This window comes from Pollicipes pollicipes, unplaced genomic scaffold (assembly GCF_011947565.3).
Source record: "Pollicipes pollicipes isolate AB1234 unplaced genomic scaffold, Ppol_2.1 Scaffold_3087;HRSCAF=3621_pilon_pilon_pilon, whole genome shotgun sequence".
Lineage (NCBI taxonomy): Eukaryota > Metazoa > Arthropoda > Thecostraca > Pollicipedomorpha > Pollicipedidae > Pollicipes > Pollicipes pollicipes.
In genome coordinates this window covers 13,925,006-13,996,746 of record NW_023596225.1, presented here as the reverse complement: position 1 = coordinate 13,996,746, position 71,741 = coordinate 13,925,006, and the positions used below count along the sequence as shown (strand labels likewise).

At 51.3% G+C, this 71,741-nt stretch overlaps 2 protein-coding genes across 3 annotated transcripts; both read left to right on the top strand.

The window, feature by feature from the left end:
* Positions 1-22,029: 22,029 nt before the first annotated feature.
* LOC119114727 (RNA-binding protein 5-B) lies at positions 22,030-41,531 on the top strand. 2 transcript variants are annotated; one of them, XM_037238742.1, is made up of 15 exons: positions 22,030-22,305; positions 31,359-31,431; positions 32,041-32,162; positions 33,476-33,589; positions 33,907-34,155; positions 34,773-34,974; positions 35,229-35,298; positions 36,108-36,181; positions 36,993-37,100; positions 37,406-37,912; positions 38,604-38,826; positions 39,077-39,321; positions 39,711-39,911; positions 40,428-40,919; positions 41,131-41,531. In XM_037238742.1, exons 1-15 carry the CDS (start codon positions 22,286-22,288, stop codon positions 41,266-41,268), a joined length of 2,838 nt encoding a protein of 945 aa, XP_037094637.1. In that variant the 5' UTR covers positions 22,030-22,285; the 3' UTR covers positions 41,269-41,531. The 2 variants fall into 2 exon arrangements, with proteins under 2 accessions (XP_037094637.1, XP_037094638.1); XM_037238743.1 differs by lacking the exon at positions 31,359-31,431.
* A 308-nt stretch (positions 41,532-41,839) lies between these two features.
* On the top strand, positions 41,840-44,064 carry snky (ubiquitin protein ligase sneaky). Its single transcript, XM_037212069.1, has one exon. The coding sequence runs from the start codon at positions 41,926-41,928 to the stop codon at positions 44,062-44,064; it is 2,139 nt and encodes a 712-aa protein (XP_037067964.1). The 5' UTR covers positions 41,840-41,925.
* Positions 44,065-71,741: the final 27,677 nt, after the last annotated feature.

The following is a 71,741-nucleotide window of genomic DNA, read 5'->3' as shown; positions in this document are numbered from 1 at the left end:
GTTATGGCCAGCAGTAAGAAAATGCGGTGGTCCAGCTCAGTCAAGAGGCCCCGACAGGGGAAACAATTACGTTGCTAACTGAACATCCGGCCTTGTGTCGCTATGGGACACTGCGTCTTTCTTCGTTTAACCAGATATCCTTACTGCACATGTATTGACGTTTTGACCCTGCACGTAGATACGACACAATTGGATGAAGGTGGATACCCACACAGCGCGTGCGTGGATCGACGCTATGCCCTTTCCGGCCACCGATCCACGACTGCCTTCACATAGGCGCGACGAGAATGCAGAAAGCGCGGGCCGGCACGCCGCAGGCCTCCCCACATAATGGCAGTGACGCAGAGTCGAAAAGGAAGTGAACGGTATCTGTTACCCTGGGAATGAACAGCCGGACAGCATGCCGGGCTTTCTGTGCACTTGCAGTTCCATGCCCTTCGGTAGATGGCGCTGATCATAACCAGGCAGCAAAAGCCGAGCAGTTGTTGCGTAGGGAGGGGCGGAGGAGAACACGATGCACCATGGACGGCGATGGATACGACGGGCTTGGGCACCACCCAGGCGCTCACTAAGGGCGGTTCTGCTCTTGACGCCAGGGCTGCGGCGTTGTGTCGATCAGCGGTCCTGCAGGCGTCGGTAGCGATACGGCGCCGCCCGCTTGCAGCAGCTCACGGTGTGCCACCCGTCATGAGCCAACCCCTCATTGGATAAATACCTTTCTACGTCATCTTGCCTACCGCGCACGTCACCGGCCGGCGGCAGACGGCCGATTACACGCAGAGTGGCGGTAATGGCGTTGACTTTATATGCGCAACCGACGTAGCCTAGGATGCTCTTGCCTGTCAATAAGGGCGAGGGCTCGCATCCTGACGGTCTTCCTGGAAACTAAATTGGGTATTCCGTACCTTGGACATTGTGTACCTTGGACATTGTGTACCTTGGACATTACGTACTTTGGATGTTTTATATTTTGGACATTGTGTACGTTGGACATTGCGTACCTTGGACGTTGTGTGCTTTGGACGTTTCGTACCTTGGACAATGCGTACTTTGGACATTGTGTTCTTTGGACGTTATGAACTTTGGACATTCCGTACATTGGACATTGTGTACTTTGGACATTGTGTACCTTGGACAATCTGCACCTTGGACAACATAGCACCTCCACACCAAGTTATTTTGGAAGTTATTTCTCATTTTGGACATCCTGTACTTTGGACATTATGAACTCTGGACATTCTGTATCTTGGACAATCTGTACTTTGGACTTTCTGTACCTTTGGACATTCTGTACCTTGGACAATATGATACGGACCCTTTTCTTCGCTTTGCTGCTATCTTTACATCGTAACCAGAACAGAAACCAGGAGCTACTGTGAGCTCAATTCTGTTTGTATTTTGAGGTAAAAAAGCTGCATAAATCAGGCGTTGAACGACTGCATGCAGTAGATCACCGGCGCTCTTAATTTACAACGGTTAGTTGGCTCTAAACCGTAGAATTCAGAAGCTTTGCAAAAACTTTGATCTGGGTTCTTAGGACATTGAGGACATCGCGAAGGGAGATTATAGATCAATTTGTTGATCCAAATTTGAAGATGGAAAGTTGATTGCAGATCGAGTGGTCAACAATGTGCATTAACATGACCCAGCCTGTAACGCTCCGTTCTTGTGAGTAGCGTTCTTCTTCTCACCAACGTCCATCAGAGAACGGGCGTGAAAAGGAAACTATATTCCGTCGAGGTCCCCTTTCAAAGTGCAGCGTCGCGACACTGGTCGTCGGATGGCGTCCGCCTCCCCACATCTTATTTCGATGTCAAAATTAATGCTGTGCTGCATAAGCTATAACTCGTTTGCAGCATCAGCACAGAATTATTATCACAATTCCTAAACAGAAAAGCCCATGTTGTTCATCCTGAAGTTTGCCAAATCGCAGCCAGAAACCAGGGGGTAGATATATATATATATATATATATATATATATATATATATATATATATATATATATATATATGCAACACATACATGTGCATATAAATGAGCCAGAACTTGATATTTGATTTTGCAATCTGCATGAGTTATGCGTCAAATGCTCCAATGTAAATATGGTCTGAAATTAGTCAAATGAAAAATGGAACAGCTGAGTCACGAGCTGAGTCAGATTCCACAATCCGTGAGCCAGTCCGGAGCTGGTTCAAGACATTCGAGTCAAACCCAAGTCTGTTGCTAACCACATCTCGAGACTAGTATCCCATTCCTTGCACTACCCGGATGGCAATATCTTTTCCAATGCCCTGTAGTCCAGGATATAACATTATCATATTCAGCTGGTAGATAACGCTATTCTGTAGATTACGCGCGAGAGTTTCTCCAGGCACGCTTCTCAATCACTTCCACCATCCCCCCACAGACCACCAACCGACCGACCTCGCCGCGCACTAGGAGCAACTCGCATTCAAATTGGAAATGAGATCCCAAAATGGTGAAGGTTTTCTTCTCCCATCGAAAGCAAAGAAATTCACGACGTCCGCCTCCACACAGACTCATTTTCTCTGGCCAGTTTGGGTTACCGGGCTGCTCCGTTTAGTATCTATACGCATTAAACTCCGCCACTTTTAGCACTCATCGGTACTAAACACCGTTTACGCTCTTAGCAAGGATACGTACTAGATATTCTCGAGGATGTGTTGGCGGGGCAGGTACGAAAGTAGCATTTTACCAATCTCCACCCACGCTCATTAGAACACTTTCAGTGCTTTGCTGAACCCCAACAGATATGAACAAAGCATGAATGCTCAGCGAATGAAATGGAGCAGGCATTCGAATTGCTGGTTCACTAGACACCTAGGCACGCCAATAATGATATCATCAAATAGAGGCCCAATTCCATCATTGCTCGAGTCTCAGTCTCGTCACGAACTACCCGTCTCACACTCGTCAACGGCTAGAAGAAGACTGTATTTCCCAGGGCAATAGAACACTAGGTACTCCAAAATTTTGACTAGCAGGCATGGACACATGCTATAAGTATACAGAATCGGGATTAACATAAGATTTGGCGTGCTATACCAAAAGTTGGCAGTGCTCTGCCAGCGGCATGTTTTGTTTGTAGCGATTAAGGGCGCGTTTGGCCAAGGGAAATTTATTCACCGAATAATTATCTATCCGATAATCATCAGCGGAGATTCTCCAATTTTACTGGGCTGGTCCGGACGTTAGATAGCCTTGGGTCCGGAAATTACCCCCCAGATTAGTCACCCATGCGCCATCCACAGCCAACGGTCATAGCTATGCATAGCGAAAACAGATTCTCCGTCTTGACTATAGCGATACGGCGAATGGACCGTGTAGTCTGCACGGTGTGTGGGGGAGGGGGAGGTGAATACCGGCGGACTCGCAAGCTGGAGAGGGGACAGTGTGGTGTATTGCGTTACGAGTGCGCGCGGCTGGGCGCGCACTCGACTCTCGGCCGACCGCCGAAGGCGGCGACTGACCGGTCAGCGGTCACCGGGACGCCTGTCGACTGATACCGGTGAGAGCGCCCGTATATCACAATGATGTTTACTATCTTGCTTTTAAGCACAGCTGCTTCCCAATCAGAGGTGCTTGCAATGTTGCTGTGCCATCGTTGCGGCACTGGTTCTGAGACAGCATTGCCGGCTCTGCACAGCAGTGGCCGTCAGCATCACAACTTAAGCACCTAACACAGTGCCTGGTTCTGCCTCTGGCCGGGTTGGGGACGGCCAGCTTCGGACCGCTACCGTCTCGATAGGTTCCATGCGTCAGGCACAGCAATGGTATGCACCCTAGCCATAGGCTGTTGCGTGTAGCCCGACAGCTGCATAACACCTGCCAAGTATGTTTTATAGATATAGGATGATCTCATGTGTATTTCTCGTAATAACTTGCAGCACGTTTCACAGCACAGCAGCTGAATGGTAAGGTTATACAGTATATATATATATATATATATATATATATATATATATATATATATATATATATATATATACACACATATATATATATATATACATATATATATATATATATATATATATATATATATATATATATATATATAGCATTACAAGATTGTTGCACTCATTAGTTTTATCGCCAGTCAGTGAACGTATTCACTCCATCTTCCATCCCAACTCTGCTGAGAAGAGTTGGTGGCAGCGGAATTCGATCCCTCGCCTGGACATCGCGGGGCGTGCATGGGTCTACGCTTTGCCTGTTCGCTCGAAAATGAGTGCTACGGCGCACACTGTTGATCCCGGAAATCGAAAGGGAACTGTTCAAGCTTTCTTTTAATGCACTTTTTTGCATATACAAGTCCAAGAATAAGAAAGCCGTGGGCCTGAAGAAGAGCATTTTAACAAGGGAATCCTGTGGCCAGTCGTGAAATGTGAGCAGTCGCTGCCATATTTTATACTAGACTTTGGACCCCCCCCCCCCCCCCCGTGTAGTTCCACAGCAGTAAAGCTGCCACCTAGCGGTAAACGTGGTAAACGGTACGAACTCACACACACCCCACGGGCCATTCGACACATGAAGTGCGCGGATGACGTATCGACGCAAGGGGAATGCGACGGAGCGAAGACACTAGTCGCGGCCACAGGGCGAAACACTACACGGAGCACTGACAGTGCGGGAACGGGAAGAACGCGCGTCTAGGCAGGGACACAGAGCATAATCCCGCTGTGAGGGGATGGACGAGCCGCACAGAGCGAGGGAGACATTTAAATGGACTCGATGACTCGTTCGGGCTGGTGCTGGGTGCGCCCGGAACGCCGGGAAGGCCCGAGTGGTCCGGCGGCGGTGACGGCGGCGGCGGCGGCAATGACTTGGGCGACGGCGGCAGTGGGGCGGCGGGCTCGGCCGCCGTGGCGTCGGGGGACGGCTCGGTCGTCGGCGCGGCGCCTGCAGGGTCCGGCTGGGTGTTAGCGTGACGTTGACGGAAGTGGCGCCTGTTGCGGGTGAAGACGCGGCCACATGGCCGGAAGATAAAGTACCTGTATGGACCGACATCGGTAATTACACCACACCGGTCCCAGGTGCTAGTGGCCGGGTTTTGCATGACGACTTGTGACCCGACCTGGAGGGGAGGCAGGTCGTGAGCGTGGCAATTGTAGGTCGACTCGGCACGGTCCCGGCGCGCGGCTTGAGCGCGCTCGACGTCCTCTGCAGCCCGCTGCCAGCAGGGGGCGAGCGAGCGCCGGTGAGCTGGTAGCATGTCCCGCACCGGTGCATTGAAGAGTATTTGGGCGGGTGACCGGCCGCCAGGGCCAGCGGTGCTGCGGTGCTGCAGTACGCCCCGCGCCCAGGCGGCGTTCGTGTGGCCGTCGCGTCAGCAGCGGCGGTGGAGTCTGGCGGCGTATTTGACGACAGCCTCAGCCCGGTCGTTGGACTGAGCGTAGTGCGGAGACGACGTGCGGTGGAGCACAGCCCCTCGCGCCAGGAATGCCTGACATGCTGCCGGGGTGAACTGGAGGCCATTATCAGACCAGAGCGCCTGCAGGGCTCCGGTTACACAGAAAAAGCTGCGGAGTTCCCTGGTGAGAACGGCGGCAGAGGCATGTTGGCCGACCGGTCTAACGATGAGCCAGCCGGAGAGAGGGTCGACCACCACCAGAAAATAGCGACCAGCGTGTTGACAGAAGTCGGCGCAGAGGTGCTGGAGGGGACGGCTCGCCACCTGGTGAGTACGCAGCGTTTCCTTTCCAGCGGCCGGGCGCGGAGGTGGCGGAGTGCGTTAAGGCGCCGGCGGCGGCGGTGCGTGCCGATTCGCTGCGTATCGAATTATCCGCCCGGAGATCGAGCGTCGGCCGACCACGGAGACCTCACGGTGGCGGCTGGTGCGGCGGAGGGGCGTCTAGGGTTGGTCTCTGGGATGCTGCGTTGATCTGCTGGGGGTAGTCGGCCGGGACCAAGCGGAGGGCCCGAGTCGACTTCCATGACAGCAGGAGACTGGACACCCCTGGAATAATGTGCACCGTGTCGGAGATCGTGATGGCGCCTAAATGCAGGCGAACTGACAGTCCACCACGAGAACGGGTCAGGTGGCCATCAACAGCGCAAGGATGGGTCGGCGGCGGCTGGAGGTTGTCGTTTAGTTCTCCGATGCTGTGAGCAAAGTCCGGGCCAGCGACGGACACGTCGGCTCCTGCGTCAGACAGCGCTACCATCTCCGCTGTCTTGAGACCGGCCACGAGTACTCGAACGGTCGGTGCCAACCCACGAGAGGCCGTTGCCAGGGGACAATGGAGGTCGACGACCCATAGGGACGGCGCGGGCTGCGACATATCCTGGGCCGGTGACCAAGCCGGCTGCAGTTATAGCAGGCGTGGCCGGCGGCAGCACACCGGACCGAACGGCCATGGCGGTCACCGCAGTGCCGGCAGACAGGCTGCTCCGGCTCATTGGCACCGGCGCCAAACAGGCGACGGGGTGGCGTAGGGCTGCGTGGCTGAAGCCTGACTCCGCGGTTTCTCGGGGCCTGGCGGCGGGCGCCGCCGCGATCGGGTGGCGCGGTGCAGGCGGACACGGCGTCCGCGCCGCCGCCGACTACGGTCGTGACGTGACGAGCGGCGGCTTCCCCCGACCGGCAGATCTGGGTGGCCTGCTGCAGCGACAGACTGAGGATGGCGAACAGTCACAGCGAGTCGCGGCGCGACGCACAAGATCGACACTCACGGCTGAGGTTTGTCAACCGGGCGGCAAAGTCGTCACGCGACTCGCTCTCCAGCTGCTCACACATGTTAAAGGCCCGGCGTGGAAGCACGTCGTTCGCCTGGCCCCGGGAATAGGTCTCCAGGAAGTGGAGTGCGGCCGCGAGGTCAAGTCGTCGGTCCTCTGGGATTGTCGGTCCTCTGGGATGTCGGAGTTATTCATAACAGCCATCGCCTCGTCCGAGGGGCACGTACGCAGACTTGTCACCTCCAGGGACAGGGGCTTACTTGTCAGTCCTGGCAGCATGGCATAATCGTCCCAGCGCTGTCGCCACAAACGGTACGAGGAGCCGCGGTCGTTGGCCAGCTCCAGCCGCTGGGGCTTGGCATCACGCATCATCGCGGCGGACACTGCGCTGTCGGTTTGGCCCGCATCGAGGCGCACTATCACCTCAGTGTCACTCGGCAGTCGCACTGAGGCCGGATCACCGGATGACCCTGCCGGCTGCGCTATGCTCGAGTCCCAGCCTCGTCATGAACTACCCCCTCCCCTCCGCGCTCATCGACGGCTTGGAGAGCACTGTATTTCCACTGTGGTGAAGCTGCCACCTAGCGGTAAACGTGGTAAACGGTACGAACTCACAAAATCACATCAGTATTAAACGACAAATTATTCCACATCAGATAAAAACAGTAGCATAATCATTATTCCTCGGCGAAAAACCAGGAGAAAGGAAATATAGCTGGATTGATATTTCGGCAACATGCCTTTATCGAAACAATAGCAGAAGTGAAATCAAAATTGCCTGGCGATGATCCTACTCAATTTTTCAGTTTTTGTTTTTTGCAAAGCAAGCTACCGTTGATACAGAACGCAAACATTCAGGGGATTAAACAAAGAGCGATTGCCAGCCATTACCACGATACAGTGCTTACCTAAGAATTAGAATGCGCAAACATACGCGTACATGCCAACGAATTGAAGCAAATAATCATCATGCATCACGCTTCATTCAAGCATGCAAGCGAGTTGAAGTAAGCAGACATCACACACATAGCGCCTCAATCATACATGCAAATGATTTCAGTTGAAAAGGCATCGCACATCACGCGTCACGTATCATTTACACATGTAAACAATTTTAAGCTAGCACACCTTACACATAAAGGCACATATCACGTTCGCATAATCAGCCATGATGAACCCTGTATGTGAAGATTTGGTTGCCGACTTTTTGTAAGAATAGATTCACTTATTTTCCTGTATGGGTGGTTCTGTGCTCTGTAGATGACTTTAAACTCTAAAAGGGGCATAGGGTCCGTACTTTCCTCGTTTTCAGCCTGAGCGTACTTCGTTAAAAAAAAATGGTCACCGAAAGAAGTATTCCGTGTTTTATTTTTTTGCGCCTCGCAAGTGTTCATTATACCTCAAACGCACGGAGCGCATGGGGTCCCCGTCATAAACTATGTCCCTCCGATGTTTTTCACGCAGTTTATACTTGATTTCGTAAGCAACGTTTTTGCGTGCAAACCCCTTGAAACCCAGGACTGCATAAATGACATCTGTTGCCATCCGGGCACTTAGGCTTCGAGATGGAAGATTTCACCAGAGACTTTTTAGGCCCATTGTCGTTTTTTCAAGCCATGCGTACGCGCAGTTTTGATTTCTTAACACTGTGTTTGATTTTCCAAAACAAAATTTCATCTACGTAAGGTACCGTTAAGAATCCGTCTTCCGATAGGACGTGTTCCCGCCTCCTACCATCCATCCCCACGCGTTCTAAAAGTTTTCACTTCTTCCAACATTCTACCTAAGAGTTGCGGAGAATATCTGTTACCCAACAGCAAAGCCCATATTTTGTGTGTGCTCTTTCTTTCCTTTTCACGACTTGGTGAGTTGTTTGGAGCCCTATGGAGCATGTCACGGATTATGTTGTGGTTAGTAGATGTTGGGTGCGCAGATTCACAGTGCGGAATGATACCAGAGCATGTCCAGAGGGAGTCCATGCGCCCTATTCGTTTGAGATATAATGAACACCTGTGAGACGCAAAAAAATGGAATACCCCTTCGTTGACTATTTTTTTGTCAAAACACGCTCAGGCTGAAATCGAGGGAGGTATAGACCCTATGCCTCTTTTAGAGCTTAAAGTCATCTACAGAGCACAGGACCACTCAGACAGGAAAATAAGTGAATCTATTCTGATTAAAGGTTGGTGACCGAATCGTAACATACAGAGCTCATCATGACCCAACACGGCGGCATGCGAACGTGACGTGCAGGGGCGGATTCAAAGGGGGGGGGGGGGCACGGGGCCATGACCCCCCTCCTTGGGCCCCAAAGTGGCAATTGGCTTCGAAGGGGCCATAGCCGACCAAACAGGTGTAGTTTTTTTAACACAAAATGCAACAAAGCTGGACATCTCTGGACTTCCAGGCGACCAAAAACAGTTGTAAGCGAAAGTGGAGGGCCTATGAGAAGTCAAAAAATATTCAATTATTGGAAAGTTGTTAACTAGAAATTGTAGGCCTCGTCGCACTATCTGGTGGCCCCATGTTGTTCCTGAGTGTTCGAGTCTGTCACCGCGAACGTGCACACGAATCGGCGGTCGAAATTAGACCGCATTTCTGTACTCCGCGAGACGCCCTGCCATCTATCGTTCGGTCTAGATACTACTACTACTCGCGCGCTGTACTCGGTACTCGCCCCCCCCCCCCCTCCCCCCCCCCACCAGTCATTCAGCCCGGGGGACGCGATCGAATGACGAACACAATTTTTTTATACGCGATGGATGAGAGTGTACACTAGATAGTTGAACACGACAAGTATGGCGGGAGACGCGATTGCGGGCCGGTAGAAAGACGGCGGCGGAGCGCGCAGGCTTCAGTGCGAAAATACGGGGTCGAATATTAAATGCGTAGAAAATACTAAATCTACCGCACACGGTGTGCCTGGCCACTCACTCGCATGGTCTCAATTAGACGTTCGCGACGTCGGATAACCCGTGCAGACTGTCGGGGCGGCGCCGGGAAGACGTCGGGCGTCGCCTCTCCAGCCGGGGTTGGACCTGGGGTCGGCTCACTCAGACGTCCCAAATCCTCCGCGGAGACCGGCACCGGGGGCGCAGCCACTGTTGGCTGCGAGAGCTCGGCCACGTCTGGCCGGCTGGGGGCGTACCGCTGGCGGATGAGACGCGGGTTCCGTGTCAACACCCGGCCGCTGGGCAGGCGAATGAAGTAACGGCGGTGAGGGGCCGATCTCTGCGATGATCCCGTACTGGTCCCAGCGGCCAGTGGCTGGATTTTGGAGGGCGACTGGAGTCTCCGTCCGGAAGATTGGCAGATCCCGCGCGTGGAAGTGGTATCGCGCGCCGATGTCTTTTTGTCGCGCGGTCGCGGCCGCGGCGCGCTCGGCGTCATCAGCTTCGTGCTGCCAGCGCGGCGCGAACGCCCGCCGGTGAGCCGGCACCATGTCCCGCCCGGGGGCGTGGAAGAGGATCTCAGCCGGTGATTGGCCGTCCGGGCCGGGTGTGTTGCGGTGTTGCAACATGCCTCGCACCCAGGCGTCGTCGTCCACATGATTGTGTCGCCAGCACCAGAGGATGAGTTTGGCAGCGTATTTTACGGCTGCTTTGGTGCGGCCATTTGACCGTGGGTAGTGTGGCGAAGACATCTTATGGGTCACTGCCCATTTGGAGAGAAATGCTTTGAACGCCTTTGATGTGAATTGAGGGCCGCCGTCCGACCACAGGAGCCCCGGCACCCCAGCCGTGCAAAAGATGGCACGGAACTCTCTGATGAGGTCGGCGGCGGTGGCGTGGCGGCCGAGCGGGCTAACAATCAGCCAGCCAGAGAATGGGTCGACCGCGACCAGGAAGTGGCGTCCGGCATATTCGCAGAAGTCTGTGCAGAGGTGCTGGAACGGCCAGCTGGCTGGTTAGTGATGCCGTATCTTTTCTCTTTGTTGGACCGGCAGCTCTCGTTGGCGTAGCTGACATGCCTTGGTTATGTTGTTGATATCGTTGGACATCCCAGGCCAAAACAACAGCTGGCGGGCCCGACTTTTTGTCTTTTCTTTGCCCATGTGTCCGGCGTGGAGCTCCCGGAGCACGGCGGGTCGCATTGGCCGAGGGATCACGAGGCGGCACCCGTGAAGCACCAGATCGTCTTCAACTGTCAGTTTGTCGTGCGCTGACCAGTAGGGGCGAATTTGGTACGGGAGGTCGGCTTTTGATGAGGGAAGCCGTTCGTGACTGCCTCGAGTAGGAGCTGGGCTTCCTCGTCGCCATCTGCCGCCTCCAGCACGTCCCGTAGTCGGAGGTCGAGGTGCGACGCGTCGATCGTCCGCGTAGCGACGGTGGCGACGGTAGGAGCGGTGTCGTCTTCGGCCAGCTCGTCGTCATCGGTGGGCGGGTCGACTGGTGACCTGCTGAGCGCGTCGGCCGCCAGGGGGCTCTTGCCTCGACACCACGACGCAGCCATACTGACGTCGGATATTTTTTCGCGCAGTCTTTGCAGTCGCGGGTGCTCGATTTCGTCGAGGTTTTTGTTGTTGATGATGGGCACGAGAGGGCGGTGATCAACGACGAGGTCCAGGTGTGGAAGGCCAGAGACGAAAAGTCGGCACCTTTTCACCGCCCAGACGACTGCCAGCAGTTCTAGTTCCATTGTAGCGTACCGAGATTCGGTGTCGGTGAGGAAGCGCGACCCGGCCCGCACTACTTTTCAGGTACCGTCCGGCTGTTTTGGTTGCAGCAGAAACCCGAGTCCCTGGAGACGGCTGGCGTCTGTAGACAGCCTCGTCGGCCTTATCGGGTCGAAGTACGCTACAGTGCAGACTAACGACAGCGCCTCTCTCGCCGCCTGGAACGTCACCTCGTGACGGGCGTCCCGGATGAAGGTTCTCTTCGCGCTCAGTAGGTAGCGCAGCGGTTCCAGCAGCTTAGTTGTCTCTTCGTTGAATGGCGCCACTTGGTTGACGAGGCCGAAAAAGCTCCTGGAGGTCAGCAAGCGATTTCGGTGCCAGGAACGCCGCTATGGCGTTCGTCAGGGACGTGTCGGGCACGTAGCCGTCTCGGGACACGATGAAGCCGGCGAATTTGACGCTGGTCTTCATGTGCTGCGTCTTGGGGGGGGGGGGGTTCAGGGAGACCGCGCGGGCACGGCACCTCGTCAAAAACTTCCGGACTCTGGCGACGTGTTCTTCTTGCGTCGTGCCGAAGATGATGACGTCGTCCACGACACGTTGGACGCCGTCCACGTCCCCGAAGCACTCGTCCATGCGCAGATTGTAATGCTCGCTAATTGATGAGACGCCATAGGGGCGCGCAGATAGCGGTATCGCCCGAATGGTGTAATGAACGTCGCCAGGTTTCGGCCGTCTTCGTCTACAGGGCACTGGTGGTGTCCTTTGGTGGCGTCGAACACGCTGAACCATTTAGCGTACAACGCTGTGATGGATGTGACATACTCAGCGGGCGTGTTAGATTGGTACAGCTCCCTCCTCACTCCCCCTATTCAGCTTTGAAAGGTCTACATACAGTCGAATGCCCATGCCGTCCTTCTTAGGGGCCACTACGATGGGCGTGCACCACCCAGTTGGCTCCGTGACGGGCTCGATGATGCCGTCACGCTCGAGTTTTTCGAGCTCGTGGCGCAGGGGCTCTCTCAGAGCTATCGGCACCCTGCGTGGCGAGCGCACGGCGAAAGGGGTGGCGTCTTGTCGCGGATGGATTTGGTATTCTTCTCCTGGCATGGTTCGTACTTTGCCGTCCAACACGTCGGAAAACTCGTGAAGTGGCGCTGCATTCTCGGTCACGTCGGAAGACATGTGATCGTGAGTCAGCTCTGAGGCGCTTGGGGGCGCTGCGTGCTGCACGGGGACTGTAGAGGGCAGCACCGATCGGGCGGTGTGGTCCGCTGAGGACGGGCGGGCCGGCCCGTCTCCGCCGTCTCCGTCGTCGAAGGTCGGCCGTCCGACGGTCACTCCCGCGGTCGGGCGCTCGCGGTGTCCCGTCTTGTCTCCGGTTTCGGTAGGGGAGGGCTGGCTGCGGCGCGGCGCGCGCGTCTCAGCCGCGGCTGGGTTGGGCGGCGGCAGCTGACTAGCGGCTGCGTCGGGAGGTCCCCGGCACCCCGACTGACTGCATTTATCTGGCGTGGGAAATTTTCCGGTACAATACGAAGACGGACGGCAGTGCACCACGAGAGGAGGAGTTGTGGCACTCCTGAGATGGTATGCACCGTGTCAGACACCGTTACGTCACCCAGGATGATTCGGACGGGCAGACTCCCGCGCGAGCGCGCCACGTATCCGTCCACAGCGCGGGGATGGGTCGACGGCGGCTGAAGGTTGTCGTTCATCTCGTCAAAGAGTTCGGCAAAGTCTAACCCAGCGACTGACACGTCGGCTCCGGTATCCGGAAGCGCCGTCGTCTTGGCCGTCTTACGACCTGACACAGACACCCTGACAGTTGGTGCGGATCCCGTTGATGCGGCCGCGAGCGTAACCGCAGAGGCAGATGTCTCATGCGACTGGCGCGCGCTGCGGCACATCCTGGAGATGTGACCCGTTTTGCCGCAGTTGTAGGACGCCCGATCCGCAGCCATGCAGCGGTCAGATCGTGCATGACGGGTGCCGTAGTTTCTGCAGACCGGGCGCGCGGAGTCCATTTCTCGTTCGGAGGCGCCCCCACCTGACGCTTGGCAGGGAGGGGTGAGGCTCCGCGACTAGAATCTGACGCCGCGCAGAGTCCTGGGGTCCGAAGGGCAGCCGGCGCGCCGGCCGACCGGGGCGCGGCACGCTGAGACGGCGTCGGTGTCGCCGCCGACGATCTCCGTGACGGTCACGTCTGACGGACGCGTCGCGGCCTCCTCGGAGCGGCAGATCTGGACCGCCTGCTGCAATGACAGGAGTGGGACGGCGCACAATCATTTGATTGTCGCCGGGTCGCGCAGGCCCACGACTATACGGTCCCTGATCAGGCTGTCACGGCAGGCGTCGCAAAATCCGCGCTCACGGGTGGGGTCACGGAGGCGGGTGGAGAAGTCATTGAATGACTCGCCCTCCTGCTGAGTGCACATATTAAATGTGCGTCTCTGAATGACCTCGTTGACCTGGCCGCGGGCGTAGCCGTCCAGGTGCGAGAGGACGACGGAGAGGTCCGATCGCTGGGAAGCAGGGATGTCGAAGTTGGCCACGACTGTCAGGACCTCGTCCGAGAGGCACGACCGGGGAATATCTTAATCTGCCGAGGTATTCTCGGTTGCTCATGGTTCCCTTAACGTGCGTCCTGGTCAACCTACCGAAACACTTGCGGTATGCTTATGGGCCCTCTTCATTGGTCTAGGGCGCTTCCAATTCTCTGTCACTTGCTTAGGGCCCTACACTCTTGTCGCGGACCCTTCACACTGGGTCTTGGGAACTACTTTTCTGAGTGGGGACCGACGCCTTGGGAGGAGCTATCTTATAACCTGCTCGGGCACATTTAGTCGTTCGGGGGCCCTCGACATTGGACCTTGGGCACGTCCTATTTGAAAAAGGCCCTACACACTTGTCGGGGCCCCCTTTGTTCACCTCCTCGGCCACACTGGATCGTTCGGGGGGCTCTGTACCTTGGTTCTTGGTGTTTGAATTTAGGGCCCTCCGCTCCTATCGGGTCATCTGATAACCAGTTCGGGTGCACTCCATCTTTCGGGGACACTGCGCATCGGGTCTTGGGTACTTTTTATTTGAATGGAGGGCCTTACGCTCATTCGGGGCCCCTTCTGATAAGATGCTCGATCCCATTCGATCGTGGGGACCTCTACATCTGGTTTTGGGTACCTCCTTTTTGAATGGAAGACTCAACGCCCTTTTCGGGGCCCTGTCTGTTCACCTACACTGGCGCACTCGATTATTCGGGCCATCTACATCTGTCATGGGTATTTCTCATTTGAACGGAAGGACCTACGCTCTTGCCGGGGCCGCATGCGTTAACTCGCCCGGGCACACCCGAATATCCGGGGGTCCTCCACATTGTCTTGGGTACTTCCTATCTGAATGGAGGGGCCCTACGCACTTGTCGGGCACCGCATCTATTCGCCTCTTCGACCACAGGGGATTGTTCGGGGGTCCTATATATTGGGTCTTGATGCGTGAATTTAGGGGCCTACACTCCCATTGCTGTCTGGGCCATCTGATAATATGCTCGGGTATGTTCCGTCTTTCGGGGGCCTTCCGCACTGCGTTTTGGGTACTTCCTATTTGAATGGAGGGCCTTACGCTCTTGTCGGGCCCCTTCTGATAAGCTGCTCGGGCACATTCCGTCTTTCTGTAGCCATTTACATAACGTATTCGGTGCTTCCCATTCGAACGAGGAATCTACGCTTTTGTTGGGAGCCATATTTGTTAGCCTGCTCGGGCACACTCGATCATTCAAGGGGCCCTCTTCATTGGGTCTTAGGTACTTCCTATTTGAATGAAGGGCCCTACGCCGTTGATAAGGCGCAAAATGTTAACCCGCTCCGGCGCACTCGATCGTTCAGAACTCCACACCTTGCGTCGTGAGTATTTCATATGTGAATGGACAGCCCTATGTTCTTGGCGGGCCGCATCTTTTAAGCTGTGTAAGCTGCTCGGGCCGGTGGCGGATGCACAGGGCGGGGGGAGGGGAGGCACGGGACCATGTCCCCATGGACCATGCCGAGGGGACCAAAAGGCTCCGAAGGGGCCCATAACCGGTCGGACGGACGTAGTTTTCTTACAACAAAAACGCAACAAAATTGGAAGCCTTCGTGCATAAAAACGACCGAAAACAATTGTTAGCAAAAGTGAAGAGTCCGTAAGCAGACGAAGTTCATTCTTTGCTGATTGAGAAGGTGTTGCCTGGGGAAAATTTGGGGCTCATTATGCTGTCTAGAGGCATTGCGCTGTTGGCTGTCTGGCCCTATATGTCCACTTGCCGGGTCAATCAGATCGCTAAGGATCTTGCCACGTTGCTCTTGATCTTTTTGCATTTTCTCGTAGAGGAATTATCCAAGACCATGGCTTAATACTCCTGTGCGATCAAGAGTGCGCGGGCAGGTTAACAGCACGAAGCTCGATAGTAGTGAGGAGTCCTCCGCAAATGAGACCAAAGGCAGAAAACCATCGATCAAAGTAGAGGGCCCCTGAGCATCGAGCGACTACGTGTCTTGCCTTACAAAAGTCCTGGCAACAGCACAAGGCCCCACAAGCAAGTGGAAAGAACCCGAGACTAAGACGAACGACCCCTGAGCACCTGATTATACCCCGGCATATGGGCTCCGGAAAAAGCGTACGGAGCCTTTCGGGCGGATGGGAAGAATCCGCAGAGGAAAACCTGATCGAACAACAGTGCTCAGGCATGGAAGCAAAGAGCGTTCGAACAGCACATTTGGCTCTACGAGAGAATGCAAAAAGATCAAGAGCAACGTGGCAAGATCCTTAGCGATCTGATTGACCCGGCAAGTGGACATATAGGGCCAGACAACCAACAGCGCAATGCCTCTAGACAGCATAATGAGCCCCAAATTTTCCCCAGGCAACACCTTCTCAATCAGCAAAGAATGAACTTCGTCTGCTTACGGACTCTTCACTTTTGCTAACAATTGTTTTCGGTCGTTTTTATGCACGAAGGCTTCCAATTTTGTTGCGTTTTTGTTGTAAGAAAACTACGTCCGTCCGACCGGTTATGGGCCCCTTCGGAGCCTTTTGGTCCCCTCGGCATGGTCCATGGGGACATGGTCCCGTGCCTCCCCTCCCCCCGCCCTGTGCATCCGCCACCGGCCCGAGCAGCTTACACAGCTTAAAAGATGCGGCCCGCCAAGAACATAGGGCTGTCCATTCACATATGAAATACTCACGACGCAAGGTGTGGAGTTCTGAACGATCGAGTGCGCCGGAGCGGGTTAACATTTTGCGCCTTATCAACGGCGTAGGGCCCTTCATTCAAATAGGAAGTACCTAAGACCCAATGAAGAGGGCCCCTTGAATGATCGAGTGTGCCCGAGCAGGCTAACAAATATGGCTCCCAACAAAAGCGTAGATTCCTCGTTCGAATGGGAAGCACCGAATACGTTATGTAAATGGCTACAGAAAGACGGAATGTGCCCGAGCAGCTTATCAGAAGGGGCCCGACAAGAGCGTAAGGCCCTCCATTCAAATAGGAAGTACCCAAAACGCAGTGCGGAAGGCCCCCGAAAGACGGAACATACCCGAGCATATTATCAGATGGCCCAGACAGCAATGGGAGTGTAGGCCCCTAAATTCACGCATCAAGACCCAATATATAGGACCCCCGAACAATCCCCTGTGGTCGAAGAGGCGAATAGATGCGGTGCCCGACAAGTGCGTAGGGCCCCTCCATTCAGATAGGAAGTACCCAAGACAATGTGGAGGACCCCCGGATATTCGGGTGTGCCCGGGCGAGTTAACGCATGCGGCCCCGGCAAGAGCGTAGGTCCTTCCGTTCAAATGAGAAATACCCATGACAGATGTAGACGTGCGTCTCAGAGGGCTGCTTGCGTCGCTGACTGAGCCGGTCCTGATGCCAGCCCTGGGACGGACCGAACTCCCGACGCATCGCCGACTTCAGGCTCCGAACATCCCTTGTGTCCTCTTCTGACAGTGCATCCATCACCGCAATCCGCGAACCGAGGCCAAGAAGCGCCTTCCCAGCGCTTTCTTCTCGTCGCCCCACCGCCAGCCTACAGGCATCCAACCGTCGCAAGAAGTCTTCCAGTTCTTCCCCATCACCCCACGCCAATTTCTCCCTGGACTTGGCATTTGTCACGCTCCCACTCGCTGCCACCCGCGTGACACACGCGCGCTCTCACCGGCGCCAGTCGACAGGCGTCCCGGTGACCGGTGACCGCGGCGGCCGGTCGGCCGCAGAGGCGCGCCCAGGCGCGCGCACTTGTAACGCAATACACCACGGTATTAAAGTATTGAGGTTAATGACCTCTGGAGTAATCACAGCCTTAAAAGGTACACGACATGCAGTTTTGGGCAGGCAGCCGTACGAGCTTATCCCAGATCCATGTCATGAGAGGTGGCAAACATGTCACAATTGTGCAGATCTCCTACAGTATTGGAGCCCTCCAATTGGCCAGACGTGCCTCGGTTTGTCAGGAAGACTTTCCCACATGCCAACAAATCCCGCACACTAACAAAGGCACACCCTGAGTGCTGAGATGCCTCGAAATCTACCAACCATCGACAATTTTCTTGACTAGAATCAAAGTTTGCAAGCACAACCAGTGTCAAAAGACAAACATGACCAATGGCTGAAAAGGATGCTTACCGCACTGAGCAGCTATATAACAGCGGCACACCATGTTGAATAAGTAGCCGAAGCAATGCTCTTAAGTTGGTATTTCTGAAACCACATTCGCCTCAGGGGTCACTGGTTAAACTAGCAACGAACATGATTGTACATACATTTGTCTGCGTCTTCTTCGCATGGGGCAAATAAAAAAACTACCCAGTCAGTTCTCACATATGTAGAAGTGTCGACGAAGAACGCACAAAAGGCATTTGACGAGGCTTCTTAGTTCAGTTCAGGTACTTAGTTGAGGCACACGATAGATGTAAGATCGCTAAACGTTTTCTGGACTAGTGAGGAGATAGTGCAAGTACATCTAGGGATGTAACAAGTTGGACGTAAGCAACGATTGCTTGGTGAGCGGTGATATTTTACAACGCTTATTCAGTTTGGAACCAATCAACGCAAACACTTTCAGTCTTTTCGAGTATCCGGATGGGCTTGCAATAATCATATATGTACATGAAGGTGTGTCTCGGCAAACCAGTTGTTCACGCCATGACATGCAAAGAGATATAGATATCGAGCATGTTCTCTACAATAGCACAAGTTTAAGAGCTCCATAGGTGTCCGGGAAAAGCCAAGGCATCTCCGGTGCGTGAAGTTATGTCCAATTGATGGAATGCCGTGATCACGCAGTGCATGATGATGACGGGTTTAAAGCCGAGTACGGGGATGGTGTGACCCAGCGCTTACACCATCCACCACTGCTGTTCAGTTCTCTGAAGAAAAAACACGAGTGAATAAAAAAATACAGCGAGGCGTTGTGCGGACTAGGCAGAAACGTTATGAACCAGTTTTACGCCGTCCCATGTGCTATTGATAGGTCAGCGTTGATCCTGACTGGAAACGTACCGCATATGAGCCTGTCACATTTGGCAACCCCCAATGCTCTAGATCTGGTTGCACTAACAATTGTCACTGACAAGGTTGCAATTATTCTCAATAAGTAAACTCACCTTATTTATTTGTTCATTATATGACTGTGGCGACGCTGCCTTTAGGGCGACCGCGGTTTTTTGTTATTCGTGAAGGCATCACAAGGTGGTGAAGAGGAGCCCCTACACCTAGCCGAGCCGAGTCAGCTGAGTCAGCTACACCTAGCCGAGTCAGCTGACGAGCGCCACTGGTAAATGGACCTGCAAAAGGAACACGCCCGACGGTAGCTGTCCTCGCCCGGGAGAAGTGTCCTCCAATCACGGGAGATGGTCCTGCAATCACAGGAGATCAGGGAGCTAGAATCGCTTTTGAACTTGGGTGGGAGTGAAAAATTCCGTAGGAAAAATACCGTGCTGGAGTGAAAAAATCAATTCACAAAAGATGGATTTATGACCCCGTGACCGATGCTTCAGCGAACAAAGACATCTATATCAGGTTGGCACGGACGTAATATCAGAACCCTGGCAAAACTGTTCTGTTTTTTAACATCTTAGACCATTACAGTGAAAAAGAATGCATTAAGGCATCGTAATTTCATGACAGTGTAATGAGCATAAAAAATAATTAACATCAACAATTTGATGCTGCACTTTGCACTTCCCTTCTACAGCACCTTTAACACAAAACAAAGCAATGGTTTTAAGTTAGCCCCAAGTTGAGCGACTTCAAATTTACAGACGAAAGACTGGTCTGGGTGTCAGACACACCCACATTGGCACCGCGTGTGAATCAGTCGGGTAGCTTCAGTTGGGTTGCTTCACAGTACTAGGTTCAGTTAAGGTACCGAATTGTATTCAGGATGTAGGTTGCATAGACATGAACGTAGGTACAACCCAAGTTTGGGTTTGCCAGTTTCGGTTCCATTTTTGTGTGTTTTGCGTGAGAACTTAACAAAGTCTTTCATGCGTTTCTTTATTTTACCTACCGCGTTACTCAACGCTCAATCATTGCGATTTTCCAGCTCAGGGGAACGCTACCTAAATTAAGTCTGTTTTTTCCAAAGATGACTTCAAATAGCCTCATTCGAACATATAAGGGATAGGTTCGGGCATTTCTTACCATCGCGTTTTGAATGTTCGGTACTATTACAGATGCTAATTACAAGACCCTAGGTTCACCGGAAGTGACCTGCCTTGGCCTCTGAAATCGAGGATACACTTGCCACATAGAAACTTTGGGTGAGGATGCATTACTGCATGAGGAGATGTAGTCACAGCATTGGATTAGGCTTCTAAGACTTGAAGTGCGTATCCTGAACACTGTTACATAAGTTGCATCACTAATAAATTCTGACAGAACGTTCAACATCCCCAGAGGAACATGGATTAGCCAAGGTGAAAAAAAATTGATGACCCCATTTCCATCCACACTCAACACGCACGGGGTCATGAGCACTTTTGCAGAGCTCAGAACAAAAACTTGGGAAAGCTCTGAGGTCTATCCCTTTGGATAGAACCAGTTCAACACTTTAAAAGGAATCTCACCGGTGTGTTATTTTGTATGCCATCTAACATCACCTCCCTTCTTTCAATTATTGCCTGCAATAAAATACAGACAGCAAATTGCTTTCCAGTACCTTTTATGGCCTCTTGCCCCAGTGAAGAAAGTTAGAAATACGTAAAACACGCACAAAATCATGCCGGCGGAAATCCATCGGCCAAAGCTGACGAATTTGTGTGTATGAGAGGGGGGTGGGGGCGTTTCACCATCAAGGAGCCTCTTTGGGAGCCCTCCGCACCCCTCACCCGTTACCAAGACTGGATAAAAGCCGCACACCGCAAACCACCGTGTGACAAGCATGCGATGCTGCATGGCGTGCCTTGTAAGCAATATGACAAGCTCGGCGTCTGCCTTTCCTGGTACATACACACGCACATGCACAAACGCACGCATACTATATATATATATATATATATATATATATATATATATATATATATATATAAATGTATGCATGCATGTATTCGTATCTCTGGACAGCATGTTCTGAATAAGTACACAGATGTGTGGCTTCAGTGATGCAAAAATGAGCTATGCATGGGCAAATGCATATTTTCAGCTTTTGTACGCGTGTTTGATTGCTGAAATCACACCTTTTCCTTATTCGGCAAGTCATAGATCAGTTCGCCAGTTTGCTGCGTTGAATACACCCTGTTTCCTGTGCAGATCACATCACGATGTAATTCACAGGTGTGTGTATCCATCATGAGTGCATCTACACAGAACACCTTCTCTGCTTAAATCCACTCGCGAGTGGAATTACACAGAATGGCCCTTCTGTGTATATCACGTCATGGGTGGATCTACACAGAACACCTTCACTGCTTAAATCCACTCCGGAGTGTATATACACAGAATGACGCTCCTGTGTAAATCCACTCAGATCTGAGTCGATTTACTCGTGAAGCCACACTTGTGTAGATCTACTCGCAAGTGGATTTACACAACAGTGCGTTTATGTGTAGATCAACTCAGATCTGAGTCGACTTACACAGGAGTGGCATTCTGTGTAAATCAACATCGTAGTGGATTTAAGCAGAGGAACTGTTCTGTGTAGATGCACTGCTGAGTCGATTTACACGCGTCCTTCTATTTTGGTTGGAATGCGACGTAAGCTAGATGAGGAGGGAATTGAAATGCCAAGAGGAGCCATAAAAAGGTGAGTGACAGTGATGCGTTTGGTGTGTGGCTGCGTTCCCAGTAAATTAATAGCGTTGCAATAAACACTGAGAGAAGAAATTGAAAAGAATTGGAACTGGGAAGAAGCACTCAACGTACGGATAAGACTGATGATAACAGTACCAGAACAGAAGCCACAGTTCCAAACTCCGCTTTATAGGCAGTGTGCCATGGCTAGCGGTAAGCCAGAAGTGTGTGTAGCCTGAAGTAAAAGGTAAAGGACTCGAAGAAAGTAAAGTTAAAAACTTTCTCGTCAGCCCACATATTGGACACTCCGTCAGTACGCGGATGTCACGCATTCCAGCTGACAAGTGTGCCGACTACAGATCGAACGCGGCTGTGAAGCCAAGACTTTAGCCAAAGGATCTGGCATCTCGCATCTGGTAATGTTACCCCGATTTTCGTCCGCCATGTTGTTTCCTGTAGAACTAGCCGCGTTGGTCTGCCGGTGGACGATACTGCGCTGGTGTATTTGCTGAATGTGCCGATCGTTTGACTCTGCTTGCGTCAGATGAGGCGGTAGTAATGCTAAACATCTTTGGCGTCCAGCATAGTGGTATGAATGCTATATGCTTTCCACTTAAGATTTGAGTTTCGATTTTTTGTTAGCGTTGTGGGAGGACTTGGCATCTAACGTCTGGGATAACGGTTTGTCGGTCGGCAGCGACTGGCTTTGAATGTCATATCCAATCGCCAGGTGAGATATCATTGTTTCATATATGATTTTAATGAATGATTGCACCCCAAGTGGGTCGAAGCTACTCCAGATGTCCATCTTCCTGCACCAGGCTGTGTGCTATGTAGAGTTAAGGATACCTGCTATAATTTAATGAGCCTTGCAATTATGTTACTTGTTGTGGTTATGTACCGGCATGCTCACTATATTGCAGTTTGGGTGCAAGCCTTGTGTAAAAGCCTCATAGCTAGCAACATGCCCAATATTATTTTGCACCTCTAACTTAATAATGGGCCATATGTTAGATGATCAGATTTCAGTCCCTGACAAGATAGCAGTCTACTAGGTTTCAGTTGATTGTGAATCAGTGTCTGAAATAAAATATAAAATATAAGGTGTGAGTCACAGAAAAGGCTGATAGAAAGCAATGCTTAAAATGTCCTGCACCTGTAGAACAATTCCCCAGAGCACATCATGACAAATTTATTATTGAAATGTCATGCAAGCCATAATAATGTAAATAAGAGCATTTGGGGCATAGAAGTTAGTGCAGCTATGTTATATCCAGTTTACAACCTTTCTCACATAAAGGAAAGATTATGGGGTAATGTCATGCCTGCTTTTGGCTTTTACTGATCTAATCTAGATGTGCTTGATTTTGGACAAGGGGTGTAGTTTTCTTTTCAGTTGGATGGGATGCTACTGCTAGCCCCTCCCCCAACTTTGAGAAGAAACATGGTCAAAATATGGGAGAACATGGTTTGCACCTTCTATTTGAGATGAAAGATTTCTCTGTGCATCTGCTGACCAAGTTATGTACAAAACCTGCACCATCTGGGACATCAGGCTCTTGTGGGGTCTGGGCTTGGAGGTCAATACAGCAGGGGTGAAGAAATTGTTTCCTCCACATAAGGCAAGCCATCCATACAAAGTTAACACCACCATGTCTGCTCACTGGCATTGAGTCTGGTACAATGATTTTCTCAGTGTTTGGCACTGAGCTGAATTTGTATATTGCTTTTGTCTATACTTTCAACCAGTTGTGCTCTCACTGCCCACCACGACTGCACATGGGTCTCCTCCAAAAAACCTTCGGAAGGCTACCTAACTGGCACACAGGGAAAGCAGTCTTTGACAACAGAGCCCCTGCAGTGTTGGAATGCTTGATTCATCATGATGCATCAAAAACAGCTTTTGGAAAAACTCATTTTGCATCTTTGTGTCAGGACAAAATAATAGCAGAAGGTGCAACAGCTTGAGACTTGCTGGTTGCATCAGGAGCCATGTATTGATATCTGCAAGAGCACAAATATTGCACACACCAAACTAAGATGTCCAATAGCAAGCAGCCTGTGTTGCCACCTAGGTATATGATAAACCATGTATGGAAATGTGAAAAATGAAGTGTGTGAATGTTGAATGGAATCGCCTTTGCACAATATCGGGAAATGGGAAACGAACACCAGAATCACACTGGTCTGTAGACTAGCAAGGCTCTTACTTCCTACTCCCTATGCAGACCAACTCAAACTTAAACATGACTTAACCTACCATTGACAACAAACCGCATTAGTTGCCAAGGATGCTACAGACAGTCATAGAAACCTGCACGCCCAATCACCTACCACAGATGGCCACTTACTCATGTGCCACCACTGTGTCATGACAGTGCAACTAAGAGAATCACTCGCAATTCAGCGTGGGAAGCGTCTCAGCTATTCAGTGGCTTGCGCCTGCCTCCCAGCTCAGTTTGGAGGTTAAACATAGCAAAACTCCAATTTGTGTTACTTATTCGCCTCCTGGTGACTGATCTGTTGAGAACGTAAATATTCTGCTGGCGCTCATGCCTTGAGCAGATTTATAAATGTTTGGAGAGAAGCTGCATAGAGATGGGCATCACAATTATGAAGGACTTACTTGTACTCCAGAACTGCCATGTGGTTGGACTTTTGGCTACTTCATGGTATCCGGTGTACAATTTTGTGGCAGCTGTGGATTGAAACCAAGTCAGATTTGTCACTGGAGGGTGTGGAACTAAAGCTGGTAATTCAGGCGTTACAAAAGTACCCTTTCAAGTCAAAAAAACGTTGCTATAAATAGCCACAAAACTGTTTGGAGACAGCCATCTCACTCTGGCAAAAACACCAGGACACCAGAGTAACATGGACCCATGACTTTGGCCTGGCAAATTAAGGAGAAGAGTTTATTAGGACAAAAACATCACTGAATTGCAACATAAATTATCATATTCACAATGATGTTGGTTAAAGCCCATCAAGATCCATTAAAACCTTGCATTATCCGCCGGAGTCAGCGGAGTGACTGACTTCAATCCCTTTTGGCCGGCCTTCACGGGTCTGTCAGACATTGTACTTGCGCTGGCTCGGTAAATCAGTTAAGAGTGCTGCCTGTCTATTGTTTGGGTGGGGCGTGCAGGGTCTCGCGTGTTGACGGGGAGTTGGAAGGTGGAGGATATAAATGTTAAGCTGTTTTTAAAACCAGTTAGCTGGTGGAGCATGAGAAGCGTGACCGTGATGAAGCGTGAGTAGCGGGATCGTGGTGGAGCATGAGTAGGCGGCTGTCTGTGGCATGTTCAGTTACATTTTTTGTACCATTTTTCTCTGGCTGTGCGTATCATACCTACCCTCCATTTTGGAGGGTGTATAAGCCCGGTGTGTAGCCACCAGTCATTTTGGAGAGTGTATAAGCCTGATGCGTGATTACCCTCCGTTTTGGAGGGTGCATGCACAGAGCCTTTTGATAACTTCCAAAGCCATGTATATGCAACTGTTTCATAGTACAGAGTATGACACTGTTGTTTCGGCTTACCATTCTTGATCCTGACATTTCCTCTCATTTTAAGTGCTTTTACATGAATTGCTGTGCATGAAAAGTAGCACTTTTGTTGAGTACCACCTAATGTGCTGTTATCTCTCAAAGATAATCTAAATAAAGCTGTAATGACCTGCAGCACTAGGATAATTTTGTACTCCACTATAGAAAATTTGTCCTCTGAAAACCAAACCAGAAGTGCTGCTGAACAGAGAACAAAAAACCCCGCTTTAACTTTTGACTCATCATAATTCTGTGACTACACACTGTAGATTGATAGAAATTCCATGTTTTTATTTATTGCCCCTTTTATGCATTTGCAGAGTGCATTCAGCTTGGAATTCGTGGTGGATTATAGATCTTCTCTCCAATGCTAAATCCTCCCCAAGAGCTGAAAGCTTATGTAGCCATGGATTTCTGTGTGCCCAAGCAAGTGTTTGGGATGGTGTTTGACGTCACCATCATACCTTCTATACAATCTCCATTTTTGATAGCTTCAAATGGAAATTTAATAAGGATTTGATAAGGATTAATAATATTTTTCACCAATATATGATCATTTTACCCCATATTTTGGGGTATATGTTAGTGTGACATCATGCACTTTCATATAAATTTTTATTGTCACATTTCGTTTTCCGCGTGCGATCCAGAAACATTGAATCGCGACATATACAAGATGTTCTTTGTTCTCTTGCTTCTCCCTGGCCCATTTATGGACGCTGTCGTGGTTTTTTTAGTGCGGGATCGGGGCCCGGCGTCTGAGCGCGTCGTTGTCGTTGGTGAACGGTAGGTGGGTCAAACATGTGCTAATGAGCGTCAACGGACCTGAGCACTGAGTGCGTTGAAAGGAAAGATGTGCGACATGGTAGAAAGATACCGGCTGAAACCCTGCTGTCAAAGTTTCAGAAACAGCTTGCCTTCATCTCATGTTACAGAGAACATTTGTTATATTCTTTCCAGTGTTTATTCTTGAGAGCAAACTGTCTTGGGGCTAAAACACATAAATAAGACAGTAGTATTAGCCTTGTTCCTCAGAGAAAAGCCAGGAGAATGGAGATGTAGTTGGGTTGATATTTCGGCAGTATGCGTTTATTAAAACAATAGCGGAAGTGAATTCAAAATTTCTGCTGATGATCCTACTAGATTTTTCAGGGTTTTTTTTAGAGCAATCCACAGTTTCTACAGGACACCAACATTCAGGGGATTGAACAAAGAGCGATTGCCATCCGTTACCACAATTAAGTACCTAGCTGAGAATTACAATGCGCGAAAATACGTGTACATTAAACGAATTCAAGCAAGTAGGTATGATGCATCACGCTTCATTCAAACATGCAAGCGAGTTGAAATAAACAGGCATCACGCAGCGCCTCAATTACACATGCAAATGATGTCAGTTAAAAAGGCATCGCACATCACGCGTCAGGTATCATACGTGCAAACGATTGTAAGCTAGCACGCATCCCACATAAAGGCAAATATCACGTTCGCATAGTCGGCCATAATGAGCCCTGTATATTAAGATTTGGTCGCCGACTTTTTATGAGAATAGATTTACCTATTTCCCTGTCTGGGTGGCCCTGTGCTCTGTAGATGACTTAAACCTCTAAAAGGGCATGGGGTCCATACTCTCCTCGATTTCTGCTTGAGCGTGTTTTGCAAAAAGATTGTCATCGAAAGGGTATTTTTCCCTGTTTTGTTTTTAGCATCTCGCAGGTGTTCATTATATCTCAAACGAATAGGGTGCATGGACTTCCCGACATAGACTATGTCCCTCGCATGTTTTTTTACAGTTAACACGTGATTTCGTAAACCACGTTTTTTTGCGTCCAAACCCCTCGAAGCCTAGAATTGCATAAATGACATTTGTTGCCATCTGAGCACATAGGGTTCAAATGGAAAATTTGACCAGAGGTTTTTTCACTTGACGCCTATCGTCGCTTTTCCAGGCTATGCATATGTACAGCCTTGGTTTTTTAACAATGTGTTTGATTTTCCAAAGCAAATGTTCATCTATGTAAGGTAGTGTTCAGAATCCGTCTTCCGGTAAAACGTGTTTCTCTCTCCCACCAACCACCCCTCTCGCGCTCTCGACTTTTTTTACTCCTTCCAGCATTCTACCGTCCTGTATCATTCTGCAACGTGAATCTGCGCATCCACCATCCACTAAGCACAGCATACTTCGCGACATGTTCCATGGGGCTCTAAACAACTCGTCAAATAGTGAGAAGGAAAGAAAGAGCATAAACAAAAGTTGTGCCGTGCTGTCGGGCGACGTATTTTGTGCGGAGTTTTTAGGTAAAATGTTGGAAGAAGTAAAAAGTCAAGAGTGCGTGGGGAGAGCGGGTGATAGGAGGCGGGGGCACGTTCCATGGAAAGATGGATTCTTAACGGTTCCTTACATAGGTGAACATTTGCTGTAGAAAATCAAACACATCATTCAGGAACAAAACAAATCTGTGTATGCATAGCTTGGAAAAGCGACAGTGAGATTAAAACGTCTGGTGAAATATTTCATCTCGAAGCCTAGGTGGCAACAGATGTCATTTATGCAGTTCTGGGTTTCAAGGGGTTTGCATGCAAAAAACTTGGTTTACGAAATCGAGTGTAAACCGCGTGAAAAACAAAACAACGACGGACATTTTTTCTTTTATGTGAGAAGAAAAAATATGCCTGCTCAGTCTGTGTCGGGGAGCCCATGCACCCTATTTGTTTAAGATATAATGAACACCTGTGAGATAATACCAACAAAACAGGGAAGACCCCTTTAAGTGACCATTTTTTCCCAAAAGACTCGCTCAGGCTGAAATCGAGGGAAGTATGGACCCTATGCCCCTTTCAGAGCTTAAAGTCATCTACAGAGCACAGGACCACCCAGACAGGAAAATAAGTGAATCTTTTACAAAAAGTCGGCGGCCAAATCTCAACATACATGGCTCATCGTGGCCGATTATGCGAACGTCATATGTGCCTTTATGTGTGGTGCACGCTAGCATAGAACCGTTTACATGTGTAAGTGATACCTGACGTGTGATGCGGCATGCCTTTTCAACTGAAATCATTTGCATGTATAATTGAGGTGTTATGTGTGATGCCTGTTTACTTCAACTGACTTGCATGCTTGAATGAAGCATGATGCATGTTGCCTGTTTGCTTGAATTTGTTTGCATGTACACATATGTTTGCACATTTTAATTCTGAGGTAGGCACTGTATTGTGGTAATGGCTGGTGATCGCTCTTTGCTTAATTGCCTGAATGTTGGTGTCCTGCTGAAACTGTGGCTTGTTTTAAAAAAGAAAACTGAAAAATATTGTAGGACCATCGGCAGGCAATTCTGAATTCACTTCTGCTATTGTTTTGGTACAGGCATGTTGCCAAAATATCAACCCAATTATCTCTTCATTTTCCTGGGTTTTCTGTTAGGCATAAGGCTTATACTACTGTCATATCTATGTAAATAATGTTCCGCACTAATGCACTGAACAACATGCATAGTTTTGAACCAAATAGGGCTTAAAAACTCCATGAAACACCCAAGTTTCACACACAGTTGCGAAGCCTATTGCCCATGGGTTGTTTTTTTACGTTTATGACTAGGTACCTAAGTGGGCCAGAATTACTGGTTTACTTGAGTTCATATTTTGATTTAGTCTGATGTTAGCACTATGCACAATCATAGCATGACTTTCCTGGCCAAGACACTTGTTTTCTAATTTGCTTTGCATGTCTAGTGTTGGTTGGGGGTCTCCAGAGCAGACTAGTCCATGTTGTAAAGCAATGATATAATCATAAGGTGTCAATATAATGCAGTCTACAATATTGCGTGGTATTTGCCTCCTTAGGTACATTGTGCACTGCTTATATTCGTTTTCACCCTAGCAACAGCTTCAAGCAAATTGGAAGAACTGAGAAGCAAGGAGGCCAGGAAAGAATCAGTAGACTTATTTGCAGATTGCAGAGTGTTTCTGACAATGAAAGGGCCCAGAGAGGAATTATTTTTTGCCTGAAATGTAATCTCAGATATCTGGGCCCGAGTGGCTGATATGTGGGCAACACTCAATTACTTCTTTTTTTCAACTCACACAATTCACAAGTAAATTTTGGAGGACTCTCAGTCCCCAAATTTTAAGAATGTTGATGATAGTGGTTCTAGCATTGCCATCCAGAATCGTTTGGGGCAAGCTTTTTTAGGCTGAGACAATTAGAAAGGTATGCATGAAATGGATTTATATTAATTTAAAGCATTTTCCCTTTTTCAAAATGACAGCTTGCAATATCCTGTGCATTTTTACAAACTGGGGCTATTCAAAGGGTGCAGTTTTCTTCAAACTGGAACTAAGGAACCATATGTTTTTAATTTTAATGGAGTCTTCCACATTTGGATGGGGTTTTGAATGAAAAAGCCATTTTGAAGATAATTTGTTGCAGTGCACAGACCCACCCTTCTTAAGACCCAAAGTCCTGTAGTTGCTGATCTACATTCCTACAAAGATGTGCAGACTGGGGTGACTGAGGCACCCATGACACCATATGATACCATAAAGCATTCAAATTGCATCATTCCATTTGTCATGCAGCAATCAATGCTGACAAGAAGATAATTGTTGAGTCCTTCATATCTGGTGTCTGTGAGCATGATTTCGAGAAATAACAGCTGTTGATTAACTCAAACAATGTTTTTTGGACAAGGTATGATGATGCAATCAAACAATGAGGTAGTGGGGACCATATTTACTAAATGAAGAAATTGTGTTGTCAGGGCGGTCTTTCCTTCTTAGGGCAAATCAAGAGTATAGCAATAATATTAAGCATTACAATTGTTATAAGTGATCTTACTTCATCATGTCTGATTCTTGCTTCAATATCTTCAAAGGTGAAACTTTTCCTTTAATGAACAGCATTTCAAGGATACATAAAGTTTAATTCCAAAGTATTATATATGCTCATGATTAATAGAAAGTTTTCACACCCTCATTGAAGTTATGAATCACTTAAACAAGTAAACTCAGTTATCAAGGCTGCTATATATTGCAGTCAACATTGTGCTATCCAGTCCGCGTACACGGCATGTTTCAAAAGCACGCACTGCAATTTTATCTTTTGAAAGAATGTAGCTGTGGTTTGCAATGATTGAGGAGATCCAGTAGTTATTATCACTGACATAAGTTGTTTGAATGGAAATGTTGTTATTGGTGCAACTAGATTGACATGTTTCCTTTGTGTTTCTGGTATAATTATGATGTGCTAGCAAACTTAAGTTTCAGTTGGACAGGTACCCACCAGTCTCAAATTCGAATCTGTTAATGAGTTCAATTGGTATTGTGTGTTAAATATGTTTCTAAGGTATGTGTCCTCATTCTTGATTGTGTTGTGAAGGCCATCATTGTAATTATGTTTGAAGTTTGGGCTTGGGTGAACTCTGGTGTGACTGGTCACATACAAATAATATAGATATGGTGCTGGATGGCAACCAATTTGTTGTCTTTTATTTTGTTACTTTCTCATGCCACTGTTATGTATTCTGTCTGTATTGTGTTCTATGAGCATTGGCATGACATGACTGTGACTGGGTTGAAGGTTGACTGAAATATGAGTGGAAGTTATTTCTCCCCATCAAAGGCATACTCATGCAGGCATAATGTAGCATTCCACAAAGTTGAAAACTGCTGCAGTTCCCCATCCCTCAGCCCTACTCCCCTCCCCACCAGCAGTCCATGATCACTTGGGCTGTACCCAGAAATACAGCATTCACTCCCTGATTTCTCAGAATCTGAGTGCTTTGTTGGACAAATGTTCTCTTTCATCAAGGACTATGTCTTAAGGTCATTTGGTGTGAAGTTTGACTTGTCAGTTGTTCTTTGATTTACTTTGGTTTTTGTAATGCTTAACACATTCAGCATGACATTTTCTACATTATTTATTCTTTTCTTTCCTGTCCTTTTTATGTTGCGTGCCAGCAGAAAGTGCTTTCATATCTGTGACTTCTGCATTTAGTTGACAGCATGGACAAGCAGATGTCAATGGGCCTGTCGTGTAAGTCTCCGGTGGCTGAATGGTTGTGTGGTTGAATGGGAGCTGTGGGGATTATGAAGGCATATGCATTCAGATCTGGTAACCAGTTAAGCAACACACAAGCATGGCATGGCATGGTGGAATGTGCTGCCTGGTGAAGAAGGGATGAAGCTGGTCATTATGCAAAGGGATGATGAAAGCATAATGTCCAATTGTCTTCTTTCAGAGGTTATGTGGACCCACTTCCGATTGGGGCTGTGAATCCATTGGATTCCGTACCAACCCAACAAGGCGTTCAGGTACCACCCAAGGCAGCTCATCTAACTTGTACCTGTATACTGACCATAACTCAATAGTTCGAAAATGGAACATGAGTGATGTCATTGTGCATAGTTTTTGTGCTGTGGGAGCAATTCATCTCTGATGAGGTAGATGACACTCATCAAACCCAGCACACTGAGTTGCCTAAGTGAGGCAATGCATAACAGCTGACAGCTGGGCTGGGTGCTAAGAAGAAATGATTTCTCCCCTGTGATGTACTGGGAGGTGCCACACACTGACTGGCCACTGTGTGTTGGTGGGGCCGTCGCGGTACACCACTCAGCATGGCAACATACAGGGGCACCATTGGACTCAGCCGTGGTGAGCTTAGCACGTTGCTGATGTGGGCCTAGTCAACTGTGCTTCGGATATGCCTGGTGCATAGCTTGCTTTGACGTAATGCCAGCGGTCGCGGCTGAACGCTGTCCGGTTTGGCCACTCCGTACTCTGGTTGCCAGTGTCCTGCCCTGGCCCTGGCCGCTCTCCGCTGTTGGCGGCCTTTTGAAATCGTCGATGAACATCTTCTGGCCTTGCGAAGACAGAAGGCGAGGACCTTCCGGGCCTGACGGCTTTTCGTTTTGTTGCAGGTCGTTCCCAACCCTGATAACCCGTCCGAGTGTATTATGATCCCCATCTTTGGCATGGGGATGAGGCTGCCGCATTACGTGCAGCACGACCAGAGCTACCGGGGCCAGGAGGAACGCGACTAGTGAGTGTGCTTCGCTGCCGGGGCGGGGCGTCCGCGCAGATGACCATCGCCACGCCTGCTGAAGCCTGGTCCATCGACAGCCACCTCCCCTCTCCCGCTGATGTTCCGTGTGAGCGCCTTTCCAAGTCGTCTAAAAATTGTGAGATGGGCAAATGTTTAGCTCGGCCTTTCCGCAAGAACCGCCGTTGTGTCTGCCATGGCAGAGCTATGGCAGACACTATACCCGAATGCTGTCTGGGTTACGGTCAGATGCTTCCTTTGCGGTAGCAGACCCAGGTGAAGGGCGCGGCGCTGGACGGCGTCCTGCTGCGGCAGCGGTGTGCGGTGACGTCTCACCGCCGCCACGGCCGTGTGACACAGGTGTCTTTTGACCGGCGGTGTGACGCGGGGTGCCGTGGGACCGGTCGTGTGACGCGGGGTGCCGTGTGACCGGCATTGTGACGCGGAGTGTCGTGTGACCGGCCGTGTGACCTGTCGTGTGACGTGGAGTGCCGTGTGACGCGTGGTGCCGTGTCATCGGTCGTGTGATGCGGGGTTCTCTGTGACCGGTCGTGTGACGCGGAGTGTCGTGTGACCTGCCGTGTGACGCGTGGTGCCGTGTCATCGGTCGTGTGATGCGGGGTTCTCTGTGACCGGTCGTGTGACGCGGAGTGTCGTGTGACCTGCCGTGTGACGCAGGGTGCCGTGTGACCGGTCGTGTGATGCGGGGTTCTCTGTGACCGGTCGTGTGACGCGGAGTGTCGTGTGACCTGCCGTGTGACGCGTGGTGCCGTGTCATCGGTCGTGTGATGCGGGGTTCTCTGTGACCGGTCGTGTGACGCGGAGTGTCGTGTGACCTGCCGTGTGACGCAGGGTGCCGTGCGACCGGCCGTGTGACGCAGTGTCGTGTGACCTGCCGTGTGACGTGGAGTGCCGTGTGACGCGGGGTGCCGTGCGACCGGCCGTGTGATGCGGATTGCTGTGTGACCGGCCGTGTGACGCAGTGTCGTGTGACCTGTCGTGTGACGTGGAGTGCCGTGCGACGCGGGGTGTCTTGGGACTGGCCGTGTGACGCAGAGTGTCGTGTGACCTGCCGTGTGACGCGGAGTGCCGTGTGACGCGGGGTGCCGTGTGACGCGGGGTGCCGTGCGACCGGCCGTGTGATGCGGAGTGCTGTGTGACCGGCCGTGTGACGCAGTGTCGTGTGACCTGTCGTGTGACGTGGAGTGCCGTGCGACGCGGGGTGCCTTGGGACTGGCCGTGTAACGCAGTGTCGTGTGACCTGCCGTGTGACGCGGAGTGCCATGTAACGCCGTACGGTGTGTGTGCGACAGTGAGCGGCGCCACGGTCGTCACAGCGAGCGCCGCGAGCACCGGGAGCGGCGCGACCACCGCGAGCGGCGCGATCGTGACCGCGACCGCGATGACCTGGACGGATACGAGTACAGGTACGTGCCTGGCCTGAACCAGGGGCCCTCTTCGGTGCCACCCGTGGACCGTGTTTCGAGACAGCGTGCCTTACACTGGGTTACGGCCCGTGTAACGCCAGCTGGGACACGGCGTTACGTAGCGGCCTTGAATGTGTAACGCGCTGTGGGCTGTGTTGAGGTCTCATGTCTGAATGCCGCCGTACTTGAACAGGCAGAGCACACGCCACATTCGTTCAATATGTTGAAGCGAAAGGATGTGCGAGCGTGATGCGCTTGGCGGTCGTCGGGGATGTGTGGCGAGCGGCCGGTGACGCGGCCGCGGTCGTGACCGGCAGCGAGCGGCGCACGGTGTCGCGGCGGCCGCGCAGCCGCGAGCGCGAGCGCGAGCCGCGCCAATCGCGCGAACGCTCGCCCGGCTGGGCGGCGACCGAGGAGCGGCCGCCGCGCGTCTGGGACCTGGAGCCGGACCCGCGCGAGGTCGAGCACGAGCGCCAGATGCAGTTGCACCACGCGGCGGCGGCAGCGGCGGCCGCGCACGCCGTGGCTGTCAGCAACGCCCAGCCCCAGATCACCTTCCTGCCCAAGTGAGTGGGGGGCGGCGGAGTCAAGTCGTGCCGGCCGTAGGCCGGCCGGACTGGGCCCGGTTGGGTTGCACCGCCGGTAGTGATGTCGCTTAGTGAAAATCAGGAGGGTTCTGGCTTGCTTTGCATGACGCGCCAGGAACAATTGTGTGTGTGTGTGTGTGTGTGTGTGTGTGTGTGTGTGTGTGTGTGTGTGTGTGTGTGTGTGTGTGTGTGTGTGTGTGTGCGTGCGTGCGTGCGTGCGTGCGTGCGTGCGTGCGTGCGTGCGTGCGTGCGTGCGTGTGTGTGTGTGTGTGTGTGTGTGTGTGTGTGTGTGTGTGTGTGTGTTTGTATTAGCGCGCGTGTGTGTACGCGTGTGCGTGTGTGTGCGTGTGCGTGTGTCAGGTCTGCTGCCGGCGCTGGGTGGCGCCGCGGCCCGTCCAGCTGCCAAGCTGGACGGGCCGCGTACCGCGTCACCGGCAGGGTGCGCCCGTCTGTGGGGCGGGACTGGCAGCAGCGTGCGGGGCCCGGCGCCGTCGGCGCTCGCGTGCGACCGTTCTGTGCGGTGATGCCCAGCTGAGTGTGCACCGTCGGCGGCGCCTGCCGACACTGACGGCGGCGCGGCGCGGCGCGTGCGCCAGCGCCCTGATGCCGCAGCCGTTCCTGGCGCCGATGCTGGCCGGCCCGTCACCGCTGGACACGGCCACGCTGATCAACATGAACCTGGCGGCGGCGGCGGCGCTGCAGCACGAGGCGGCCGCGCCTGAGCTGCTCTTCCGCAGCCAGCAGCCCAACAACACAGTCATGATCCGCGGCCTGGCGCAGCACGTCACGGAGAACGATGTGAGTGGCGGCCGGCGGCTGGTGCCGGCCGCGCTCTCGGCCGACGGCGGCGGGGCCGTACGGAGGCCGTCTGCTGATGGCGCCGAAAAAATAGACTGGTGTGGTCAGTGCTGGCGTTGCCGGAGTGCTCTCGGCCGGTACGTCCTGGAGTCGAGGACTAGTGTGCTTTGTGTGCGTGTGTGAGCGTGCATTTGTGTGTTATTTTGCCGTACGGGGCGCGTGGTGCCCTGAGCAGAAGGTGCTCTGCCCCGCAGATTCGTCAGGAGATCCTCAACTGCAACCTCACGCCCAAGGACATCCGTCTGATCCGCAAGAAGGACTCAGGTGGGTGTCGCCGACCGGTTGGCCCGCGCCGCGGTCCGGCTCGGGGGGCTGAGGTCGAGGCCGGCGAGCCCCGGCACGCGCGCTAACCCCTCTCTGTTCCAGGAGGCAGCGGCCCACCGGTAAGGCTCGCCCTGCCCACCCTCTCTCCGTCCGTGTCCATCTGCCGACTGTAGAGAAGCATGCCACCAGGCTGGGCTGCCACTGCGGAGCGCGCTGTCCGCCGCACCAGCGGTTGTTCTGAAGCCTCGTCCTGGTGAAGCTCGGCCTCTCATCCGTGTGTGTCGGGCTCGGCCACGGGTGCCCACTTTGTACCGCTCAAATGTGCAGCAAAACGTATGTCTTGGCATTGGGACGACTGTTCCCAGTGCGTTGGCCAAACCCTCCCTCACCCGACCCCTCTCCTCGATGTGAATCTCAGTTTCGGACAAGCGATGCTGCCCCATCACGGTCTGCAGTGCACTGCTTGTGGTTCTGCCAGCCGGGGGTTGCGTGCGCCCCTCTGAAGCGCGGTGCGGGCGGTGGCGAGCGGCCGGCCGCTGCGATAGTGGCGGCGGCGGCGGCCGATGGCAGTGCCGGGCCGAGCCCCGCCGTCTGCCGCGCCGCGCCGTGCGGCTGCTCGCGGCCGCCCGCCGCGCCCCCTGTATCGTCTTCTGGCGGCGGCGTGCCGCCCTGGCCTTGCGAGGAGCCGCGCTCGGAGGCGGCGGCGGGGCCGCGCCGGCCCGCCGGCCCCTCGCGTGCTGTCCGGGCCGTCAGTGTTCGTCGCCTTGCCACGCCCATGTTAACACGTGCTCCTGTTGGCCACTACTCAGGTGCATCGCGGGGTTTTGCTTTCGTCGAGTTTAGCACTGTGCAGGAAGCGGCTCGCTGGATGGAGCTCAAACAGGTATCCGCCGGCCCTCGAGGGCCCGACGGCCTCCGTCGTCGCACCGACCAATCCGTCAGTATGTCTATACGGTCGGGACAGTAGGCCGCACGGCCTCGACGCGCCCGGCTGTGGGCCGGCCCGCCCCGCAGTGGCTGCAGTGCTCTCCATGAGACACACAGACACACAGACCCACAGATCCACAGACACAGAGAGACCCACAGTCAGGGGCAGAGTGCTGAGCTGGGCCGGGGCTAGCCCGGTCATCGCCTGTCTGTATCTTTCTCTCACTAGCTCTCTTTCTCTCACGCTCCCTCTCTCTGTTTTATATCCTGTTCTTCCGTCCATCGGGCCCCGATTTTCACTGTCTTCCTCGTTTCCTCTTGCTCGGCCGCAGCATCTATTCCTATCACCTTTATTTTTATTTTTTGCATCCGCCATCCCTGCGCCTCCTTGTCCCCGTTTATCCTTCCCCTCGCTCTGATCTTGCACCTCTCTATCTGGTGTCACGTCTCCCGTGACATCGCTGCTGCCCCGCCTTTTTGCCTGCCCCTTCCGTCTGTCCGCCTCCTCCCGCAGTCGTCCGGCGCCCCGTCGCCGTCTCTGGACGCGTGTGCTGCCGGACCCGGCCGGCCTTCGGACACAGCCACCGCCGCTGGCAGCCGTGTTGTGCGCGTGGCCGCCCGGCGCCGCGCGCCGCCAGAGTAACGTACTGCATGCGCGTGCGGCCGACTCCCGCGAGTCACCGCCTGTCTCCGCGCCTGTCGAGAGCTGGGTGCCGCCGAGCGCCACGGCCGCGCGCGCGCTGACCGGCCGCGCGCCGCCTCGGCAGGGTCTGCTGGTGGTGCAGGACCAGTACCGCGCCGTCATGCAGTACAGCCTGCCCAAGGATGGCCTGGCCGCCCAGAGCCGGCCGCTGCAGGACTGGTTCTGCATCAAGGTGAGCCGGCCAGCCGCGGCGGGGTGAGGGCACGGGCTCGGTTTCGGCCTGAGTTGGCGCTCAGGCCGCGGTCCGCGGTGGAATGTGGGGCGTTCGTTGGCACGGCGTTGCTCTATGACACGGCCGTTTTGCATCGCACGTACTGGCCGCTTGGGGACCATGTTCTCGGGCGGTGCACGACGGGCCCTTCTCTCCACCAGTCCTCCAGGGTCCGGCCTGTGTGTGACGGACGTTTGTCGTCGGGTGATCGCGGTCATGTGTTCTGTGCACGGCCGCCACTCCAACCCGTTGCTGGCGCCCGCCAGTGCGGCGCGCACAACTTCAAGCGGCGCGACCAGTGCTACAAGTGCGCCTCGGACCGGGCCGAGTCGGAGCTGGCGGCTGAGGGCAGCGACGAGGTCTCCTCGCACCCGACCAACACGCTGCTGCTGCGCGGCCTCGACGTGCTCAGCACCGAGGAGACGGTGCTGAGTGTGCTGCAGACGTGCACACAACTGCCGATCCGCAGCGTGCGGCTAGGTCGCGACCCGCTGACGGGCACGTCGCGCGGCATCTGCTACCTGGAGCTGGCCTCGGTCGTCGACGCCATGCACCTGAGCAATCAGCTGCAGGCGGAGCCGCTGGTGGTGGAGGGTCGCACGGCCGTGGTCACCTACTGTCGGCTTGCCGAGCAGGCGGCCAGCGAGCTGCCCGTCGACACCAGCCGCATGAGCATCCTCGAACTGGCCGAGTACTCGGCCAAGCTGTACGCCAAGACGCCCGAGGAGTATGAGACGTACCGCCAGTACTACGAGGACTACTACAAAACGCACGTGAGTGGGCGGCGCGAGGTAATCGGGAGCACGGTGTCGGCTGCTGGTGACTCAAAGCATGGGCTGAAGCGGCTATTATGAATGCAAATACCGTGGCTTACTTTAGTGTTGTTACTTGCTTCGCCCTCACTTGTCATGATACCCGTGCCACGAAAATAGCTGCTTAAGAAGTAGTCGTAAAGCGCTATTTTTACTATAGATTTGTTGTGGTTACCTGTGGTGGCTAGAAGTTTCCATTGGCAAACATATGGCCGATGCCGGCATCTGGTGTTGCGCTAATGGCTTCGGGTTACCATTGCGCCATTTGAGCCAAACTTACGTTAGCCGCCACAAATGCCGACCTTTGTTCTACAGATTGGCAGCTACACTCGCCATGTGACGCTATGCCAGGGTTCGGTCGTGGTTTGCTGTAGCACGGCATGCTGCGAATCGCCGATTGTACTGGTTCCGTTGCCACCAACAGACAGCAGGTGCCACATAACTGGGATCCTGGAGTCCGACGCGATCCCTGACGGGGTCGTGACATCTGGCATTGATGTCATCCTGGACATTGGTGTCATCTCTGACATTGACGCCATCCCCTATCGCGATGTGACTCCTGGCCGTGGCGCAGCCTCGACACCAGCGCGGGCTTTGACCCTGACGTGACCCTTTGTGACGTGACCTGGCTGACGTTTCCGCGCGCGGGCAGGGCACGCAGGCGGCGGCCGGCGAGCATAGCCAGTCGGACTCGGCCAACGCGGCGGCGGCCGTGGCGCAGACGGCGCTGCAGCGTGTCCAGAAGAAGGTGCCGGGCAGCCGGGAGGCGACGGCCGCACAACAGCCGCAGTCGCCGCCGCAGGCCACCGCCACCGCGGCCGCCGCGGCGGCGCCCACCGCGACAGCGCAGCCCTTCGATGAGGACGCCACCTACCGTGAGCGGCGGGCGGCGCTGGCTGGTGGCGTGCGGTCAGGGCGGCGGCGGGGCTGGTGGAACCGATGAGGCCAGGGGCATGGCGTTCCGTTGTCGTATGTCGCACGTACACATGATAAGTGCGGGCGGGTTTGACGGCGGGGGCGCCGCGGCCTGGGGTCGGGTGTCGCCCTGCGCAGCGCCAGGTCAGTGTCAGCGACGTCAGCCGCGTAAGCAGCGACCGGTGACCCGGCCCCGTTCCGTTTCTGCAGCACCGCCGGACTCCTCGACCTTCCAGTACGACGAGACGTCCGGCTACTACTACGACCCGTCCACCTCGCTCTACTACGACGCCACCAGCCAGTACTTTTACAATGCGGCAACGCAGCACTATCTGTACTGGGACGCGGCACGCTCCAAGTACAGCGCCACACCCGCCGAGGGCGAGCAGGGCCACGACAAGAAGAAGAAAGAGGACAAGCATGAGAAGGTCAAGGTGGCAAAGAAAATTGCCAAGGTGGGGGCCGAACCACGTGCCGTTCGAACTGCGCATGTGAAGCCCGCGGCGTGTCTACTTTTGTGAAATGTGGTATGGTCATGCATGAGAAGAGTGGGAAGACCGTGCTTACGGACATTTCAGCACTTGCATCACATGCTTCGCCGATTTGGCTTAGCCGGTACCGTTTCTTGATGACTGCTGGCGCCCGCAGGCAACCGACAGTTTATGCGTCTCGCCTTGTGACATAGTTCCATATGAAGCAGTTCACTTGCCATGCACAGCACATGTAGAGCGAGGCTTACGTCGAAGGACGGGCTGTAGGGCCAAGCCCTCCAGACCCACCCACTGAGCGGCGCTGGCCGACCGCCCTCCGGCGCGTGCGTGACGTCCCTGCCACTGCCCGGCAGGACATGGAACGGTGGGCCAAGTCGATGAAGCGGAAGGAGGCGCGCGCTACGGCCTCGCCCATCATCCCGGTGGGCGGCAGCGCTCAGGAGCGGGCGTCACGCGCCGCCGACATCGGCTACGCCATGTTCGAGAAGCGTGCGGGCGAGAGCGCGCCACCGCCCGGCTCCGTCGGCGCCGACCCGGCCGACGCGGCCGCCGCCGTGAGTGGGCACCGTCCGGCTGACTGGCTGGCGTCTGGATGGGCACGGGCTGTGACATGCATCCACTGCTGCTTTGGGCGCGGGGTTCAAGTGTGTCTTCCTGTAACTTGAATCTTAAGTTGAAAATTTGGTTTTCGGGGTTGAAATGTGTCATTTGCTACTTACGAACGCCGCAATGCCACACGATTACTTGCAACTCTTTGTTTGGGCGACGCATGCTGTATGTTGTTCCTGTACTGCTGGTTCTCCGGTGCTACAGCACCCCACAAGCAGCCAACAAGGGCCTGTGCCCCTCCCCGCGCAGAATAGGCGGCGCGTGCTGGTCAATTCGGAGGCTTCCGTTGTCTTCAGGGTTGGTATCACTTGACATCGCACGCTACCGCCCCTCCCCCCCCCCCCCCGCCCGCCCGCCTCCCTTTGCTGGCTGGTTCAGGCCGGTGCTGGTGTCGCTGCTGGTGCGGGAGTTGTGACTACTTGTGGCTCACCACGTCACCGCTGTGTGTTTGTGTGGCACAGTCGAGCCTGGTGGCGGCGTATGGCGGCGAGAGTGGCGACGAGGACGACGCGACGACCGCTCAGGAGCTGAACCCGGCGCTGGTGGACCTCAACAAACTGGCCTGCCTGCTCTGCAAGCGCGCCTTCGCCAGCCGCGAGCAGCTCAACAAACACCTCGAGAAGTCCGACCTGCACCGCAAGAACCTCGAGGAGTACATGGGCAGCCAGGGCGGCGGCGGCGGCGGCGGCGGTGGCGGTGGCGGTGGCGGCGGTGGTGGCGCCATCGCGGGGCTGCAGTACCGTGACCGCGCCGCCGAGCGGCGCAGCAAGTACGGCGAGCCCAACCAGCCACGCCGGCCCAACCCGCCGCCGGCGCCGCCGGCCGCGGCCGCCTCCTCTTCGGCGCCCGCCCGGCCCGTGGGAGGCATCGGCAACAAGATGATGCAGGCCATGGGCTGGAAGGACGGCCAGGGCCTGGGCAAGAGCAACCAGGGCCGGACCAGCCTGGTGCAGGTAAGGCCGCCCTCGCGCTGAGAGGGGACCGGGACCGTGCTCTGCCTGGCGCCGGGGTGAGCGCGCCGCGCCGCGTCCGCCCCGGTCCCTGTGTGCCGCGTGGCCGGCTGTGAGGGGGTGGTTCGGAGTGCCGCCGGCGGACGGCGACCAGTGTCGCCACTGAACGGCCCCGCTGCGCACAGCACCGAACCCCACCTGGCTGTGTCAACAGGCGGAGCGGCGCGCCGCCACGGCCGGCCTCGGCATGGCCGGCAGCTCGTACGGCGCCACGGCTGGCGACACGTACAAGGACTGCGTCAAGAAGACCATGTTCGCGCGCTACCGCGAGCTCGACGGCGAGGAGCAGTGACGCCCCGCGAGCTGACGCGGCCGCCGCCGACCAGGTGCGCCGTGTGCTGGCGGCGGCGCCTGCGCCTGTGTGCGCACGTGTGTACGTATGTGTCTGTTGATTGTGGCTAGCGCCCGTTAGTGACGATGGCGCGTGGCCCTCTCGCTGGTGGTGTGTTGGTGTGATGAAATCGGCGGTACCAAGGCCGCCGGCGGCCTTTTACGTAGCCGATTTACTTTATGGTGTTTCGCATTGCTATTGTGTAAATACACATCATGTGTCAATGTTGTTTTTAGCTCTGCGCACGGCTGCGGTCAGAAAGATACGGCGCGTTGCATTGATTGTTTGATCTCCGGACGCTTTTACGGGAGTACTAGTTAAGGAAGCTTTCGCCGGCCATGTTACGTAGGATGCACGCAAGGTTGCACAAATAGAGATGCTGACGCTCAAAACCGCACGTTCACGCGAAACGGAAAAACGCGAAAGCTGGTAAATATTTGTTTACGCTGGTTCGTATGGGAACCTGAAACTATTGTTTCCATAGTGTGGCGTAGAACCGCCTGCCCTGTCAAGGCTCGCCTGGGCATAACGGAAGCGGATTTAAGAAATGGAAAGACTCGAGATATCAGCTGTCGGTGGCGGCTGCGAAGCCAAATTCGCGTGAAACGAATACTGGAAATGGGTGTAGTTGCACGGGTCGTTGATTTCGTGCTGCCGAAATTTAACTTCTGCTGCAACATTTTCTGCCCCTGTTTCTACGCCGTTCTGTATAGTGGACCTGATGAGTACGTTGTGGTTAAGAAAACGTTCAGCTTCTTCTTCGGGTGTGCTCTGGGAGTTGGGGTCTACTTCGCCGCCTTCGACAACCACTTCGAGGAGTTTGCGCGCCTCCTGATGGGCTCCACCTTCACGCTGGTGTGCGGGGTGGGTTTCACGGCGTCGACGCAGTTCCGCTGTATGGCCTCGCTCTGCGTGCCAGAGTTTTGCGGCAACTCGGGCCGCACTGTGCTGCGCGCTTTTGTCTTCACGCTGATGCTGTCCGGTCCGCTGCAGAATATGTCGCACAACGTGGACGAGGTGGTGCGCTGCCTCAAGTGTATCATGGACATGATCCAAGAGGTGATGGTCGGCTACTTGAAACTCTTTGCCATGCCCATCACGTCCATCATGACCGATCTGTCGTACGGCATGAACAAGCTGAAGCGCATCTCGCAGTTGGTACCGAAGTCGATGCAGCCACTCACGAGCTCCTTAGAGGACGTCGGCATGATTCCGGAGCTGGAGGAGGACACCGCATACGCCGACTCCACCGTCAACGCCTACCCGCGCGTGGACCAGCTTGCTGAAAAGTACAGGGAACCGAAGAACGAGACGCCCAAGGAGAAAGTGGAGCGAGAGTTTGACCACAAGCTCGAGGTCATGTGCAATGACGTGTTCACAGCTGGTATACTGACTTGTCGGAAGACGATGCGGCAAAAGTACGACGACTGCTGGGAAACAACCAGCCCCTTCATATCCTGGGCCTTTTGCTTGATGTTCAAGTTGGAGTTCCTCTGCTCAATGGCCAAGGTGGTTGACCCGGCATCCAAGTGTGACTTGGAGGGCTCGGGGCAACAGGCAGGCTTCGGCGACGTATATCTTGGCACCAAGCAAGCGTCCAACGCATTTGCATCCCCCTTCAAAACAGCGTATGCTGTGGGGAAAAAGATACCGGGCAGGAAGGTGGTAGACGACATCCAGGACGCCTCGGTGAACATCCGACATGAGATAGCTCGGAAGAAAACGCTCTTCAATGAAATCGTTGACATTATCAAGCGTGTTGCGGCGTTCTTCTTCGTCTATGTTTTCGTCACCGCATTTCGATACCACTACAAATACCTAGAAAACATCCAGTACGACAACAAGTATGTTACGATGTATTTTAGAAAGATAGACGCGCGCCGTCGCAAGAAAGGACGCAAGACACTGATGCCCCTGAAGAGACTGGAGCGGAATGAGCTGGTGGACGTTTTCTACATCGGCTTCACCCGTACGGAGAAACAGATTCTGCTGCGAACGTCAGCGATCTTGGTCGCTGAGCTGCTTTCCGTCACCATGGTCTTCGTCATCGACTGGATGTTCGCCTCGTTCTTGGACTTGCTGAAGCGCCACGGCTACGTGACCGTCTACCAGTCCGGACACCACGACTTCAGGATGATCTACCGCGGCGAAGGATTCCTCAAGATGATCGCCAACCTGCTGAAGAAGCACCTGAACAAGGAGTTCACGATACAGCAGTCGGTGGACAACCGCGAGTGCCTGCCCAACCCCACCTTCTTGCCGACCACCACGTACCTGCGTGCCTACGCGCTGTACGCGGCTATCGTCGGCCTCACCGTGTACGAGAGCCTGCTGCAGCGCAGTCGGCGGGCCATCTGCGGCTTCTTCTACCCCAAGCGCGAGAAGCGGCGCGTGCTCTACTTGTACAACGAGACGCTGCGCCGACGGCGTGGCTACATGCGCTTCATGCGCAAGCGCACGAGACGTGAGGCGCGCAAGAACCGGCTGTCGCAGCAGCTGAGCCTGCTGGCGGCTCTGCGGCTCGAGTGCCCGGCGCTCTGCGGCTGGCTGCGCGTGTGCGGTGGCGCCAGGCGGGACTGCCTCGTCTGCAAGGACCCGGAACACGGCCTATTCGTCGACTGTCCGAACCCGCACTGCAACTTCTGCTACTGCCACGAGTGCTGGGAGGATATCGGGCAGAAGTGCTACGGCTGTGACCCCATCGAGTCGTCCTCGTCGGCTGAGGACACGCCGCCCTCCACGGACGATGAGCTGTAGCCGATAGGCCATTGTCAAGACTCCGTGTGAGACCGGTGGCAGCCTGCCGGGTGCGCTCCGGTGTGTGCATACGCATGGTTTACGGTTCGGTGGTGCGCTCCGGTGTGTGCATACGCATGGTTTGTGGTTTGGTGGTGCGCTCCGGTGTGTGCATACGCACGGTTTGCGGTTCGGTGGTGCGCTCCGGTGTGTGCATACGCATGGCTTGCGGTTCGGTGGTGCGCTCCGGTGTGTGCATACGCATGGCTTGCGGTTCGGTGGTGCGCTCCGGTGTGTGCATACGCATGGCTTGCGGCTCGGTGGTGCGCTCCGGTGTGTGCATACGCATGGCTTGCGGTTCGGTGGTGCGCTCCGGTGTGTGCATACGCATGGCTTGCGGTTCGGTGGTGCGCTCCGGTGTGTGCATACGCGTGGCTTGCGGTTCGGTGGTGCGCTCCGGTGTGTGCATACGCGTGGCTTGCGGTTCGGTGGTGCGCTCCGGTGTGTGCATACGCACGGTTTGCGGTTCGGTGGTGCGCTCCGGTGTGTGCATACGCATGGCTTGCGGTTCGGTGGTAGTGCTTGGTACATATTCACGTCGGTATTGGACATTTGTGTTGATTTTGTGCGAAACTTTGCATTTTCAGTTGACATTCGGTCGACGCTTTCTGCGTAAACTGCTGGCGTAATGGATGGGGTAGCGTAACTCGGGTCTTCACGGAATGTGTGATGTGAGTTCAAGTGAGGGCAGCATGCGTATTGGGTTGACGCGCGTACGTAGTTTACTCGGGTGTAACGCGAGTAGAACAGATGGTTCTGCTAACTGAACAAGCTGCGTGTCGTTTCAAAGAGTTGGATTTTCCCGTGTCGCCCGTTGTAAATATACTACCCATCACCAGGCGGACATGCCCATATTGGGTCGGGCCGCATCCGCAGCATAGGCACAGGCTTTGGACGTCCTTTGACGTTCATCCGAAGCTGGAGGTGTAGCCGCGCCAAACTTTGCATCACTGTGGGCTATTGAATAGCGGATCTTTCGATATTAAAATTAGATGTACCATGCAAGGCCACCGGCCTATAACAGGATCTGAAAGGTAAACCGTGGTTGTCAGAGAAGGCAGTTTGAAGAGAGCCATTTAATCTGATGCGACAAAGGGGTGTTAGGCCAAGCAATGCATCCTTGAGATAGTCTTTTTGGTAATAAAACAATTTAATTTGGTGTCTTCAGCCTTTCCCGGCTTTGAGGTGTCAGGGGGTCAAGCCGACCATGTCTTCTGTGCTTTTTAACCCATGTCATTCCTGACTGTTGCTGACCCCGACGGGACCGTGATTGCCGACAAGCGGCGGTACGCAACACAAAATAAACTTAAAACCGCGCGCTAGGAGTGTTACTGAGCACATTTGTTAGCGCTGTTATACGGCTATCCGAGCTGCCAGCACGACGCACATGTCCGATTAGGACACACATGTCCGATTAGGGCACACATGTCCGATTAGGGCACAAGTTTTGTTCGATCGACCTCCCGACAGTGTATCAACCCGTGCCTGCCGGAAGGCCGTAGAGGCGCTTTGCCAAGTTACGGTGTCCGATTTTAAATACTTTTAGTCGTGCGCGTGCGTCAGAGTGTGACCGTGTTGGCTTGGTGTCACTGTGCAAGCACTTTCGGCCAGTAACGAAATCGTTCATTGGCGGACGTGACCTTCTTCGCTCAAATCACCCCCCGCCGGAAAATCGCTAGCTGTTGCTAGTTTTGCTGTACAGTGACGTCCAGAAAAACAGAAGCACCGGAAACATATCGGAGTGTCGCAGAGTATGGCTGTGTGCATGCAGTAGCGCCGGTATAGGTACACCACACTTGTCTGATTATGACATCCATTACATTTGGTCCACCCCCCCCCCCCCCCCACCCTCACCCCGAATGGATCCAACTGACTTCACCTGAAAATCGGATGACAGGCATCGTATCAGTCAGGAGATGGCGCGACTTGTCACAAGATAATCCGCAGATCACTGCCTGTACCAGTGACGAGCCCTGCAGCCATGGACCTGCGCCGTCCCGACGGCCCGGTGCCGACGGCCCGCAGCCACGGACCTGCGCCGCCCCGACAGCCTGGTGCCGACGGCCTGCAGCCATGGACCTGCGCCGTCCCGCAGCCCAGTGCCGACGGCCCGCAGCCACGGACCTGCGCCGTCCCGACAGCCCGGTGCCGACGGCCCGCAGCCATGGACCTGTGCCGTCCCGCAGCCCGGTGCCGACGGCCCGCAGCCATGGACCTGCGCCGTCCCGACAGCCCGGTGCCGACGGCCGCGGCCGGCCCTCCTGGCGCGGCCCGTACGGCGACGGACGGCCATCCAGCGACGGCGTCGCCTGCGAGCGGGTGCGGGTGCCTGTCTGCCAATCGTAAGTCACATACGGGAGAGCGCGCCCTTGCCCTGCTACACGGTGTTCGATTTTAGTGTTGGCGCATCTGAATTGTGGCATGAACTCCGATAACTAATGCACATTTGACATGCACAGTTTTTATTACTTTTAGTGACATCAAAATACCAATGATGAATGAATAGGGATCACGATGGGTTCAGGTAATTTCTATTGACCGCATCAGGACTGCAGTGAGCTATAGACGGCGAGAACACGGCTGCGTTCGTTCGATGTCTACTGAGCAGTTCATGCCTTGGAGAGGAGCTCTATGCGTCTCGATTCGTCGAGGAGTATTTCCTTTGTGTTTGTAAGAAAGGGCGTCGCAAAAGCTATCGATGTCCACTCCACTGGCCCGACTTTGCCCCAGGGCTCGCACTATTCCCCGTCGTTATGACCAAGCCCGCCGTATTCTGAGACATTATGTGCACCGTCACGCCACGCAGTTGTTGTATTCTGTTCTGTTGTGTTAGTATTGAGGCGACCAGGGCCTAAACAGCGCAGGCCAGCGGTGCAGTGCAAACACGGATGGAGCTTATCGGGCCCGGAACCGTCAACGTGAAAATCGTCACCACGGCTGCCTGCCGCCCGGAACTCGTGAAGGTACCCAATGTGAAAACAGGCGTTGTTCAGCCCCGAAGAAAAAACGGGAGTGTCACTCTGAGGTCTGCGAGAGATCAGCCTGTGCTGCGCCGTTTCCCAGTAAAGGCAGCTTGTGCCGTGAGTTGTCAGTCGGGCCGCTGGAGGTGCGCACTGAACCCTCTGGGCTGCCATTTCGCCGCCGATGTCGGCTCCGCAGAAGCATTGGGTGGGCTCGGCGGCCGGCTCCGTGCCGGACAGCTGCTAGCAGGCGGCGGCGGCGGCGGCGGCGGCGACAGCGGCGCTGGGCCCAGAGCCGCGCTGTCTGCCGTCCGACCAGCTCAGCACCAGCGGCGTCTCGATCGTGCTGAGCCCGCTGGCCTGCTGGCCGCGCCGCTTGCTCTGGCTGCTGGCGCTGGTGGCGCTGTTGGCTGCGCTGGCCGCGCAGCTCTGCAGCCCGCTGAGGAGGCTTGTGCGCGGCGGCACCAGCTGGCAGTTTTCTCGCTAGATGTTGGACAGGGTCAGGGTGCCCGCCTTCACCGTTTGTCACAACAACAAGTTCAAGGAGGCGGCGGAGAAGATGAGCCTTCGCGTAGTGAGCCTGCTGGACTGGCTGGAGGGCGACACGTCTGTTGTCTCGCTGCTGCACTGGGACGAGTACAGTCTGGAAGAGTTTTTCGCCGCCGCTAACTACAAGTGGGAGGACATGGTGACCAAGTGCACCATCGGCAATGTCAACTGTTCAGACTTGGGAACCATCCGGCTGGCGCACACGCCGCTGCTGGGCGCCTGCGCCACGCTGCGCACCAGCACCATCGTCGACAGGGGTATGCTCTCCGGCCAGCGGAACCTGGTGCTCAGTGAGGCAGGTAGCTTCGCAGATAACGAGCATGATGGCTGGGTTCTGTTTGTGCACGAGCGCAGCGTCCAGTTGGATGTCTTTGCGCTATTCGCCGGCGTCGTGACGCACATCAAGCTGTGCGTCAGCAGCTCTATCACCGTGAAGCTGTACGTCAACAGCTCTATCATCGTAAAGCTGATGACAAACGCCTTCAGCCAGCTCCCCGTCTGACGCACAGCAAGCTGTACGTCAACAGACCTATCGCCGTGAAGCTGATGGCAAACGCCTTCAGCCAGCTCCCCGTCGTGACGCACATCAAGCTGTACGTCAGCAGCTCTATCACCGCTCAGCTCATGACAAACGCCTTCAGCCAGCTCCCCGACGGGAACGCATGCAGCGCACAGCCGAGTCACGTGGCGCACTCCTGCCTGGAGCGGTTTGTGCTCAGCAAGGCCGGCATCGACTGTCCTTCTCGCATGGATATCGGCGTCTGCCAACCAGCCCCCTGCGCCACCCACCAGCAGTTCAAGAACGCCTCTGGTCTGGACGAGCTCAGCTCATTCAAGGAGTCACTGATGGCAGTGGTCACCGCCTCCTGCGGCTGCCAGCCGGTGGAAGGAGTGCGTCAGCAGCACGCTGTACTGTGTCAGCATGGACGAGACGCGCGCACCGGGGGGGGGGGGGGGGGGGGGGGGGGAAACGCCGCGCAGGTGGCCGGCCAGCGGTGTCATCACCGAACTGGCGCTATAACGAAGGCCGAGCGGGTGGTGGCCTACCGCCTTAACCAGTTCCTCTCGGACGTGGGCGGCAGCCTGGGCCTCGTGATCGGCGGCTCGCTGCTCACGGTCGTCGAGCTCGTCGACTGTCTCGTCTGTGTCTGCTGCGGAGCGTGCAGCAGACGGTAGGCCGCCCGCACGGCCTACCGCCGGGCACGTCGCCCGTGTGTTGTGCGGGCTGGTGGGCAATGGGAATTTAGCTGGAAAACTAGTATCTAATCCGGGCGCACAGTATCCCACTTCTTCAGTTGAGGCGTATCACCGCTCTTTAGTCGCCGTGGTCTAGCGCGCCAGTCATATGTCCTTCACCTGGGCAGCTCGGGATCAAGTCTGGTTTTGCTGTACCTTCTTCCCGTGCTATAGTGAACTTCATGTTTTTACTACGTTCCGTCCACCAGAACGCCAATGCCGGCGGCGATGTCAGACAGACTTGGTTGAGATCCCTCGGTCGCAAAAGCTCACGTGGATAATTGGACCATCGAGGACGATCTGGGTGACGTAGAAACCAATAGCAAGTTTCCGGTAGCATGCATCAGCATGCTGCGTCATGCGCGCTTTGGATTGGCCGAAGAGTTGGTCTTACCTAGTTTGTGCTTTTTTGCATTCACATAAAAATCCAGTTTGCCTTTAGATATCCAAATCAAAGAAGAAACTGGAACGCCGCGCATACATTTGACGAAATATCTCGGGGTTATAGAGGTGACATTTGCGATCACACATAACTTCTACACCTATGCACTGAAAATGTCAAAATGGTACGCCTGTCGCCTTGCAGTCCATATTGCGCATTTTTTAAGGTCTGGCTCCAGAGGTCCTATGTCAAGGTCAAATCAGTACTGTCATATCCGCAATCGACCGACACTTGGACACGGTTGATCAGCGTGAAAGGCGTCTTATAACGGCGCATGCCTTTCAGGTCAACTATGCCTAAGTACTACAGTTGGACCCCTCAGAGGTTATGGTCGTTCCGCGGACGGTTTCATAACATCTCTGTGCTCCACCGGCGTCAACATCTCTGTGCTCCACCACGTCAACATCTCCGTGCTCCACCACGTCATCATCTCTGTGCTCCACCGGCGTCAATTCCGAACTGGTTTCATAACATCTCTGTGCTCCACCACGTTATCATCTCTGTGCTCCACCACGTCATCATCTCTGTGCTCCACCGGCGTCAATTCCGAACTGGCACTGGCAGGACACCTCCGTGCAACAAACACTGTTGACGTAGGTTTGGTAAATGCTTTAACACGTGGGGTCGGTGACCGCCAGCTGGCAGCTTCTGATGCCTCCGCGGCCGCTTATTTCCGCACAGTTTGAACTGTGTACTTCTGACAACTCACATCTGAGATGACCATCACAGGACATGTTGTCGGCGAAAGATACGCTACTCTCATAAAAAAACGTTGCTAATCCCGTGTCGTCGTTGTCGACATGAATAAATTTGTCGCCGATTAGGAAATGATGATGGTAAAGCACAGGGGTCCGAATACGTCCAAGATCCAACGGTATCCTTTACGGTCAAATTGTGATAATTCTGCAGATTAGACCTAAAAGTCAAAACATATATTTATACACGGCTGATTACGTATATGACGTCAATGATTTGACCTTGCTACATGACCTCTGGAAGTCAAATCTTCAAAAGTTGACAATGGAGACTGTAAGGCGACGGGTGCCCCGTTTAGAACTGGTGCAGAAGTTATGCATTGCGAATGTGACCCCTATGACCTCAATGCATGTCGTCGAGTAAACTTGATATAAGAAAGAAAAACCTTCAGGTCCCGGTTTTACGGCGCTATGGGTTCAAAGTTCCCAAAGGTTTTTAATTATCGGGGTCTCCAGCGCTGATCGTACTAGCATGAACTTAGCTACTAAATGTCTTCATTAACAAAGAAAGATCACGAGTCCACGCTATCCTGTGGACAAGTGAAGTGATATGCACCACACAGGGCCGCGCATAATACTTGACCATACGGCGCCATTGCTTTGTTTACACAGCTCGTCTATAAAAGGGAGTTTCGCGCAGATACGTTGCCTTTGTACGTGCAGATACGCTTACGTTGCCTTTGTGTGGCTTCTTAACGAGCCTGTAGTAGCATTAAACCCAGAGCGTCAGGCACAAGCGGCAGACCTCACTCTGTGTGCTGGGTATGCATTCCCACGGAAAAGGAGAGTCATTTCAGTTAGACTTTGCTCACGCGATTGCGGATCAGAAGTTACTGTACCGCTCAACTCATCTGTGAGATGTGAACCGCTTTCTTATTAGTCATGGGAGTGTGTCAAATCGCAACGTGATGTGATAACAGCGGTCATGGGTGTAAAGTAGAGTTCTGTGGTATAGCTTTCATCGTGTTGTACGACAAAAACGGGTTCGAGGAAGAGAATCAAAGTTTGGTTGTGGTGTGTTCCAGGGTGAATTATTTATTGTGGGGTGGCGTTGAATAATTTTACTAAAGAGGTCTAATAAGGAGTTCGATCCGTGCGTCCAGATGCCGAAAATGTCATCGATGTCACGTAAGCAAAAATTTGGTCTTCGACCACCTTGGCTAGAAAGGACAACACAAGACATTGCGTGGATGCTATTGCTAACGGTACACAATGGGTGTCCCACGCCACTCCCTTACTTGTACATCTAATTTCCGAAGTGCAATGGATTACTGTTGAATGTGTGAGTTAGTAGTTTAGTGCAGCTAGCGTGCTGATCTCAGACATGTCACGCAGATTTTCTTTAATGAGGCTCAGTACCGAGTCTGTGCCTTCTTTTATGGAAATGTCGTACAGGCTTGTTATGTCCGTGGTGAAAGCGATACTACCTGGAAAAAGCATGGTCAGAAGCATGTCCTCGCTCTCAAATGGGACTCTGTGTCAGGCAGGTGAGCAGACATTGGAGTCAAGACCTGGGTTAAAAGCCCGCTGAGAAACCATGTCAGTTTGTCTAAAGGGTCACAATATGCGGATACAATGGAATGGAGTGGAATGTCCGGCTTGTGATTTTTCGGAAGGTCATACAATTCTACTGTGTGAGGTGGACGCGGAGTAAGGAGGTGACAGTCCCTTTCGGCAGCTTTGAGCTCAGAGTTTTCTTGAGAACGGCGCATGTTTCAATTTCTAAACATTTAGCCGGGTTAGGAAGACTAGACGCGCTCTGGTACTCAAACTGATCTTCATGGCTTCCTCAATGTAGTCGACTTTCTTTAAAGTGACAAAACTTTTGAGATTGTCCGAAGGTCTAACACTTAGGCTGTTATTGCTCTTAATGTGCTGAAGCAACCTTTCTGGATACAATTATCGTAGTTTCTTTTTGCTATGGTACTTGCATGTCAGAGGTGACTTTCTTTTTAGTTTCATCAGTTTAGTCTCTACCTTCACCGGCCTTTTCGAAGGTTGATTGCCCGGGGCATCCACGAACGATAGCCGGAGTTTCACGTTAGTCTGTGTTACGTTTCTCAGCGAGGGCTGCCTATCATTCCACAGATTGTTCAGCCTATGTTATGTGCCTCCATCGCAGGCCGTATATGGTTCTTCTTATTTCAGTACCTGATCTCTCTTTGAAGGTCAGATTTTTGTTGGATTGTGTAATGGAACATTTGTATGACATCAGGCTGGCTGCCAAGCGGACCGCGCAAAATTGCCACCGTAGCGTACGGGTTGACTCACTTCTAACACTTCAGCTTGTCCAGAGATGTCGTCCTAATCGGTGCGTTGTTTGCAAGAACGAACTATCACTATGTGCGCGTGCTTTCGCTCTTTCTCATGATGTTCTTACTTACTTTCCGTTGTTTTATATTGTTTTCTCCCACTTACCCGCCTAATTATGCGCAGCTCTTGTAGTTATTCGATGCCCAGTATTATTGTTGCCATAACTGGTACTACTGCCTCAATGTCTAAACTAAATAGTACAAAACGTGATTCGTCTTAAAAACCTGCATGAAAAGCAGCACCTCAGTACAGAGCCAACTGAAGTCCGTTGATTGTGTCCACAGGAAGTAAGACTCATCGGAGATGCACGCCACGTGCGCAATTCATTGACGAGAGAGGGTGGGGTCTACGTGGTGATGCCGAGATGAGCCTTGCACCAGGCGGCTGCTATTTACTGGGAATAAATTCCGAGGTATATGTGGTGTATGACTGTACGGTTCCACTCGAAATCGAGGGGGCCTGATCGTTGCACGTAACCCGCAGACTGTGTGACAGCCATACTATTGGCCTTCCATGAATATGACCGGTAATAAGCATGCATGATACAGTGTGAATGCATGAACTCTGGTTGCGGAATCCCAGTAAAGTGAAATCTGCTGCCCATGTTAGGCCGGAAGCATCTGTTTCGTAAAAGCCTACGTAATGTCGGTGAGCCAATGTTTCGCCATTAGTTGCACTCGCCTCAGTTAGTCGGTTTATGACAGGGCAATGCCTCGACGCTAAAAAAGAGGAGCAAATGCCGCCCGTCATTCCCACACGTAGAGCTGATCTAGCAACTAGATTAATACATTCATAAACGTTGTTACTCCTGTAAGCTTAACTTTCCAGGGCAACTGACAGCCCGGCTGAATGTCTGAGCGACTTAGAAGAATCGTCAGCAGGATGGGTAAAAGTCAGAGTCTCTGCGTAATATATGTACATACCGGGAGTAAACAAAGGAAGGATTAAGTATAAAAATGAACGCAGCAATAGATTAGCGAAAGTAATACACAGAACAACCAATATAATAGAGTAATGTCCGTACACCTACCTAAACTGCGCAGACGAGGACATTATGCCTACCGTTTATACCCACAGGACCGCGCGGCTGCGTCGCGTGCTACTCACATTATGCCCCACAAAAAGAGCCAGAGGGAGTGGGTTCCTGTCTCAGCTTGTGCGCGCTTTTATGCGCGTCCCACGCAGAGGGTGACGTCACCACTCCGCGTGGGGCCGGCTCGCGGCTGGGCCGATTCCATACACTGCTGTGGCCTAGAATTGTCAACTTTTGGTGTAAAGCAACACCCTATGAGGAGGAATTTTTCACTCCTTTTCCCCATATTTTATGTGAATTTTTCACTCCTGCCTGATATTGTCTAATGGTACATGCCAAACCCATACTTCCCTTTCCGAGGCTTTAATATGTCACCCAAAACCGAGCTTACTTGGAACCCCCAAGCATAAACCAGCCTCCGCAGAACCTGGAAACCTATGGCTACGTCCTGCCTCACCTACATCTGAATCACGGTATGCACAGAGCAAGAACGCCAGCTCCCTTCAACTCCGAGAGCCCTGGCGACTCCAGCCACTTGCATGGATCAAATTTGGTTTATTTACAAAATGCATCACAATCGGCAGCTGTGTGCCAAATGCAATGTTTTCACACATCTTCAGTTGTTTTAGTCTCGCCACCACACCACCAAAGCAGAGTCTGGTACAGACACCAGCAAAGCCTGGTAGATAATTTTACTCCACGTACTTATTTTTCCTGAAGAAACTTGACCACTAATTGTCTCAGTCCCGAAATGCAGGTGTGAATAATTCAATAAAGTTCTTCTGAATGAAATATACAAGCTGAATACCACTGTTTGAGCGCTCATTCTCACAAATTTTAAGTCAAGTCAGCGGATTACAAAATTTTGCCAAAAAAACATGAGTCTTTATATTTATTTCGTTATTTTTGTTTTTCCTTGTATCATACGAGTGTGATACGACTTTATCCCTCCTTCCTTTCCAATTGCCTTTAAAGGTACCGTCTATTGCTTAAAATGTTTACCAATATCTCTGCAGAGTATATGGTGTCGGAGTACGCTATAGAGTGTGAGTATCGCTATCAGAGTATGGGTATCACTATCAGAGTATGAGCATCACTATCAGAATATGAGTATCACCATCAGACATGGTGAAACACCATCCCGTGTAGTATATCGGACACGACTCTGCACCTACGTTTCCCGTACGTTGACGACGCAGACGAAGGAATGAGCTGCGAGCATCAGATTGAAGGTTGTCTTTTACGATGGCAACGCCTTATGTTCTTGAGTTTGTATCCACTGCTGTGATCATTCGTTCCCATACCCTGTCATTTTCCTTCGTCCATTGCGAAATTGGTTCGCGGTTGTGCGCTTGGTGGTGCTTGTATTTAGTTGTCTACGGCTCGGCTACGGCTGCGACTCTACGGCCCACTCAGGTGTCGAGGGACGTGTTCGGCTTGTCCGCTCCATTGTTCGGCTTGTCCGCTCCATTGTTCGGCTTGTCCGCTCCATTGTTGAGGGACGTGTTCGGCTTGTCCGCTCCATTGTTCGGCTTGTCCGCTCCATTGTCGAGGGACGTGTTCGGCTTGTCCGCTCCATTGTTCGGCTTGTCCGCTCCATTGTCGAGGGACGTGTTCGGCTTGTCCGCTCCATTGTTCGGCTTATCCGCTCCATTGTTCGGCTTGTCCGCTCCATTGTCAGCACTCGTGTGTATTCAGTTGTGATGAAAGTCAAAATACGTCATTGTTTCACAGGTGCTGGACTGAACTACTGAACAGTACAGACGCTAGAAGGATTTAGTAGTTCTCACTGTGCGAGCTCCAAGAAGCAGAGTTTCTGGGAAAGAGGACCAGCCCACAGGGGGCCATCTTTCACCGACCGCCCAGAAATTAACTGTTATCCATGTAGTCCGTTCCTCGCCAGCCCAGCTCCCTCCAGAGACTCCCATCCGTTCTCCGCTAGCCCAGCCCCGTCATAACGCCCATTGGCTTCCCCGTCAGCCGAGCTCCCCGCAGGACCTCCCATCTGCTCCCTGCGAGCCCAGCTTCCGCCACAAACACTCACCTGACCGTCGCAAACCCAGCTTCCCCATACGAAACCCACTCGCTCTCCGTCAGCCTTGCTCCCCCATAAAACGCCCTCGGTCGAGCTTCAGCCCACCTCCGTCGCACCGCACCCGTCGGATCCTCGCCAGCCTAGTTCTTTTGTTCCGAAGCCACCTGTTCCCGTGAAGCCGAGGTCCCTCAACCGCACCCACCGCTGCGATGAGGACTTGTGGCGGTTGACCTGTCTGCGTACCAATGTTGCATCAAGCATGCGTTTTCTCGGCCAATTTCGCGGAAGATCCCCCCAGGCGGATACAAGTGTTATCACGTGGGGCTGAGTGGGGGAATCGCCTTCGCCCAATGATGGGGCCTCAAGGCCTCCCCGAAAGATGTTGGAAACTAGCAATCTATGGCCACGGCAAACACGGCGTCTGAAGGCTTTAATTAAGCCGCATTAAATGGGTGTGATTGAGTAGGAGTGAACGTAATATTGGACAGATCAATCAGGTCGTGTGGACCTAATCAGAACGCGTAGCTACGTCCTCTTATGTAGAGAACTAAGATTGCTAAGACAATGCAGAGGATGCCGTCATGTGGATTCAGAAAGCTTTACCAGAGGAGTAAAAATAGTGGACATCGACAGGTGTGACCTGAGATGTCGTTTTCATTACTTGGCTTTCACAGTGTACTCAGAAGTTGAGGCTAAATCGCTTCGCCTGCCTCCCATCCTGGCAGGAACAGTGGGCGTCGAAAGAAAATCCAACCCCGTACTCCTGGTTCCCTGGAAGCGAATGTTTGTTTCTACATTGTGTATCGTTTGCACGTGCAATCTGCTTTTCAATGGAGCTGGTTTCAGAAACAGAACCATGGAATTTGCGCGGATCAAGAATAGTCCATTTTCCAAGTGGTTGAATCTCATTGCACTGTGCGTCATTAGACGCGTAATCGCACGGCAAATACGATGATATAACTTGAAATTTTCTGACCTCCCTAGTTTTGAAGTTAATTGAAAAACCTTTACAAGCCGAACTAAAATTTGGCAACTGCTGTAGAAACTGTTGACGCACAGAAAACCCTCCCGCTTCATACACACACTTAATGGATCACACCCTTTCATTTCATAACAAAAAATCCCATTTTCAAAAATTCCACTTCTTAAAAACAAAATGGTTACGCTCAGATTTGTTCTCATCACCAGGTGATCAAGAGTGTAGTCAACTAGTTGTAACCTCGTTTTACATCGCTTGCAAGTAAAAACAGCGTTCTGTATTAATTGGTTCCAGAAATAAGAGCTTGGAACGCTTTGTTACCCCAAAATTGGCCGTTTTCAAATCCTGCCAATGTGTTGAGTTACACGTGCTTTGACGCAGAATTGCCTTTACATGCTGCGGTGTGGCATAAACTGTCCGATAGTGATAGGTTTTCAGTTAGGTCCAACCGAAGTGGAATCATGTCAAAAAAATGGCCATTTCGCGTAAAATACGTAAACCCGGACAGAGCATACGCCCATTTCGCACACACCCTCAATTTACTTTTGGCCATCATTTGAGACGAAAAACATCCGTTTGAGAACTTTCACTTCTTCGAAACAAAGAGGCCGTGGTGCGATTTCGGTTCACTTCCATGTTAATAACAACGGCAACGAATGTTTGTTCCAACATTGTGCATCGTTTGCACGTGCAATCTGCTTTCGAACGAAGCTGGTTTCCGAAACCAAACCATGGACACTTGCGCGCATCAGGAATTGTCCATTTTCCAAGCGGTGGAATCTCCTTGTATTATATGTCATTACACGCGTAATTGCACGGTGACCACGATGGTGTAGCATGAACTTTTCTCACTTGCATAGTTTTGAAGTTATTTGAAAAACCTTCACAAGCTGCGCTAAAATTTTGCAATTGCTATAGAAACTGCTTACATCCACAGAAACACTTGCCGCTTCATAGACACACTAAATGGACGGACCACACCGTTTCATTTGATAACAAAAAATTGCATTTTCGAAATATTGACTTTTTCGGGAAAAAAATGGTCACGCACGAATCCTTTCTCATCACCCAGTGACCAAGAGTGTAGTCAACAACTTACAACATCGTTTTACAGCGTTTGCAAGCAAAAACAGCCTTCTATTTTCATTGGTTCGAGATATATGGTCTTGGAACGTTTTGCTACCCAAAAATCGCCACGCTTAAATCCTGCCAATGTGTTGCTAAAAACACGTGTAGTGCAACAAAATGGCAGGATTTCAAAACGGCCGATTTTTGGGTACTAAAATGTTCAAAGCGCATATCTCTCGAACCAATGAAAAAACAAGGCTGCTTTTACTTTCAAACGATGTAAAGCAATGTTACAACATGTTGACTACACTCTTGATAACCGGGTGAAGAGAAACAAATTTGGACGTGACCGTTTTTTTCGAAAAAAAGTCCAAATTATGAAAATGTGATCATTTGTTATCAAATGAAAGAGTGTGGTCCATTTAGTGTGTGTATCAGACGGCAAGAGTTTCTGTGCATGTTAATAGTTTCTATAGCAACTGCAAAATTTCAGCGTGGCTCGTGAAGTTTTTTCCAAATAACTTCAGTATACAAGAGAGAAAATGTCAAGTTACACCATCGTATTTGCCGTGCGATTACGCGCCTAATGACATATAACACAATGAGGTTCCACCACTTGGAAAATTCACCATTCTTAATGCGCGCAAATTTCCATGGTTTTGTTTGTGAAACCAGCTCCGTTCGAAAGCAGATTGCACGTTTAAACGATACACGATGATGGAACAAACATTCCTTGCCGTTGTTGTTAACATGGATGTGAACACAAAACTCACCACGGCCACCTTGTTGCGAAAAAATTCAACATTTTGAGACGGATGTTTTGTTGTCTCATATGAGGGCCAATAGTAAATTGAGCGTGTAGACGAGCGGGTGCATGTTGTGTCCCGTTTTCCACGAAATGACCATTTTTGAAATGATTCCATGTTGGATGAACCTAACTGAAAACCTATCAGCATTGGACAGTTTATGTTACACCATAGCATAAGAAGGCAATTCTGCGTCAAAACTCGTGTAACGCAACACATTGGCAAGATTTAAGAACGGTGGTTTTTTGGGTAGTAAAACATTCCAAGGTCATATCACTCGAATCAATGAAAATAAAAGGCTGCTTTTACCTACAAACGATTAAAACGATGTAACAATTTGTTGACGACACTCTTGATCACCGGGAGATGAAAAAACAAGTTGAGCGTGACCATTTTTTTTTCGAAAAAATCAAAATTTTGAAAATACGATTTTTTGTTGAATAAGGAAAGGGCGTGGTACACTTAGCGTGTGTATGAAGCGGCAAGTGTTCCTGTGCATGTAAACAGTTTCTGTAGCAATTGCAAAATTTTAGCGCGGCTTGTGAAGGTTTTTTCAAATAACTTAAAAACTATGCAAGTAAGAAAATTTAAATGTGCATCATGATATTTGCCATGCGATTACGCGTCTCATGACATATAATAGAGATTCCACCACTTGGAAAATGGACCATTCTTGAGGTGCGGGAATTTTCATGGTTTTGTTTCTGAAACCAGCGCCATTCGAAAGCATATTGCACGGGCAAACAATACCTACGGATGGAACAAAAATTCATTGCCGTTGTTGTCAACATGGAAGTGAATAGAAATCTCACCACGACCACTTTGTTGCAAAAAAAAATAAAACTTTGAAACGAATGTTTTTTCGTCTCAAATGAGGGCAAATAGTAAATTGAGCGTGTGTACGAAGCGGGCGCATGTTTTGTCCCCGTTTACGAGTTTTAGACGTAATGACCATTTTTCGACATGATTACACGTTGCTTGTATCTAACTGAAAACCTATCAGCATTGGACCATTGTTGTCCGTTGTTGTCATATCCCTTGAAAAACTTTTGTTGTCAACCTGGAAGTGAACACAAATCTCACCATGGCCACTTTGTTGCGAAAACAGACAAAATTCTGAATACGGACGTTTTTTCCTCTCGGATGGGGGTGAATAGTGAAAACCCATCAGCGTTGGACAGGCTATGTCACACCATAGAATGGGAAGGCAATTCTGCGTGAAAACGCGGTAACGCAACACACTGACAGCCTTTGAAAACGGCCGACTTTTGGTAGTAAAACGTCCCAAGCTCATATCTCACGAACCAATGAAAACAGAAGGCTGCGTTTACTTGCAAACGATGTAAAACGACGTTACAAGTTGTTGACTACATTCTTGATCACCGGGTGATAAGAAAGGAATTTGAGCGTGACCATTTTCTTTGGAAAACTCAAAATTTTGAAAATGCGAGTTATTGTTATAAAATGAAAGGGTACATTTACCTTTATTGTGTGTATGAAGCGGCAAGAGTTTCTGCACATGTAAACATTTTCTACAGCAATTGCATCATTTTAGCGCGTTGCAACTGCAAGCGAGACAATTTCAAGTTACACTATCGTATTCGCCGTGCGATTACGTGTCCAATGTCATATAATACAATGAGATTCCACCACTTGGAAAAAGAACCATTCTTGATGCGCGCAAATTTCCATGGTTTTGTTTCTGAAAGCAGCTCCGTTCGAAAGCAGATTGCACGTGAAAACGATACACAATGATGGAACAAGCATTTCTTTCCGTTGTTGTCAACATGGAAGTGAACACAAATCTCACCACTCAACTTCGTTACGAAAAAAAGTCAAAACTCTGAAACGGATGTTTTTTCGCCTCAAATGAGGAGCAATAGTTAATTGAGCGTATGTACGAAGCGGGTGCATGTTCTGTCCCGTTCTACGCGTTTTCACAAAATGGCCATTTTTCGACATGATTCCACGTTGGTTACACCTAACTGAAACCTATCAGTACAGCCGTATACTCTCGGTACCCATGCGATATGGCATGCTAGATCAAAGCAGGGAAGGCTGTTGTTGCATTGACCCACCCAGCGATATTAGAAAACTTTCAGAGCTTTTCGCCCACTTCGTTGACCCTGCGGTGTGATGGCGCCGTCGCCAGCTTGGATGAGCGCTGTCGAGGCTTTCGAGATCGTGTTCCAGCTAGTTATGGGCCAAGGCATGGACGCAGACTTTGGTGTCGTCGGCCGCCTTACAAAGCTCATGCTGAGAAAGTTCTGTGCTGGTCGAGCCGATCGCTCGGAGGCTGGTGACGACGCCCATCCATCCGCGCCACAGATTGCTTAATCAGGCTAGGGCTGAGCGGGCTGCTGCCAGGCGGGCACCCAGTCAGGTGCGACGACAGGTATACAGCGCGAAATGAACATCGTTGCGCTTACGTGAGCATAAGTAAGTGAGCTTAAGTGAGCTTCGTTTTGCCTTTCTTGTCTTGCATGCTCGTGTGTCTGTCTGAGGCACGGCCGGTTCTTTCGTAGGTAAGCGTTTGGGCTGTATCAGACGGGTTATCATGTCGCATAACTCTAGATTTAAGCTGAAAAATGTAGAGTTGTGTTCCCGCCCACCCCTTCTCCCTGTTTGCTTGTGTCCCCGCCAAGTGTGCACATTGAAGTGTATGCTGTGCGCAATAATTATTTGTACTTAAATACGGTGAATTATCAGTCATACATGTGCTCGATGAATTGGCTGGATGGCGTGACGGATGTGATCTTGATTTAGCTACGCGCCACGACATTCAGAGGCTTCATGGCAAAGGCCACGCAACGTGTAATGCCCACAATGTCCTATTTCTACCAGGCAGCACACCACCTCCGTCGTCTCAAACTGCCCCAATCGCGCACCAGTGCAACTCGGCGCTTTACTACGTTTATGTATAGTGCTGAGGTTCAGCGCGACAGTTCGGACGATGATTTTGGTGCCGCTTGGTTCCTCTTTTGGCAGTGGCTGGACCTTGGGCAGGTTCGCCAGCCTGCATTTAGGTAGCTGTAGGCTGGCAAACTTCAATGCATCGCCATAAACTCAATGTTTGGCATCCTCAGCACGTGAGAGTGCCATGGTACACGCGCTCCCGGTTCCTAGGCCTATCTTCGCTTTTATACACCCAGAGTGGCAAAAAATCCCCTCCCATATATCCCCGTAGTGCTTCTCGAAGTGTCCCGTGGCGATCTCCAGATGCATTTGTTCGCAGGTATACCGGTGTGGCAGATGCCAAGGTAATGCGGGCGGCGCGGTGATGCCTGGATGTAACTTCGTGACGTCACTGCAATGGTGAAGGGTAAGTGCCCGAAAATCCCGGACGATCATACCTTATTCCACGGCCTTGGGACGGCCAACACGTCCTCGAGCCCAGTTAGAGTGTTCTTTACCTTTCGGCCGACGATGCTCTGCGGAGGGAAGAGCGTCGGCTTTGGTCTGTAATGAGAGGCGACTAATCACCTGACGAAACGTTACTGCCAGGCCGGGTAAATTATCCCAATGACAAGTTTTGTGCTCCTCATGACGTCACTGGTAAAAATGTGAAAATTGGACTCATTTTACTTCTCACGATATCACAAGGATTCACAGGCTACTTATGATGAAAACATTAAAATCCAAGCAGGTGTTCGTAATAACGTGCGTCCTGTATTCTACTGATGACGTTACTGGGACGAATGAATCAATTCTCAGTTGAAAGCATTCAGTGGGACACGTTTTTCGGCTGTGTTTTCCCGCTGCTCACGACGTTCCGGGAGTCTGTTACGGCGTGCGTGCATCTACGTACGTACTCGTGGCTTACATTCTTTTGGTGATGCCATTTGAAAAACAAATGAAGTAAACAATGAGCTGCGTTTTACCTGCTGCTCATGACGTCACGTGACACGAGACACGATCTTCGTTTCGTTTCATTAGGGAACCTGATCATAGCAGAAAACTACCGTTCCCAGCAGGCTTCCTTAAAAAACTACTGCAAGAAGGTCCAAGTGATCCATGAACAAACCGCATTCAGGCATATCCACACTGAGTTGCCATTGGGGCCGGAGAAAGCCATGAACTGACACAACGTTTTGGACTGCCGACATTATCTGTCTCAAACAAACATTCCAAAATAGTGTTCATCGGTGCAACCACTGGCGGACACCATTTTGACACAATGTAGACGGCAGTGGTTTCACCTAGACTTGAAACGCGGTTTCTGTGAGTGTCATGACACCCTCACCGTTAGACACTTTCTGAAAATGTAGAGCATTAGCCTTACGACAATGGATGGAAAGAACCCGCTACAATATGATATGAGCACCCTCATTTCCTGGACGATCCTCCGTTCATGTTTCGGGTGCCAATGCCAGATCTTGCGTTACATTTGCAGCCCAACTCTTCAATTTACCTTCCGGTCCCCTGCTATGAACTCTCCAATTTCAATGCGTAATATTGCTTTGCTACGTTTGAAAACGACTGCAGGGTGTTTAAAATAATTCCTGAACAAAATGCCTTTGAGGTGAGTCCACTTCGAGTCAATAATGTGGTCGTTCATGGTCATAATCTTGCTTTTCACCTTTCGGCCGTCAGCCCTATCCACCCATTTCAACCGTGTCAATGTAGTTTCAATCGATGCGACCACTAGCAGCACCATTTTAAGAATATACTGATATTTTTCCTCATACCGTCGAGAAAATGACCTTACCATTTCTGAACAAAATGTCATCCGAGTAAGCCCATGCCGAATTACCAATAGTTCATAGGCATAAGCGGGCCCTACATTTCAGCCACCAGCATCATCTGATCATTTCAAATATGTCAGCAAATTTTCCGTCGCTGCAATCATCAGCGGATACCTTTTTAAAAGTATTCCTAGGGAAATAAAATGTGTCATTCTCGGCAGATTACTACCGCACACCACCACGGACTATGTGGCACATACACATAACGTACATTGAGGCCGACACAGTAACCTGATCGCCTGCGACCATGAACAATTGTTATTTTGCAGCTATAGGCATATGCCTCCCATGAAGCGTGTTTATCTGACAAATGAAGGACAATGGTTGCACATGGCGAAGCGGAGGAACTATGATGTTCTATGGAAATCTACCTGTGGCTCCTATGCCGTGGAAGGTTTGAGTGCGATGGCATACCCACTTTCTGAGAATGTAGAGCATTAAACTTATGGAATTTGCTGAGAAGAGTCGCCAACGGTATGACTAGGGACACCCTCCCTTTCTGAAACGTTCCTCCGTGTGTGTTAGGGGTGCCAGCGGCAGGCCTTTTATTACTTTGGGGCCAAACTGTTCAACTTACCTTACGACCGCCTACTTCGATATCTCCATTTGCACTGCATGGCATAGCTTTGCTGCATTGGGAAACTACCGCAAAATGCTCCAAATGATTCCTGAACGTAATGCAACGAACGTCTTTTGGCCTCTGGGATCCATTTTAAAAATAGGAACATGGCCATGGCGTACGATGTACATTGACTGGGGCCCTTTGAGTCAACTAGCGGTCTACTGTGTCGGCCAGAGACTCACCGCGACATGCAGTGAAGCACCGTTTCATGGTATATGCTTGAAGCCGCATACACGCATTGTTGCAGGCTCGCGTGCGGTTAGGTGTTGCACCGGCCCAAATACACGCTGTCGTTTTGTACCTTATAGGCCGTGGCGCTCCCCGGCAATAATCGGCTGAGACTAGAATGTTGTTACTGCCCTGACCATGATGCTCGAATTTCACATCAGCACATGTTTCATGGTATCTGCACATAGCCGCATACACAGTGTGTCCCAGTCTCGCATACGGTTAGATATTGCGTCGGCTTTAACGCATGTAGTTGCGATGTGCCCAGCAGGTCGTAGTGCTCCCAGGGCACGACCTGCTAATGATGGATTATTTCAATTGCCCTTTTAAACCAAAATGGTTTCCGGCTATGATCGCACTGATAAAAACTATACTGCAGCATTTGATATGGACAGACCATGCTGGCGGCCAAAACGTGAAGAGCTGTGTTTTAAGCCTATCACCGGCCGTATTGGTAACTCTTGTTCTATTGTGTGCTTGTTGGGATGTGTACCGCTTTTCCGCGTGTCATATGTGTCCGTTGGACGTGATTTTCAGGTAAACATACCTTTCATGGTAAACACATTCAGCGGCATTCACGCCGTGTTTCACGCTCGAAGGCTCGTGTGTGTATTGCGTAGGCCTTAACGCACGCTCTGGTTATGTGCCCAATAGGCCGTGGTGCTGCCTGTGAAAAGCTAACCGGGGATAGAATATTTCAGATGCCGTTTAAACAGCTTTAGAATGATGTCCACTTGTCGTTGCACGGCTGGAAACTTTATTGCCACGTTTGAAATGGTCAAATGATACTGGCAGCCGAAACGTAAAGAGCTCGATTCACGACCATCATCGGCCCTATTGGTGACTCCGAGCGGGCACACCCGAATGCCACTTTGTTCAGGAACGATGGGTCCACTGTCTCCATGATGATAGCGAAATTGTATGCATGGTTTTAAAATGGTGTTGCTAGTGATATCATCGATTTAGACTATACTGGCACGTTTGAAATGGACAGACAATGGTTGCGGCCGAGAGGTAAAGCGTCCGCTTATGCTTATCAACGGCCACTATCGGTAATATCGATTGGACTGATTTCAATGCAAGTTTTTTCATCAATGATTGGAATCTCCCGTACTTTCTGAATGTAGCAAGGTTAGGTAATGGAGTCAAATTGGACATTTTATAGCAAGCGGTCGTAGTGGAAATGAGTATTGGTTCGAAGCAGTGATTTGGCGACCGGCGCTACCACCCGGAAGTGGACTTTCTTAGTAATTTTCCTGTTCTGACGTAACGTTTTTTATGTTTTGTAATGTGTGACCAACACGTTTTATGGTATACACACATAACCGCATACAAGCATTGTATCAGACTCGCAGGCGGTTAGGTATTGCGTTGGCCATAACGCACGCTGTGGCTTTGCGCCCAACAGGTCGTGGTGGGCTCCCAGGAATAATCTCTCCAGGCTACAATGCTTTCAGGATCTTGACGATGATGCATGAACATTCAGATGAACACACGTTCTAAGGTACATCGTATAGCGAAAACCAGCGAGTTTCGGCTGGCAGGCTGTTAGGTATTACGTCGGACAACTGGACACATGACACGCTGCTCCTATTTGCCCAGTTAGGTGTCTGGCTGGTGTCCGGGAATAACCGGCCAACAAAAATATATGAATTGTCATTTAGACAGGTTTGAAATAGTGTTACCTAGTGATTTCACTGATGGAAACTAAACTGACACGCTTAAGATTGGCAGATAATGCTAACAGCCGAATCGTAGAGACCGCTCATAACCATCACTAGCCCTATTGTTATCTCTGCTTTTCCTGTGTGCTCGTTGGAATGTGTGCTTTGTTTTAACGTGTCATATATGACCGCTGGACTTGACTTTTCAGGTAAACATACCTTTCATGGTGACTACATTCAGCCGCATACACGCCGTGTTTCACGCTCGAAGGCTCATGTGTGCATTGCGTAGGCCTTAACGCACGCTCTGGTTATGTACCCTGGAGGCCGTGGTACTGCCCGTGAAAAGCTAACAGGGGCTAGAATATTTCAGATGCCATTTAAGTAGCTTTAGAATGATGTACACCGGACGTTGCACAAATGGAGGTGCTTGGCTGGAAAGGTAATACGTGGACTGGCACTGCCTGCCGAGACCTAGGCAGAGGAACTGCTCAGAAAGAAGTGTCGCCCATACTCATTTTGCATTTAATTTTTCCACTGGTTGCCATAAGGTAAATCTCAACAATCTTGGAAGGGGGGACGGGGTGCCATGAAACGAAGAGATCCCAGGTTTCTACGCTTGCAGCCCAAAAGGCACAACGTGATTAATTTCCTCGTCCCAAATGTGATGGCTTCTCTCTGATGGCATGCGTGACTATTACACTAGATTTTTCAAGCAAACACACGTTTCATGACATTCACATATAGCTGCATGCGAATCTTGTGTCATGCTCACAGGCGGTTAGGTATTGCGTCCGCCTGAACGTACGCTGTGGGTTTGTGCCTAATAACCAGTGTTGGTCAGCGGTAGTAATCTGCCGAGCGATACATATTGTATTTGTTCTCTAAGCATTTTTTGAAATGATTGCAGCATTATTCAACATCATTCAAAATTACGTAACTTGTTCAGTGCATTAGCGAGGAACATTATTCACATAGCTAAGGCAGTAGAATTAGCATCATTCCTCGGCTAAAAACCAGGACAATGAGGATATAGTTCAGTTGATATTTCGGCAGCATGCTTCACCGAAACAATAGCAGAACCAATCTTTAAATAGCAATAGCAATAGCAATTTAAAAAGAGAGCAGTAGCAAAACTTCTACTATTGTTTCGATGGAGGCACGTTGCCGAAATATCAACCGAACTACATCTCCATTGTCCTGGTTCTTCCCCGAAGACTAATGCTGATATTATTATCTTATGAACATCGTTTATCTCTGCGGATTAATGGCTTCTTATATTTGTGTATGTTTGCGGCTCCTCACTGAATAATGAATAGTGCATGAATTATAATCTGCCATTGAAGCATGTAGTAATATATGTGTACATATATATATATATATATATATATATATATATATATAAATGAATAATGAATAGTGCATGAATTATAATCTGCCATTGAAGCATGTAGTAATATATATGTACATATATATATATATATATATATATATATATATATATATATATATATATATATATATATATATATATTACTACATACTTCGATGGCAGATTATAATTCATGCACTATTCATTATTCAGTGAGGAGCCGCAAACATACACAAATATAAGAAGCCATTAATCCGCAGAGATGAATGATCTTCATAAGACAATAACATCAGCATTAGTCTTCGGGGAAGAACCAGGACAATGGAGATATAGTTCGGTTGATATTTCGGCAACATGCCTATATATATATATATATATATATATATATATATATATATATATATATATATATATATATTACTACATACTTCAATGGCAGATTATAATATATATATATATATATATCTCTCTCTCTCTCTCTCTCTCTCTCTCTCTCTCTCTCTCTCTCTCTCTCTCTCTCTCTCTCTTCTCTCTCTCTCTCTCTCTCTCTCTCTCTCTCTCTCTCTCTCTCTCTCTCTCTCTCTCTCTCTCTCTCTCTCTCTCTCTCTCTCTCTCTCTCTCTCTCTCTCTCTCTCTCTCTCTCTCTCTCTCTCTCTCTCTCTCTCTCTCTCTCTCTCTCTCTCTCTCTCTCTCTCTCCTCTCTCTCTCTCTCTCTCTCTCTCTCTCTCTCTCTCTCTCTCTCTCTCTCTCTCTCTCTCTCTCTCTCTCTCTCTCTCTCTCTCTCTCTCTCTCTCTCTCTCTCTCTCTCTCTCTCTCTCTCTCTCTCTCTCTCTCTCTCTCTCTCTCTCTCTCTCTCTCTCTCTCTCTCTCTCTCTCTCTCTCTCTCTCTCTCTCTCTCTCTCTCTCTCTCTCTCTCTCTCTCTCTCTCTCTCTCTCTCTCTCTCTCTCTCTCTCTCTCTCTCTCTCTCTCTCTCTCTCTCTCTCTCTCTCTCTCTCTCTCTCTCTATCTCTCTCTCTATCTCTCTCTCTATCTATCTATATATATATATATATATATATATATATATATATATATATATATATTGCTACATGCTATTACTATACTAATGGATATATTCATGTACATTTCATTATTCAATGGGTGACCGTAAACATTTCTAAACATGAAAAATCATTTATTCACGGAGTTCAATAATGCTGAAGTGTTGAAATATGTTGAAAACATGTTAAAAATCCTTCAAGAACAAATGCAGTATGCATCGCTCGGCAGATTACTACCGCGGACCAACACTGGTTATTAGGCACAAACCCACAGCGTACGTTCAGGCGGACGCAATACCTAACCGCCTGTGAGCATGACACAAGATTCGCATGCAGCTATATGTGAATGTCATGAAACGTATGTTTGTTTGAAAAATCTAGTGTAATAGTCACGCATGCCATCACAGAGAAGCCATCACATTTGGGACGAGGAAATTAATCACGTTGTGCCTTTTGGGCTGCAAGCGTAGAAACCTGGGATCTCTTCGTTTCATGGCACCCCGTCCCCCCTTCCAAGATTGTTGAGATTTACCTTATGGCAACCAGTGGAAAAATTAAATGCAAAATGAGTATGGGCGACACTTCTTTCTGAGCAGTTCCTCTGCCTAGGTCTCGGCAGGCAGTGCCAGTCCACGTATTACCTTTCCAGCCAAGCACCTCCATTTACCTTCCGGACGTTTCTTGTAATATTTCGAATTTCACCGCATGGCATAGCTTTTCTGCAATTTTAACCACTACAAGGTGCTCCAAATGATTCTTGGATACAACGTCATTGAGCTATGTCCACTCTGAGTCACCATTAGGGTCTGTGATAGCCATGAGCAGACTCTTTACGTTTCGGTCGCCAGCGCTATCTACCCATTTCAAACGTGTCAGTATAGTTTCCATCGGTGCAACGACTAGTGGACATCATTCTAAAACTGTTTAAATGGCATGGGCCACAAAACGGTCACATATGGCACGTGGAAACGAAGCAATCAAGAGAAGCAGAGATTACAATAGGGCTGGTGATGGTTATGAACGGTCTCTACGATTCGGCTGTGAGCATTATCTGCCAATTTTAAGCATGTCAGTTTAGTTTCCATCAGTGAAATCGCTAGCCGACACTATTCCAAAACTGTGTAAATGACAATTCATATATTTTTGTTGGCCGGTTATTCTCGGACACCAGCCAGACACCTAACTGGGCAAATAGGAGCAGCATGCCATGTGTCCAGTTGTCCGACGTAATACCCTAACAGCCTGCCAGCCGAAACTCGCTTGTTTTCGCTATACAATGTACCATAGAACGTGTGCTCATCTGAATGTTCGTGCATCATCGTCAAGATCCTGAAAGCGTTGTAGCCTGGAGAGATTATTCCTGGGAGCCCACCACGACCTGTTGGGCGCAAAGCCACAGCGTGCGTTATGGCCAACGAAATACCTAACCGCCTGCGAGTCTGATACAATGCTTATATGCGGTTATGTGTATGTACCATAAAACATGTTGGTCACACATTACAAAAAAGAAAAAGCGTTACGTCAGAACAGGAAAATTACTAAGAAAGTCCATTGCCAGGTGGTAGCGCCGGTCGCCAAATCACTGCTTCGAACCAATACTCATTTCCATTACGACCGCATGCTATAAAATGTCCAATTTGACCCCATGGCCTATGACTTCCGTGTCAGTATAGTTTCCATGGTGGAACGACTGGTGGACATCATTCTAAAGCTGTTGAAATAGCATCTGAAATATAATAGCCCCAGTTAGCTTTTCACGGGCAGTACCACGGCCTCCAGGGCACATAACCAGAGCGTGCGTTAAGGCAGTACTCACACGCTTTCGAGCGTGAAACACGGTGTGCATGCGGCTAAATGTATACCATGAAAGGTATGTTTACCCGAAAATAATGTCCAACGGTCATGTATCACACGCGGAAAATCGGTACACACCCCATCAAGCACACATTAGAACAAAAGTTACCAATACGGCCGGTGATAGGCTTAAAACACAGCTCTTTTCGCTTTGGCCGCCAGCATGGTCTGTCCATATCAAATGCTGCAGTATAGTTTTTATCGGTGCGATCGTAACTGGAAACCATTTTTGTTTAACAGAGCAATTGAAACATTCCATCATTAGCAGGTCGTGCCCTGGGAGCACCACGACCTGCTGGGCACATCGCAGCAACGTGCGTTCAAGCCGACGCAATATATAACCGTAAGTGATACTGAACCACGCTTTGTATGGGGCTATGTGCAGATACCATGAGGTATTTGCTGATGTGAAATGCGAGCGTCGTGGTCAGGGCAGCAGCAACATTCTAGTCTCGGCCGATTATTGCCGAGGAGCGCCACGGCCTATAAGGTACAAAACGACAGTGTGTGTTTGGGCCGGTGCAACACCTAACCGCATGCGAGCCTGCAATAATGCGAGTCTGCGGCTTTAAGCATATACCATGAAACGGTGTTTCACTGTACGTCACGGTGAGTCCCTGGCCGACTACGGTAGGCCGCTACTTAACTCAAGGGGTCCCAATCAATGCAAATCACAGGCCCCAGCTATGTCCCTGTTTTTAAAATGGATCCCACAGCCTAGGTCACGCTAATGGCATTGTGTTCAGGAACTATTTGGAGCATTTTGCGGTAGTTTCCCAATGCAGCAAAGCTATGGCATGCAGTGCAATGGAGATTTCAAAGCAGGCGGTCGTAAGGTAAGTTGAAGAATTTGGCTGCAAAACTGATAAAAGGTCTGCCGCTGGCACCCCTAACACATACGGAGGAACGTTTCAGAAAGGGAGGGTGTCCCTAGTCATACTGTTGGCGATTCTTCTCAGCAAATTCCAAAAGTTTTTATGGAATTTGAAAATTCCATAATGCTCTACACTCTCAGAAAGTGGGGATGCCATTGCACTCGGACCTTTTTTGGCATAGGAACCACAGGCAGATTTCCATAAGGTGTCTTAGTACCTCTGCTTCGCAATGTGCAACCATTGTCCCTCATTTGTCAGATAAACGAGCTTCATGGGAGGCATATGCCTATAGCTGCAAAAAAAAAAACGTTTGGTCATGCTTGCAGGCTGACTAGGCACTACTTCGGCCTCATTGTACGCTGTATGCGCTTCGTAGGCCGTGGTGGTGTACAGTTCTGATCAGATGATGCCGGCAGCCGAAATGAAAAGTCCGCTTATGCCTATGAACGACTACTGGCAACTCGGGATTGGCTTACTCGGATGACATCTTGTTCAGAAATGATAAGGTCCTTTTCTCCACCACGTGAGAGAAATTATCTGCATATTCTTAACATGGTGTTGCTGGTGGTTGCAAATATTAAAACTGTATCGGCACATTTGAAATGGGTAGATAGGGCTGACGGCCGAAAGGTAAAAACTACGATTATGCCCATCAGCGGCCATATTATTACCCTGAAGGGGACTCACCTCGAAGGCATTTTGTTCAGGAATTATTTTAAACACCCTGCAGTCGTTTCCAAACGTAGCAAAGCAATGTCACGCATTGAAATTGGAGAGTTCATAGCAGAGGGCCGGAAGGTAAATTGAAGAGTTGGGCCGCAAATGTAATACAAGATCTGGCGTTGGCACCCGAAACATAGACGGAGGAACGTCCAGAAAGTGAAGGTGCTCAGAATCATATTGTAGTGGATTCTTCCCATCCATTGCCGTAAGGCTAATGCTCTACATTTTTAGAAAGTGTCTAACGGCGAGGGTGTCATGACACTCACAGAACCCGCGTTTCAAGTCCAGGTGAAACCATTGCCGTCTAAATTGTCAAAGTGGTGTCCGCCAGTGGTTGC

Excerpts from the sequence above, each read along its gene's own strand:
- LOC119114727 (XM_037238742.1), top strand. The coding sequence starts at position 22,286 with ATGTCATATCCAATCGCCAG. Across the intron at positions 34,156-34,772 it reads CAGATCACCTTCCTGCCCAA|CGCCCTGATGCCGCAGCCGT; the intron begins GTGAGTGGGGGG and ends CGCGTGCGCCAG. Across the intron at positions 40,920-41,130 it reads GCCGGACCAGCCTGGTGCAG|GCGGAGCGGCGCGCCGCCAC; the intron begins GTAAGGCCGCCC and ends CTGTGTCAACAG.
- snky (XM_037212069.1), top strand. The coding sequence starts at position 41,926 with ATGGGTGTAGTTGCACGGGTCGTTGATTTCGTGCTGCCGAAATTTAAC.